This window comes from Eulemur rufifrons, chromosome 9 (assembly GCF_041146395.1).
Source record: "Eulemur rufifrons isolate Redbay chromosome 9, OSU_ERuf_1, whole genome shotgun sequence".
Taxonomy (NCBI): domain Eukaryota; kingdom Metazoa; phylum Chordata; class Mammalia; order Primates; family Lemuridae; genus Eulemur; species Eulemur rufifrons.
This window is the reverse complement of record NC_090991.1, coordinates 52,750,247-52,821,435: the sequence shown is the minus strand read 5'-3', so window position 1 is coordinate 52,821,435 and position 71,189 is coordinate 52,750,247.

Here is a 71,189-nt window from a genome sequence, read left to right as displayed (position 1 = left end):
CCTCCTAGTCTGCGTTCCTTTCTCCTTCCTTCCTGGCCTCCTTGCTAATGAAAAAAGTGAAAGCAATGGCTTCATTAGCTCGTGAGTTGCTCTGTCTTCACTGTCCTTCCAGCCGCGTGGCTTGCGCAGGGCAAATATGCAGGAATATTAACGCTTTGCTGCTTTGCAGACACCACCAGGACTTTCCGCAGCCTTCGTGCTATTCACGTCCCCCTACCTGTCATGCGATCGCGTCCTTGTAATTTAATTCTTTATATTAAACTTAAGTTTTTGTTGTTTATTCTTTTTAGGTAGTCAGAATTCATTCATATTTGCCGAAATGTTTACCTTTCCAGTGCTTTTCCTTCCCGCCTGGTTTTTGTCTTTCCTTCCAGGATTGTGTCCTTCTGTTGCAGGGTCTCGTCTGCATCTGTCTCTTACTGCCAGTTTGCTGGCAAGGAATCGCATCAGTGTTGTTTTTAGGGGGTGGGGAGATGTTTGCTTTACCTTCACTTTTAATTCCTTAGTTTATCATAACAAAGAAAAGCGTTTATTACATATTGCTAAGTGAATAAAGTAAAAGCACAAAATTGCATAACATCATGTAAAAATGTGCAAAAAGACTGTAAGAAAATAAAAAATACTCAACATGGCTCACATTCTGAGTTGTGCAGTTGTGGGTATTTGAAATTTTTATACTTTATTTTTTCCAGTATTTTTCTAAATTTCTTATAATGATTAGGTATTCCCTTCCGTAATTAGGAAAGAAATTAGGTTTACTACATAAAGACGTAAGAGTCATGGGTTAGAGAGAAGTGAGGAAAGCCAGGAATCCGTAATCTTACATCTGAGGGTTCTCCATGCTTTCCTAAAAAATTTATTCACCACCTACTGTGCATTTGGCACTAAATATTTCCTCTTACTCTAGAATTTGTCTTGTAAAAATTGTATTTTAGCTTCCATTTTGTATGTAAATTATTTATGAAAGTCTAACATACATACAGAAAATCACACACATCATAAATGCACAGCTTGATAAATTTTCGCTAAGTGAGAGCAGGCGGGTAACAGGGACCTGAAGGAGAGACAAATGTTATCAGTTCCCCGGAGGCCGCTCCGCCCCACTGCTGTCACCTCTCTTCCCACATCACGTCACCGTCACCGCTGCTCCTAAGAGAAGCACCACTCTGATTTCTTTCTTTCCCTTCCTCCCCACCTTCCTTGCTCTCTTTTTCTTTTTTGCAGAGGAGGCTGGAGTGCAGTGGTGCTATCACAGCTCACTGCAGCCTCCAACTCCTAGCTCAAGCTATCCTCCCACCCTGGCCTCCCAAACTGTTGGGATTACAAGCATGAGCCACCACGCCTGGCCAACACTATCCTGATTTCTAACACCAAAGCTTACGTTTACTTTTTTTTATGTTTCCATAAATGGAATAATACAGCACGTTCTCTTTTGTTTCTGCTTTGTTCGTTCAATGTTTGAAAGATTCTTCCATGTTGTTACATGTAGTTGTGGTTCATTCGTTCTCATTGCTGTATGGTATGCAGTTTTATAAACCTCACCACAATGCGTCCGTCTCTCCTATTGCTGATGGGCATTTGGGTTGCTTCCAGTTTCTGATACCAGCAGTATTAACATTACTACGAACACTCCTGTACACACCTCTTGGTGAACAAATGTGTGCATTTCTCTTGGGTCTACTCACACTTGCTTTTGAAGGCTGGTTTAATTTCCTATTTAATTCTTGATTGGTAATTATTTTCTTCCAGTATCTTAAAAATGTCATTCTATTCCATGTTTCCGTGAGGAGTCAGCTGTCAGCTGAACTGTTCGTCCTTTGAAGGTAACGTGTTTGTTTTCTTTTGTCTGCTTTTGGTATTTTCCTTCCGTCTTTGTCTTTTAGCGGGTTTACTGTGACGTTGCAGGGAGTGCATGTGAGCGTGTGTGTTTACATTGGTTCTGCTTGGGGTTCCGAATGCTTCTAGAATCTGCATCTTGGTGTCTTTGGTCAGCTCGGGAAGTTCTCAGCCAGCATCTCTGCAAGTTCAGCCTCTGCCTCAACCCCACCCGCCTCCTGCCCCAGCCAGCGCAGCCTCTGAACGTTGGACGCCTTGAGAACAAGGTGGCCCAGAATGTCCAATTCACTTCTCTGGCTTCCTCTGTTCTCTCCGAGATCTCTTTCTCTCCTGATCCTGCAAGTCCTGGCTTCCAGAATAGACCTGAACTCCAACGCTTGGCACCTACACCGGTTTTCCAAGAATTACACCAGGATCTCCAATGTCTCTTTTAATTTATAGAGAGGTCTACTTCTGATTTTGGAAATCCACCTGATTCTCCATAGACTGATGAAGTTGGCATTATCCACGTAGCAGAATTTTTTATTTATCCCCAAATATTAAGCATCTGTGATTCTATCATATAGATCTGATGAACAACTTATGGTTGGTGATTTTAGACTTGGCACAATATATTCCTTTAAGTTTTTAATCTTCATTTTTTCTGATTATAAAAGGAATACACATTCATTTATTTAACAAATTTCAGAACAACAAAAAATGTATGAAGTAAAATGTGAAAGCTTTCCCAGTCCTACTTGTTTCAATAAGAACCGCTAACAATATGACATATTTCAATCTATATCATTGTATGTGAATACTAACATGTGCATATATTCAAACACAGAACCATACTGGATATATTATTGTGCAATTTGCTCTTCTCATTCAGAAATATACTGCAGATATCTTTCTGCGTTCAAGCTTCCTCTTGTTTCTAAAGGGTATAAAGTACCCCTGTGTATGGATGTGTTGTAACGGATTAAGGGAAACTCTTACCGATAGATGTGTATCGTATATACTTTCACATAAGGCGAGGTTTAAAAATACTTCCCTCAGAAAATAGGAATTATTTTACACTTGCTCTATCAGACTTTAGTCAAGACTGTTATATATAGGACTTTAAATATCACTTTTAAAATGCAATACAATGAGTAACTACCTTGTAGAAATTATGAAGATTCCCCTACAGGACGAATGAACGAATAAAACAAAGCAACAGGAAACACTGTGCTCGTATGAAGTGGAAGGTCCCCTGTTGCCCAGAATAAAATTTCCAGCGAAATGATGAATTCTGAAAATTGTTCAATGACCCAAAAGAGGATTTAGTGGTGATGAGGACACTCAGTTGAAGATGAACAGAAAGAGGTTATTTCACAAAATGTATGGGTTGAGAAAGCAATACTTCTAAATTATTACTTCATATAACAGGTTTTAAAATGTGTAACTAAATCAAAAAAATATTATCAGTAATATTTGAATATTTTATTCTGACCCTAAGAAGCGTATTATTCTAATTGGCCCCCAAAGCCCCAAACAAGCCCCCCTCTTCTGGTGCCTTTGGGTTCGGTTCACTGGAGACTTATTTGGGTTTGCCTTGCATTTGGGCATAGGTGGTCAGTTGCTCTCAATTTCTTTTGCTATTATAAACAACGCTGAAATAAATATTCCTAAACTTTGTACACCTGGGGGGAAATTTGGAAAAGTGCTGTATCAATGGAGAAAATCACTGAAAAATGCTACCTGAGTTGTCAAATTACCCTCGTAAAGTTTATAGCAAGTTACACTGCTAACACGGGCTATTATGGCATCCAGGGACAATACTTTGTTAAACTCCGTGGTCTTTGAGCATTTCTCACGGAATTGGGGTGGGGTTACTTGCATGTGGTCTCATGTCCTTTCCTAGACGCCCTGGGCCACATCTCCTCATCCAGCGTGACACTGAGTACCACGCCTTAAACACAGTAGGTGCTTGGCACTTTGTGCTGAATGTATGAAAAGCACCCCGAGACCCCACAGTGCCCTCAGCACCACCTCACAGGTTCCGTCGGCCCCACCCCAGCCCCAAAACCATTTCCAAATCGCTTGCTCCACGCTGACCACAGCAGGGTAAGGCAATTTGTAGGAAGAATAAGCATTTGGGGAGGGGGACACCTCAGGAGGAAGGAGGTGGCCACCACTGCAGGTGGTCTTCATGCACGTGACGGGACGTCCAGTCCCTCGGCTCCAGCCACAGCCACACAGATTTCCCTGGAGTCCTGAGAGCAGGACTCGTCTGCATTTTATTTCTGAGTGCAAATGCTCCCCTTCCACTTTACCCACCCCACACGCCCCTTTCTGCCGCTCTGCGCCCAGCAGGGAAGTGAGAGCTGACCCAGCAGGTGGCCCAGCAGGTGGCCCAGCAGATGGCCAGGCCCATCTCAGCCTCTTTCCTCTGAGTTTCCAGCCACATCATGCACATCTTCTCGGGGGTCCCTTGTCTGTTTCAGTCTCCTCCGATGTGGTCAAACTAGAGTTTTCTCAAATATCACCTCCCAGGCTCCCAGACACGGAACCCCTAGCACTCGGGGCCTCCCAACTTGTGTCCTGAAGGTCGACACCCTCCCACCTCATACCTCCTCCTCCCCACCCACCCTCGAGTGTGACCACCCAGCCTCCCCCTGGCTGGGACAGAGGCTGCCTGTCACCTGATGTCCCCTCTGCGCCATAATCCAGCTCCCCCATCACCTCCTCTGTGGCACCTCCTGGTCAATCCCAGTTCATTTCATCAACCTGGAGACGGACCGTCTCTTAACTTGTGCCGCCCGGTGCAGGATACCAACAAGTCTGATGATGCGCACGTTCAATGCTTCCGCAAACAAGTGGCAATAAACAGTGTAAACAGTGATCAGGGATTCGGGAGGATGCGCACTTTGGGGTTCCTGGGTGCGCCACCCACCCTGAAGAATAAGGTCTGCGGGAGCAGGACTTTGGGGTGGTGGACAGAAGTTTTTAGGGTGAGATGGGAAAGTCTGGCAGAGGCAGGCAGCCGAGAGAAGCGCCACCACGCGTGTGCTTGGGGGGTGAGGGCAGGGGGAGGGAGGCGTGGAAGGAAACAGGCATGTTGCTTGTGGCGGCCCAGGCATGAGCACTGTCCATGTCCCACTGCTGCCAGGGCTGGGCCCACCCAGACGCCCCACTCTGTGTACCCGAGTGTTAGCATATGCGCGTGCACGCACACACACACATACACACACACACTCTCAATGAGGGTAGGGAGCCGGCAGCTTGGAGAAGATCCGTGGATGAGTGGCAGCTATCTGCCTCCCCAGCCCAGCAGGTTTTCTGAAAGAAGCGCATACCCCCTCTCCCTGCCTCTCCCCTGCCTAACACTTCAGCCCTTCTCTCTGGAACTCCAGCAGCTCGACTCCATTTGCCTGGGGAGCAAGCGTCCCCCAGGAAACGAGGACCTCTAACCTTTCTCCAAAGATAGGCCCTCGTGGTCTCCAAACCCGAGGCTAATGCCATCGCTTCAGTCAGCACAGATTTTTAACCCTGAGGGTGATTTCAGTCCTGATCGGTCCCCTGCAACTCGGTGGAGCCAATGGTCCCTGCAGCCGGCTGAGCTGTGGCTTCAGAGGTTTCTGGGCTCATAGAAGACATTAGGAGGTGGGGGTCTGGGGGCCAGGTGTCTGCTTTTCTGTGCATCAAGGAGAGAACTGAACATTTCAGAAAGGTGGCTGGTTTTGTCCAAAGGAGTATGAGGCGCTCCAGGGTTTTTCTTTCTTCCTTCACTCTCCCATTAACCAGGGGCGGAGGGGGGGGGGGTCCCTTTCACCGACTTTTTCCCACTTTAGCCACCTCCTCAGTATTGTTTTGTTTTTTTAAACCTCCGTGCCCAGCTCCCATTATGGAAAGTGCTGTGATGTCCAGGGTGCCTTAAAAAGGCAGCTAACGGCTCCCTGGCTGCGGTCCTCTCTGCTTGTTTCCCTGGCAACCGGAGGCAGGGAAAACAGAACCTGTCAGATGGAAAATGTCAGTTACAGCAGATGTGGGAGAGTAGGGAAGAAGGGGTGGGGCGGAGGAGGGGGCAGAGCTGGAGGGCTCATTCTCCTGCGACCCGGGCTGGTGCCCTCGCCCTGGACAAGCTAGGGGACCAGGGAGGCTGGCTTCCTGAATGAGAGGGGCTGCCACCCGGGCAGGAGGCGCGGAGAGGCGGGAGGGGCGGGGAGGGGACTGCTCCCGGGATTAGTGGATGATGTGGGCGGCTGTCCCGCCCAGCTGATTGTCACATTGTTTTAAAGGTCATTTGGGCGGCTTGGGGGCCCGGTGATGCGTCTCAGAGACCCCTCTGGTTGAGCTTGAAGCTCGGGGGTCTGAGCAGAAAAGCAGGGAGGCTTGGGGAAGAAAACGAGATCAGACCCAGCCTCCCCAGGACCCTGGAACTGCTCCCTCCACCCTCCTATTGATCCCCTTCCCTGCTTGGTATCAATTGATCACTGCTCCTGCGGAGAAGAGAGGTTGCCCTTTAAAATGGTGGAGAAAGAGGCTCAGACGGAGTGTTAATATTAATCAACACGGGCCCCTCTCAGAAGGAAGCAGGGAGGAGGAGACAAAGAAGGAGCTTTGCGGAACAGCCCGGGTGTTACTGCGGAAAGGGATCAGTTAGTGGGCTGGATGCAGCGAGGTGTGGGGTGCAGGGGGCTCCTGCGGGCAGGGCGGGCGCAGACCCGTGTGTGAGTGTGTGGGCGTTGAGCACGCACTCTCTGCAATCCCTGCTGTTGTCCCCCGACATTCTGGAAGCTTCCCCAGTCTCCTGATTTCCGGGGAGAAACTCCAGACTCCCTGGCCCAGTGGACCTGAGGGAGGGTGGGGGGAAGACAGGCTGCTGTCTGCAGTCAGCTGAGCCCTGCTGTGGGCTTGGGGCGCCATTCAGGTGGTGTTTATTTAAAACAAAAAACAGCAGCATGGGTGTGCACGCCTGTGCGTGGTGCGGGGGGCAGGGTCCAGGGGGAGGAGCCAGAGCTGCCTTCTGTGCATCCCCAGGAGGCCCGAGGTTAAGCTCCAGCACAGGGACCTGAGAAGGAGGCGGAAGATGCTGGGTGCTCACCAGATAGCGTCCTGGGTTACCTTGAGGGAGACGTGGCGGGGTGGCGCCTTCTGCAAAGTCAGATGTCAGCCATGCGGGGGACAGTCAAGTGTGGTCCTGCCTCAAGGATTTTTCTAGCCCAGGCTCCTCTAATTCTTGGCTTTGGGGGTCTGTAAGTGTGGCCTCTAGTGTCCTGGGTGCGGATGTCTTGTGTGGGGGGCAGGGTCCAGCCATAAAGCTGCCCTGGTTCATGTGCGTAGTGGCCGGGGGCGGGGGCCCTGGAATGACATTCCCCTCTGGCAGAGGGTGTGTTGTGGGTCCTCAAGCCTGGCTGCGCACAGCTTCAAGGGCATCTCTTATTTCCCGATTTCCAGGGCAACCTCAAAAGTACATGGCCACCTTAATACCCACTCCCACTTAAGCATCCTTACAAAGCAAACAAACAAAACCTCCAAACATAAGACAAAAAAACTCAGCCACGTGATAGCAACAAACCAGATACAGGGATCCCCAGACTTCCGGAGTTGATCGTTTGCTGTAAGGTGCAAGGTCTGGGCAGCAGCAGGAGAGAAGAACCGGATCAGCTCTGTTCCTGGCCTCCGGGTAAAGCCTGGGTCCTGCTCCACTGATCTCTCCTCCCGGCGTTTTCTGGGCGGGAATCCTGCCTCTTTCTCCCATTTCCTTCCCTGGGCCCAGGAGACTCGCCAAGGACCCTGCAGACACTGCTTCTGCGCATTGTGTGGTCGGGGATTCCCTGCTGCTGTGAGTGGCGTGTGGCTGGGGCTTTGGCCACTGGAGGTGGCTGTCCAGCCCACTCGGCCCCTGAGTGTCGCGGAGAAAGCTGCTTGGCTAGTGACAGTTGTAAATCACCGCTTCGTGCGCTTCTCTGAGAGACCATATGGACCTTCTTGTCGGGCTGGGACGTGCTTAAATTATGACATTTTTCATCTTGATTGACAGTTACCTTCCCTGGAAGTTCAGGAGCAGCCTGGCTACAATTGCGTCTTGTGCCATAAAACAGGGGAGTAAAGAGGAAGCTGCTATTTTATGGATACGGCGCCGGCAGTTGGCTGAGGAGGTAACTTTATGCCCATCGCTCCCGGGTTTGATTATTTTATTAAGAGTTGGCTCCCGGTTACCCACACGTGAGCCCGAGAGACGGCTGAGCTCCCGCAGCTGCGGGGCCTCGTTATTCCACTGTTATCTGTCCGGGTTCCTCCCCGGGCCCCGTGTGGGGCGTGTAGAAGAGGCCTGATGGCTCACGTGTTTCTTAACTGCCCCTTTGCAATTATCGCAGCAAGCGTTTATAATCTCGATGTTGCGTTTCCCTTCTGTTGGGGTTGGGGAGCTATTTTTTTTCATTGTGATAAAATGCACATCGTATAAAATTTACCACTTTAACCATTCTAAAGTGACACTTCGGTAGCATTGAGCACATTCACGATGCTGTGCAGCCGCCACCCCACCTAGTTCCAAACCGCTCTCTTGGCCCCGACAGGAAGATAGTGCCCACTGAGCAGGGATGAGATGCCTCGTTCCTCCCCCAGAAACCGCGATCTGCTTCTGTCTGTGGATTTACCTGTTCTGGGCAATTTCATGGCACTGGAAACGTATGACACGTGGCCTCTGTGTCTGGCTTCTCTCACTGAGCTCACCGCTTTCAAAATTCGCCCGTGCCGCGGCGTGTCAGCACTCCGTTGGTGCTCACAGCTGAAGTGCTACTTCATGGCGCGGCAACACCACGTGCTGTCCTTTCCTCAGGTGCCGGCCTTCCAGTTGTCCACCTTTCGGCCACTGTGAATAAGCCGCTGTGCACGTCTGCGGACGGGCTTTTGCTTGGACACCTGTTTGCATTTTAGGGGGCCTATTCCTAGCAGTGGAATTGCGGGTCACACGGCAGCTCTGTGTCTAACTGGTCGGGGAGCTGCCGTCCGTCGTACAAGCTGCCGGCAGGTTCGAGGACTCCACCTTCACAGCCCCTCCCACCCGTCAGCTGGACATTTTGCTCAGACAACTCTTCCCGTGCCTTTGCGTGGAGAGGACAGGACTTGCAAGATCAACCTCTTGCCATTTACCCAGCTTTTGCCCGAGGTGCTGTATGCCTGCTGTGGTGCCTCTCCATGGGGACAGGGGACAGGTGACAGACGGGACGTGTTAACAGAGGGAGTGCTGCAGACCCCGCTAACCTGGGAGCCACGGTGCCACAGGGAACCCACAGAGGCTGGCTCAGCGGGGAGGGCCGCCAGGCAGGGGGCTTCTGACAGGGCCAGGGAGGGTTGGGCTTTGGGGTTGGGTCCCGGCTGCCATTAGGTGCTGGGCCTTGGCCAAGTGTCCTGTGGAGCTTTACTGTCCTCTCTGTGAAATGGTGTCACAGACCCTGTGAGTCCCTTGCCGTAGACCTGTCTTCACCTGTTTGCTGTAACACCCGGGGCTCCCTGAGGGTCCCACCAGGTAGAGCTGCTGATGAGTTAACGCCCCTGGGAGCAACTCGGGTCACACAGGCTTCGGGGGCTGCAGGGGCTGCGGGGGACTGAGCACCCCGGCTCACACTCTCTCCGGGGCTCCCCTGGGATGGAGCGCCAGTGGCTGACGGCACTAATTGTATGAATCAGGCATTTCTATTGGTTGCGTCCTGTCCCCATCTCGTGTCCCCACTCCTGGGTTCTCCTCCCAATTAAATGACTTGTGCTCAACTCCTTGTCCCGGCATCTGCTTCCTGGGGGAGCCTGTGTGGGTGGGAATATCTTCCTGGACCGACGCCACGAGTGGGAAATGATGGGTGCAGATCCGGGCACACGGCGAGCCCTCGGTGGGTAACTGTGGTCCTTGTCACGGCTAGAAAGGATAGTGGCAAAGTTCATAGTTATCAGTCTGTTTGGGGGGCTCATCTCCCCACAGGGAAAAGTGGGCTGGAAATAAACACGGCTTCATTTTAGCGCAGTTTTCTTATGCTATCGGCGGTGGCTCAGCATGCGGGATACATCCCTGGGCATCCGTCTGATGGGTCCGGCACACAGCGTTGACAGCGCTTGCTTTGCTCTCAAGGTAGAAGTTGGGGAGCCAAAGCAGGGCGATAAATGCTTCTCTCTCTACCCAATTTTCATACTGGCTTTTCTTGAAGGGGGCGCTGAAAGAGCAGCAGCGAGGGGGAAAAGAACAGCAGAGGGTGGACCAATGGCACCAAGCGGTCTGGAGTCCCAACCTCACCCTCCTCTGCTCCCAGGTGTAGGCCCAGGGCTGTGCTCCCATTATCCCAGGCAAACAAAGCATAAGGTTTCTATGGCAGCCACCTCTGTCCTCCCACCCCGAGTCCCTCCTGTGTGGAGGTGCCCCGAGCCCTGCCCAGACCTCGATCCTCTCATGGTCGCTGCGCTGGCATCATCCAAAGGGAGACAGGCAAACGGGGTCCCCTGTAGACCCCTGTCCTGTCCTCCTGCTGGACTCCACAGTGCTGGCCCTGCTCAGCCTGGCTCAGGACCATCCCTGGGCCCAGCTCAGCTGGTCATCTCCACTCCTCACCGCCGGCCTCAGTGCTCCTGGGACAACAGCTTCCCCACCCCCCGCTGCCCCGGGAGCCAGGGCGGGGAAGGTGAGCTGGGGAGGGGCTCGCGCTGGAAACCCCTCCCTGCCAGGATCCAGAAGGGGCCCAGAGCGCAGGCTGGCTCAGAAGGTGGGTGGTGAGTGAGTCGTGCCCTGGCTGCCAGGGCAAGTGGGTAGAGAAATGCCTCAGTTTTTGCCCATTCTGAGTGCTCTGGCTCTTACCAGTTTCTCTATGCCGAGCTGCACCGTAATGCACTTTAGCCCCAAGAATAAAGGGTTTAGGCTCCCTGGGCTCCCGGTCCCTGGTCCTCCAGTGTGTCCAAGGTGGCCGCCATCCTGGGTGTGTGCAGCGTCCACCAGTCCGCTGCCCCTGCTGCCTGGAGCGTGACGTTCTGGGCTGCAGGGCTGCGTATTTCCCACACACCCGCCCGGGGCCATCACCTGCTCCGTCACGGGGACCCATCCAATGAACCAGCCGAGCCCATAAATTACTGCACAAATCATTCCAAACAATAAAGGCAATTTTACTTACTGAGCCATTAAATGTACATACTTAAATTAGACCCAACCAGACGTCGCGTGCGGATGTCTTGGGGCCAGGCAAACAATGCGTTTCGGGAAGTGCCATCTTGTGTCCCCCACCTCTCACATAAAATTAATGAGGTGCTTCAATTTAATCAGTGTTGCAATCACATCTTTATTTAGTTACTTAGCTGGGTTTTACCTTCTCCCTGGGGCAGCCCGGACTCACCCCTCTGCCCTGGGCTGTCCTGACCGCCCGCGAGGGGTCGGCAGGGAGCTGGGGGACAGCCACGAGGCCGCTGGGGCCCAGGGACGCAGCCTCGCTGGATGTTGCTTCTACCTCTGGCATCTGTCCGAGGCCACCTGTGCTTTTCTTTTACCCAGAGACAAGCACCCGCGTCTGGGAGACACACGCCAGCTCTCCTGGCCCCCACGTTCAGTTTGATGCGGAGTCTGGCCAGTTGCATCTTTTAAATGTTTCTTGGACTTTTGCCCCTTTTCTGTTCCTAATACTCACGTCTGAGTTCAGGTCCCAAACTTGGAGCATTTGGTATTACTCCTCCGTCATGCCCTGACTGCCAGAGTCATCTATGGAAGATCTAAATCCGACCCGTTTACCCAGCTTAGAGCCCTGCAGTGGCGCCTGCTACCTATTGGAGAAGGATCAGTTCCTGGGTGTGGCATTCAAGGCTCCTTCCGCCCTTCCCCCGCCCCCATCTACTCTTCCAGCCTTGTCTCCTGCCACTCCCTGCCTTGGCCTTTGCGGGTGACTATCCTCTGCCCACAGACCTTCCACACATGACCCTGTCACATTCCTTGGGACTCACTTCTATGATGCCCTGCCTAGAATGCCCTACCCACCTTCTTTCTCTGTGTATGTATAATGTGTCCTTTAAAACAACCGAGACACCAGTTTCTCTGTCTCCTCCATGCGTGTTTCCAAATCCTCAGGTTGGGCTAACTGCCCCCAGGAGCCTCACGGACCTCCTGTGATCCCTCATCGACGATGCATTTGGGACGCTTGGTGTATGTGACTGTCCGGGGATACTCATATTCATCTTGAATCCTCAGCACCCAGCGCAGAGTCTGATGCACGGGGATGCCAGGCGAGTGGACCAGCCCGCGCCCCACGCCCTGGCCCCAAAATGCTCTTACTCCTTCTGTGCACGTGAAATAGATCCAGGATGACTCTGATGGTGTGATGTTCCCATGGCCACTGAGGGGTCGGAGCACTCATGCTTCGCACGTCCTTTCTTGGATCGTGGTGGAAACTGGGTTATCCGTGCATGTGACTTGGAGGCCACCCGGAATGTGTCAGGAGATACCTGCATTCGGCAGGAGCAGGCCGGGGACAGACCCCGAGCACACACTGCAGGGGAGGGGAGGTTTGCACATTGCCCAGGTGGCCCCACCAGTCCTTTGGGGGGTGGATGCCCACTGTCCGCTCCCTGCTGAGGTCCCCAGCTCCCTTCCAAAGCGGGGCTCAGGGGCCCTTGCTGCTGCCGCCTGTCTCCAGGTATATCATTGCACATCTGTTAATAAGGCATGTCACGGCCGACCCTTGCCCGAGCTCTGTCTTGGAAAACACAGACAGTCCCTGAAAGGTGTGGTTGCACAGGTGCTCGTGGGAGCACTGTCCTCTCCCCCAGGAGCTTGGGAGCCCCCCAGCCAACCCCAGGGCACAGAAGGGCCTTCTCTTCTGTCCTCTGTCCACTGTCCCCATACCCAGGCAGGTCTCTGCGTGGGGTGAGTGTCTGGCCTGTTGCTGTGCTTCTGATAGGATTACAGCGCAGGCCACTCTGCAATTTCAAACTTTCCAGCAGCCATGAGAAATACGTGAAAAGAAATAGGCGGAGTTTAATAATACATATTATTTAACCCAACATATTGTAAACACTGTCGTTTATACATGTGATCAGTATAAAGATGATTAATAAGACAGGCATGTCTTTCACGGCTGCTTTTGAGACCAGTGTGTGTTCTGCACGCTCAGTACCTCCCGACATCCACCAGGCTTGTTCCTGCTGCTCCGGGCCGAGGGTGCTGCTGCTGCCTGATAGGGACCCTGCCGGTGTTGACTGGCTGACGTTGGGAACGCCCTGGTGCAAGTGAACGTCCTGAATTCTACCACGTGCCAGTCCTCCACTTGGGCCCACGGGGCAAGCAGGGAGGCGGCCCCTGCCGTTCGCTCGCTGAGCAACACCTGGGGCTGCAGTGGGGACAGGGGCCGGGCAGCCCGGGGCTCACGTGCCCTGTGTCGGAGCTAAAAGTGCAGGCTCAGCACATGCATCCAGAAGGAGTTATTTATCAGCTCTGGGGACTCAAAGACACCTTGCAGGAAGGAGCCCCTTGACCCTCCTGCTGAGGACGCTGAGCAGGCAGGTCCTGCGGGAGTGCCCGGTGCAGGGTGCCGTGGGGCCACCGTGGTGAAGGCTCCCATCAGCCCATGGCCCACGCAGTCTGGCCCTGGCAGCGCCAACAGCCACTCACATGCATCATGATTAAAGGCTGGATACCCTGATGTGAAAACCATTTAAAAAATGACATTTTTTGTCACGGACAGTGTTCCACATATCGTAAAGGCCACACGTGATCAGAGCATTACCTGTATTTCTTGGGCAACGTGCTTCCCCTTGCAGAGCGCGCTCCCAGCAGGGCTGCGGTGTCTTCCGCACTTCAGAGGCCGGTGGCGGATTCTGTGCCGAAGGGGATGAAAGACACGGCCGGGGCGCCATGCGGGGGCCTCAGACAATGCAGCCCACGGGCCACTGGACTCTCGCTGCGTCGGGGCACAGGGCAGGGGCCCCACAGCCTGTGAACAGCTGGCGGGAAAGAGGCGCTGCTGAACATCAGGCAGCCCCGCCAGCTCTGATTTCCTCTGGAAGGTTCTGGAGGGGCCTCCCCCGTCAGGCAGGAGTCGGGAGGGAGGGGAGGGCTCGTCTCAGGCCACAGTGGCCCAGTCTGGAGCGTGGACATGTGTGGCTCCCACATGAACTCAGAAGTGGCTTCTGTGCACCCCGATAAGGAGGGTCAAGTGAAAGAAAGAATTTGAAGGTAACTGAGACAGGTGACAGGACAACTGGTCTACCGGCCTGAAGTGGAGGCCGTGTTCTGGAATGCTCTGGTTCGGGGGCTGCAGGAGACACCTGCAAATCAGCTCAACTCTGGGGCTGGGCAACGATGGCATGGCTCTGAGCACCCACAGACTCGGGGACAGCTTCGCTGTCAGCAAGACCCGGCAGGCCAGGCCCCTGGGGCTGAGGGAGTGGGCGCAGGGCTGTGTCAGGACTTCTCAGCTGCGTCTGCCCCGTGGCCCACCCCAGTGCCCACTTGTCCCTGCTCACGGCTGCTCACACAATGCGTTGGGGCATCTTTCACGGCCTCCTCGCTGGTCTCCCTGCCTCCTGGCTCATGGCTCCTGTCTCTGCTCCACCTATAACCAGCGTCCAAACCCTGAGCCCATGACGGACCCCCGTGTGCTTTCAGTCCTGGCGAAGGGCCCCACCCTGCTAATCCAGGTACAGCCCACGCACCGGAAGTGGCTTTCAGGCCGTGGTGCACTGGCAGACGTTTGACAGCCCACTCTCGGAAAAACAAATATGTGTGTGTATGTGTGTGTATGAATTTTACTGATATAAAAGATGTGTGGCACCAATTTCCAAATAATAATGAAATATACACTCTTCCTTGTTGCAAATTCCATACAGCAATCGATACTCACTCTAATGCTTTCATTGATTTTTGTTGAACTCTTGTATCTATAGCCAATGATGGTTGCACTTCAACCATAACCTGACAACCTTTTTGTGACATTCACCGTGTCATGGCCGTGAGCCGGTTTTAAGCTGAAACCGTATTTTTAACATTTTCGTCCTCACTTTCTTAAGTCTAGACTGTCAACAAAACCATATGAATCCAGCCCTGATGTAAAGTTTGCCAGTTTCTGTGGTGCAAACACTCCTATTGTTACCAATTTCAAACTTGGAACACAACACTGGGGAGAGACGTGGCCGCCATTTTATAGAATTCCCATGATGCAAATACAAGAACTACAAGTTACCTCAAGAGCATAGCTAATAACAAAATGCAGTAAAGTAATTAAGAAGTAAAGAGTTTTGAGTTTTTACCATTATTTTCAATTAAATCAGTTTAATTTAATTCTTTTTTTTTTTTTTCTTTTTTTTTTTTTTTGAGACAGGGTCTGGCCCTGTCGCCCAGGCTGGAGTGCGGCAGTGCGATCACAGCTCACTGCAGCCTGGAGCTCCGGGGCTCAAGCCGCCCTCCTGCCTCAGCCTCCCGAGTAGCTGGGACTGCAGGCGTGTGCCCCCGTGCCTGGCTTAATCATAAAATTTGTTTAATTGTAAGTTGATATAAGTTATTTTTTTAAATGGTCCAGTTTAACAGCCAGTTCATAAAATTTCTGAAAATTTACAAATCAGATCTCCTGAGCAAGGAGGAGCTGCTTGGGACACCGCTGCCCAGGCCTCCGTCGGCTGCCTGCCCACGTCCACCTGCCGCCGCTCACTGTGTCGGACGGGCGTCCGGGAGCTCTCCTGGCCCCCTGAGGCTTCGCACCTGCTGCTTCCTCTGCCCGAAACTCTGCTTTCTGTCCTCTCCACCTGCCACCTCTGTCTTCCCACCACTCCCCTCCCCCTCTCCTTCCCTCCACTCTCCTCCCCTCCCTTCCTTTCTCTTTCCACTGCTTGTAGATTCCAACCTGGAGCCTGGGGTTTAAATCGCTCACATCATCTTACCTCCAGTTGCAGGAAATTACATCACTGCCTGGTGTTTGTAATTGTCACTTCTCCACAGTTCCCCCCAGATTCCTGCAGCCCTGGCAGAGCAGCCAAGGCCCCGGGGTGTGGGGATAAAGGGACCAGCCAAGCAGGCTGCGGGAGCCCCCCGGCCCCCACAGGCTTCCCCTTAGTGCCCCCTGCACCCCAAGTCAGGGGAGCAGGGTGAGTGAGAAACGGCGTTCAAATGGCTTTGGGGCTCCCTCGGCTGTGTCCATTCCACGAAGGTGTCATCAGAAGGTCATGCCAAGAACGTGGCTGAGAGGAGAGTAACCAAAGTGACCAAGCGGTTAGGAAAAAGGACCTATGGGGAAATCTAAGGAAACCGGGATTTTTCACTCCCCGTCTAGACTGCAAAAGCCTGGACGGTCCGGAGGGCTGGGCTCTGTTTGGACATGGGTAGGGTGACGGCCGTGGTGCAGATCTGGACAGAAGACACAGGCTGGGCACAGAGGCCGTGGCCCACATGAGTGAGTGAGGTGAGAGGGTGGCTTCCCAGGGATGCCCCACTCGGCTGGCGAGAACCTTCTCATCCATGTTGGACCCCACCCCCAGCCGTCAAGTCCACGTGGTCATTCTGGACTTTCTCCCCCCTCCCCCACGTGCAGGCAGTCAGGGGTCTTTCTTGGGTTTGGAGCTGTCCACCGTGCCTGGAGAGGACGTGCATCCTCCCGGGCTCGCAGACGGGGCCTGGCCTCTTCCCGCCCACCCTCCTCTCCTTTCTCCACCCCCTGTGGCTGCCCCACAGGCCCAGCCTGAGACCTGCTGTGACACCTTCAGCCACCTGCTTCCTCAGCCCCGCCTCCCGCTGTGTCCTTCCTTCCCGCTTGCTGCTGCCTCGCCTCTCTGCCACCCAGTCCCTGAGAGTCCCCTCCTCTTTCTTACCTTGGTGGCTTTATCTCTCGGTGCCTGCATAATCTTTCTGTTCTTACCTACAGCCGCCCACTACAGCCAACTCCTTTCCACCCTTAAACTCAGCTCTGCGGTCACCCGGTTCTGGAATCTTCCCTGATGCCACCTCACCCCAGAAAGAGGGCAGCCCCCTCTCTGCCGAGTACCCTTTGAGCCGAGCACAGGCTGCGAAACCTAGAATGTGTCCATAGTGGACGTGACACTCTTGTTCCCCTCTTTGATGAAGGTTCCTCACTGGGCACAGGCACCCAGGAGACAGAGGCTGGCGCGAAATGCACGTTGAACAAAACTGAGTGAGACTTTTGGGGGCAGGGACCTTGCCTCCCTCGCCCTCGCATCTCCCGAGCAAAGCAGAAAGCCTGGGCCCTGACATTTGCAGAACGAACGGGCGCCTGGGCGAGGAGCGTGCGGGCAGGTGCGTGAGCGTGGGCACAGTAAGAGCGGGCGGCGTGGGCGGCTGTGTTGCTTGCAAACACGTGTGTTACGCTCGGGGCGAGCGTCGCTCATAATGGCCTTATTTTGGCTCCTCTAAATTGACTCCTGATGTGCTCAAGTGTGGCCCTGGCATCTTTGGGGGCTGGAAATTCTGGATGCCGTAGTAATTGTTCTTGCTAATTACTAGGAAGCATCAGACAAGAGGCACTTTTTCCTCTTCCTTACTGGATTTTGTTATGGCAATTAGACTTGTGTAAGCTGTTGCTCTTGAACCTGGAGAGTTAGAAAAACATTTGCATTAATACCTGGGAAGCTGCCACAGAAGCCAGTTATTATTTTAATGAGGTCCTGGTCATTGAAGAGATGCTCCTGTCTGGGGGCTGGTTTCAGGTGTGTGTGTCTGCGTGCTGCGTGGCCTGCCCGTGCTGACACCTGTGTGCCTGGTGAGACACGTCTCGTGGACTCTCCAGCACACAACCTGGCCCACAGCTCATCCCCTCCTGGGGAACTAGGAGCCCAGATGTGAGGGCGGAAGAGGTGAGGAGCTCTTACATTCTGGCCTCACTTTTCAAGCCCATCCCAGTGTTAATTAAACGCCAGCCACCCGGATGTCCGGACTGGGAGGCCACCTCTCTCTGGAACTCCCAGGAAGGGGATGTGTGAAGGCCACCCTGGCTTTGTCTCTCAGCCACCTGGCTCCGTCCTTGCCCTTCCCTCCTCAAAACTGTAGGTGCCTCTCCCAGCGTTGCGGCTGCCGGGCACCGTGCGCAGGGGACCGTGGCTGGACACGCACTTCCTGAAAGGCGCCTGCGGGAGTGAGTCTGCCGGGAGGAGGAGCAGAGCGGGAAGGGGGCAGAGTGTGCAGGGTCCTGGTGCGATTCCCACGCACCCTTGAGGGGACCACAGGCCGCCCCGTCCCCCGCACCGGTGGGCCTTTGCCGATGAAATGGCGCGGGAGGGCTGGCGCAGGGCCAGCGTGGCCGTGGCCTGGGGACCCTTCCTCAGCTTGCTCCTTCCCCACCCAGGGAACGACATCCCGGCACAGTGACCCACTTTCTGGCTGACACCCCCACTCTTCCCTCCCCTCCCCCGCAGCCCCCAAACCCCCGGCACAGTAGCAGCAGCAGCTTCCGCGTCACAGACCCCGGCAGACGGAAGCTCGCGGAAGCTCTGCGAGTTTGGGAACCGTATGGAAGCCCTGGGTGTCAACTTCGCCTGATTTTCTCATTTCATCTCTTACAAGCTTTCGGGATGCTAACATGATTAAGTTCTTCACACAATTTATTAGCATCATGTTGGAAATCCAGTAGTGTATTATACTGTCTGAGTAATCCAATTAGCGAAATGTATTTATTTAACGGGAATATATTAGCCACGCGGAGACATCCCACACCAAGTCCCATCCAGCCCTCTCCACCCTCGACGCGTTCCCCCGTGGGGCCGGGCCTCTGTGAGCTCGGGGAGCTATGAGGGGAGTGAGGTGGCCACGGCCCACAGTGTGGGGTGGGCGGGGGGCATGGGCGGCTGGGTGCCCCGCTGGGGCTGCCGCAGCACCGGGTTCGGATTCTGACTTTGCACCTGCTTCTTGTTCTGTTAATCCTGGGTGGGATCTTGGGCTTTCCTGCACCTGTTTCCTCATTACCTGTGAAATGGGGACAAGAAACCCCTCCTTGGAAGGTGCCTGTGAAAATTCACCGAGACAGCCAGGGACGCCCAGTGCTGGGCCCTGTGGACCTGTGGACTGTCCTCCGCCCGTCCAGCCCACTGGCTCCTGCTCTGGTCTTATCTCGCCCTTGGAGCCTTCTGGATCCTATGGGCACCTCCTTCTCTTCCTTCCCTGCCTTCTCTCGTGGAGGAGGTTTGCCCCGTAGGAGGGGACCCCCAAGCTGAGGTGTGTCGCCTCTGGATGGGGCTCCCCAGCCTCGGTGAGGTGCGGGGTGCTCAGCGTTCGGGCAGAGGATCGGCCAGGAGGAGCCCACACCTCTGCGGCTTGGCAGAAGGAGGACGGTGATTTAAACGGAAGAAATCCCTAAACACAGAGGAACTGAACTGAGGTGCTCGTGGATGGCTGGGAAGTCGCCTCTTTGGGAGGAGTGTGGTGGGAGGAGGGGGAGGAGAAACTGCATTCTCACCTCCAAACCAGCCACCCTGAGGAGAGGCACCAGCGCCATGGCGACTCCTCCTGTTGTCTTGGTTACCAGCATCCGTCCAGGCACCCACCAGGCACCTGCTGAAGGCGGGTGTGGGAGCGCAGGGGGTGGGAGGTTGCTCACCACCTCTTCCCACCACCCCCCAACTGGGGGCCTGGCGCTTCCCACCCTGATCCTGATTTCACTCACCAGGGTGGCCGGCCCTGCCGTCAGCCGTCCCCCCGGGACCTTCACAGTCAAGACTGAGGCTGCTGGAATCTGGGCCTGCTGTGGCTCGGGGGTCCCCTCCCCAACTCCTGGCCAGGCCCCAGCCACCGTCTCTAGGAAATATGGGGCTCCTTTCCCAGCTCTCTGAGCTTCATTCTTTCCCTCGTTCATGCGCACAGCATGGGTGCGTGGGGACCTGGCCGTCTGTGGCACCCACTGCGACCCGTGCGGGTACAGAGGGCCCCTGCTTCCTTCATGATAACGATCGCCATCCCAACTTAACAAGGGCCCCCTGTCACCTGCACTGGGTCCTGCATCCAGCCCCTAATGACCCCGAGCAGCAGATGTCAGCACCCCCATTTTACAGATGAGGCAACGGGGGGCGGAGTGGGGGACAGAGTTCGCTGCCTGAGCTACCTGGGAAAGACAGTCCAGGGCCTCTGAGTTTTGCCACGTCGGCTGCCTAACCCGCTGGCGAGACCCCCCAACTCCATTGGTTCCACTCTCTCCAGGAGGGGGACGTGGGGTCAGGGGTCAATGCTGTCCTATTCCAGCCCTCTCTCAGGGTGGAAACTGAAAAGGGACTCTGGCAAAGTGACAAGGACCCCAGCTACCTGCATGGATGGGGGGGCTCATTTGTCTCCCCACCCCTGGCAGGTCTTCCTCTCTTTCGAGGTGCATGGAGCCAGCGCAGCTTGGGGAGCAGTGTAGCCAGCTGCCAGCAGGGCAAGGACAAAGGGCTCCAGGCTGTCCCCCCCTGTGAGGGTCAGCGTCCCCTCCGGAGGTCCCTTCTCCCAGACAGCAATTCGGGCCCCCAGCATCAGCGCAGACTCCACGGGCTCCCCTTTTCCTCTCCAGTGGCACTCTTGGTCCCCCTGGCGTGACTGAGACATCTTTGCCACGTGCCCCACCCGCCCCCCGGACTAATAGCTGCGATGTCGCGCCTTCCACATTAATGACAGGTGCGCGGAGGACGAAGGCTGCCTGCCTGCCAGTGGGTCCCCTGACATCACACTCCTCCGCGCGAGCTGCACACCCTAAGGCGACTGAAATCCTAATAGGTCCCTCTGACTGCCTCCTGCATCAATCTTGACACCAGGCGCTTTCTTCTTCCTCCCCACGGCTGGCCTTATAACTCTGTCATTGTCATTGATTTTGACTACAAGAGAAAAAAGCCCGCTCAGCTCACGCTGGTGCTGTTCTAAGTTAGTGAGGCAGGCGGGGGGCTCTGGGGAGCATTGGGCCGAGGGCCAGGAGCCGGGGCTGGGGGGCAGGGGTACACACAGGGTGTGCCTCGTGGGTCCTCTGGGGGCAAGGAGGGAGGTCATAGAGGGGGTGAGACCCCTGGGGGCCCGCTGCATTTCTTCCCCTCCCCTCCCCCTTCCCCTGCATTTGGGGGCCAGGCACATGGGGGAGGTGGGTGGAGGGTCCAGTTGCAAAATGCTTTTTGTTGCAGAGCCAGAGTCAATCTGGGCGCTGGCAATAAAATAGGGGCTGAGTCAGCTCCGCCCACCCCCCCAGCACCCCCCCCCCACCCCCGGCTGGAGCTGAGAGGAGGGGACAGACACCCGTGGACTGACTGTGTGGTGCAGCGGGAAACAGCAGAGAGGCTGGGCAGGTGGGCGTGGGGCATGGGATTGAGGGCAGACCCAGGAGAAGTCCCGAAAGGCTAGATCAGCAGCGACCCCAGTTTACCTGGTATCCACCCTCCAGCCAGGAGCTGAGGCCAAACCATCAGTGTCTACACGAGTAATCGGGGTTGGTGGAGTGTGACACAATGGTTAGAGCATGGGCTTTTCAGGGATGGAGAACTGGGCCCACATCGCTGTGTGACCTTGGGGAAATCTCTCAACCTCTCTGTGCCTGTTTCCCCATCCGTTAAACAGGAACAACAAAACTAACAACAACCTTCACAGGGTTACTATGAGGATTTGATGTGATGATGCAGAAGAAGTGCTTAAAATTGTGCCTGGCACACAGTAAATTTTTAATAAATTTTAGTTGAAAATTACCAGTGATTTAAAAAAAATAGCAAAAGTTTGGATGGGTACAAAAGGCTCAAAATACAAAAGGCTTGGGTTCTACACTGTGCAGTGTGAATTTGGGGTGCTCTTGTCCGCTGATCCCTGTCAGTCAGGGAGGCTGGAGCCGAGGGGAGATGCTGCTGGGGCCCTGACTTTGTCCTGTGACCTTGAGTGTTAAACGACACGATGTTTAGGCCCACGGGGCAGTTCTCACAGGGCGACCACATTTCATCCTCGAGCCACCTCTGGGCGGTAAACGGGCCAGTTACTGTGATCACCATGCTTTTGGTAGGGAAATCCACACCCAGGGGGTTCCATGAAATGGCAAAAATCACACCTTTCTGGCCACGAAGAGCAGGATCAATGTCGCTGACTTTGTCCCACAGTTCCTGGGGCCACCCCGGCTCTGCTGGGTCTATGACGTTGTTTGCTTTTTAATAAACGGCCACCCACCACGTTGGAAACCCGCACAGTTGATACTACTAGGGGGAAAGACCCCACTGCAGGGAAGGGGCTGTCCTGGAGTTTAAATAGGAATGTTCTGGAACGTGCTATGACAAACTCATTATGGCCATTATGGTATTGGGGTCTGGTGCTCGAGCACTTGCAAAATACCTTCCCAGACCTTATTTCATCTGTTCTCCTCAATTGCCCACAAGGTCTTCCTCCCATTTTGCAAATGCAAATGGGGCTCAGAGACAGGAATTGGCTTGATGTTCCAGAACCAGCAAGTATTGTCAAACCAGGACTTGGACCCAGATCTTCGGGTTCTGAGCCCAAAGGCACCCTCTCTGAGGGCTGCTAGTGTCCTGTGACCCAGCCAGGTCCTGAGGATCGTTGAACCTTGGCTCCTCTGGGGAGCAAGCTCAGCAGAGGCCGGGTCCTGTTCTCAGGGAAACCGGGCCCACTGCTGATGCATCACGGCCCGCGGGTTGCTGGGAAAATCCCTCGCAGGAGCAGAGGCCCCTCCCCCTCCCCGCATTTGTCCTAGAAAGGGAGCCATCTACCCGGGGAACGTTCCCCAGAAATAGTTGCCAAAAGGCCTAATTTTGGAGATAACCACCGTTATGAACGTCTCATTACTTTAATTAAAGTCTCATCCATCACTGACGTGCTGTTCCCTGAAGCAAAGGGGCCACTGTGGCAGCAGCCAGCGTGAGAGGCAGAGCGTGTGTCTACACCGCGACCTTCCCCCAGGCCTCCTTGTCCAGATGCTGGCAGCCCCGACAAACCACCCACGAATGCCCCGTTTCCTCCTCCGATGCCCAAATAATCCCAACACCTCTCTCCACCCCAGCTGCACAAATGTGACGTCCCCAGTCCGAGAGAGGAACAGCCGGCAAAAGCTGAAAAGGCATCTGACGGACCAGCATGCGACCGGCCACGCAGGAAGCGGGCGATGCCCTGCGGCTGTGCGCCTTGGGGGACAGCTGGGGGCACCCGCACGTGCCTTTGGGTATTGGGATACCGGGGTCCTATCTGCTGCGCTGGGCGTCATCGTCACCTCCGCTGATTGGACTGTTCCAGCGTGTGAGGCCCTTTCTCTACGTGAGCCCGTCCAGTCCCACAGCCGCTGTCAGGCACCACAGGTGACCCTCGAACAGCACGGCGGTTAGGGCCTGACGGGCCTGTGCTGGGCACGTCACCTGTATCTCATTCAATTCTCAAACCCATGCTGCCGGGAAGGTAGTGTTATCATCCCCATTTTATAGACCAGGATCCTAAGGCTCAGAGAGATTAAGTCACTTGCCCAAGGTCACACAGCTAGTAAGCAGGGACAGGGTCAAACCCAGACCCCCTGGCGTAGCACAAATTCCTTGACGTCAAGGCCCCCACTTGCCACCCCTACCAAACACCCAGCACCCTGGTGCATCTCTTGGATGGCAGAGGCCGCCCCGATGCAGGCTGGCCTCGCGGGCCACGGCCAGCTCGCACTCCCTGGCCCCATCGGGAGCACGGCGTGGTTTGTGCCCGGCTGTGGCCGGCGGGGCTCCCTCCATGCCTTGCGTGCCCGATGCCAGAGCCTCCGCACGGGGGAAGACCCCAGCTTCTGGCTGGCTCACGTTAGATTTTCTCTTAAGTGGCCACAAGAGATGCCATTTCCCGTCACAGAATCTGGCTCCATCCAACCGTCCCTGCAAATGGCCCCTCCGCTCAGCCCCTCCGCGAGCAGCAAGAGCAGTAATGGGGAAGGCAGTGAGCAGGGATTTCTTCCCGGGGTTAAACATCCCAGTTTGAGGTAAAACAAATTCCTGGCTGGGGCTTCTCACCCCCAGCTGAGCCATAGAAAGGCCCATTTAATCAGACCATTTAGCACTGAATCATGCTAACTAGACGACTGGGCTAGGCGCATTGCATTTGCTAAAGGCCAGTCTCAGGGGCACAGAATCCAGCAGGCGCGGGCAGTTCTGGGGGTCCCGGCCGCTGGGGCCGAGGTGGGCTGGCGGAAGCCATCTCTCTTGGGTCACCTGAGGACCTGGCGGGGGTGCAGTCCTCAGCCCTGGGGGTCTGCGACGGAGGTGAGAAGGAATTCATCCTCCCTGGGCCTCTGCTGGGGCCCGCAGTGAGCAGGGGAGGCAAGAACCGAAGCAGGAGCGGCCGTCATAGACCCGGGAACCCTCGGGTGGGAGAACCACTGCCCACCCAGATGGGGGAGGACACCCAGCCCTCCCATGGGGACGTGGGCGCCGAGGGGGCCACCACCCCAGCATTCATGACGATTTCACCAGCCTGGCCATTGTCCCGCCTAGCGAGCCAGGCGGTCCCACTGCCTCCCCGGCACCAGGTCCTGTCCCTCTAGGTACAGACTCTGCCCACACTGCAAAGTCAGCCCTCTGTGGTTCCAGAAAGGGGAGGAAGGGAAGGAGAGGTGAGGGAGGGAAGGAGGGATGAGAGAGAGGGAGAGAGACGGAGAGAGGGAGAGAGAGGGAGAGGGTGCCCGTCCCGGAGCAGGCAACAGGACTACTTCTGTGGGTGTTGTAATTTGAAGAGGCTGGAAACACTGCCCCAAAGTAGGTCCCTGTCACAGAGCTTCACCTACCTGAAATTGTCAACTCGTCTTTCCTTTGGGCAAGGCCTCTGAGAGACCCAACTTAAAATGTAAGAGTGATGTCTGAGAAGGGCATTCGTTCACTAGCACCCACTAACACTATAGCGAGAATGAGGTGGTGACGTGGCCCTGGCACTCAGCCGAGACTCAGAACGGCAGGGGCGCCCCAGGGAGGCTGTGCCCTGACACTGCTGCCAGGCACGCACCTTTTGGGAGACACCTGCTGATCCGAAGGCTGCTGTCCTGCAAGAAATTCGGTCTGGGGAACTCTGGCCCAATGAATCGTCAAGGCTTTACCGCGAGCTGTGACGAGCAGTTGCTGCCCCACTGTGCCCCATGGAGATCCAGTGCTGTGCTCCCCTCTCCCTACTGTGTTCTACATTCTCCTGGCAATCCTCTGCAGGGGCTGTGGTCACCACCCCCTCTTACAGATGAGGAAACTGAGCTGCCACTGTTCTTCTGGCAAGGACACCAGCTCCAGATGGCCCCCATGCCACGCCTGGGCCCGGCCCGCCTGAGCACCCCCGGCCCCGCTGCCTCGGGCTGGGCCTGGCCCCACATGGGCTGGGATATCTGGGGCTCCCAGACAGTTTTTTGTCTTTGCCGATGGTCTCTGGCCAGTCCTCTGCCCTTTTACTGGCAGACAAAGGTTTTTGCTGCTTGTTTACTCTTTCTCTGGTGAAAGACTCTGCTTTTCCTTCCAAGTTTTCTATTTCTTCTGCTTTCAGCTCAGCAAAAAGAGAATAAAACCCAGAGTAGCGTCAAAGCTGGCTTGGTGGTGCGCTGTGGCCGCTTTGCACAGACTCGGCCGCACACGACAACTTGGAGTTGGCCGGGGTAGGGGGGCATTTACACCTCAGGAATCGGCAAACGCTGCTCATCGGCTCCTTTTCACCGGGGCGGGTGGCGCGCTGGGCATGAAACATTTGCCAGCACACCCTGAGGGGACCCCAGGAGGTTCTTTTCCCGCTGGAGGACAGTCACGGGGTTGCGAGCACGGCCCTGGGCCACTCCCCTCTGTGCACAACCATCCCCTTCAGGGCACTGTCCCTTGGATGTCACCGCTGAGCTGCTGCAAATCCGCACTGTTTATGTTGCCTTCGGGTTACTCAACTCCCGGCCACCACCGAACTTACCTTAAGAATAAATACTCGTAAACTGAGCAGCACGAGGTTCCCGCCAGAGCTGTGTGGTGCGATTTCTTTACCTGGCGCATGGAGACAGACACCGGTCAGCGTCACCAGGGACACGATTTGGTCCTTCAGAGCTTTCATCTCGCGCTGTCCCCGGGCCAGCACTCCGGGGTCTGGGAAGTGTGCGTGCTGGGGCGTGGGGCCTTCGGAACTCCCCGAGCGGGAGTTGAGTGCTCTGCGAGTCAGTGCCGCCGACTCCTCGACTCCTCGCTGACAGAGCTGCATTAAAGATTCAGGATATAAATTTGAACAAGGATTAGCCGTTCCCAGAGCAAACAGCCCCGGCTGGCGCTCCTCCTGCCACAGCCCACCCTCTGTCAAGTGCAAACAGGTGCGCGCGGAGCCGCCATGTTCCCGGCTCTCTCCACCTGCCCCTTCCTGCAGCCGGCGTGACAAGAACAGAGCTCAGAGTTGGGGGATCCTGGCGGCAGAGTGGGCAACCTGTGATGGTAAATTTCATGTGTCAACTCGACTGGCTTAAGCGACGCCCAGAGAGCTGCCAACACATTACTTCCGGGTGTGTCCGTGAGGGTGACTCCGTAAAGTGGCATTGGAATTGGTGCGCCGAGGTGGAGGGTCTTTCCTCACCAGCACGGTCGGGATCGTCTAAGCTGCTGAGGCCTCAGACGGAGGCGGAGGAAGGACAAATTCTCTCTCTCTTCCTCTCTTTGTCCTTGAGCTGGGACATCCGTCTTTTTCTGCCCTTGGACGTCATCGGAGCTTCTGGTTCTTGGGCCTTCAGACTCTGGGCCTTACACCAGTGCCTCCCTGGCTCCCAAGCTAAGCCACACCACCAGCTTTCCTGTCCTCGGGCCGTGGGACTTCTCGGCCTTCATAATCGCATGCACCAATTCCCACAGGAAATCTCCCCATCCATCTGTCTATCTACCATCCATCCATCCATCCACCCACCATCCATCCTATTGGTTCTGTTTCTCCAGACAGCCCCGACGAATCCCTGACTAATCCAGAGCCCAGGTGTTGGGGGAACAACAGGGGACGTTGATCCCCCTCTGGAGCAAGTAGTGGTGACGTGATGATCTTGTCAGGTTTCCCTTTTTTCCCTTAAATTCAGAAGAGGCACAACTTGTCCCCATACGACACGTGACTCAGCCTCGGCAGAGTTTGGGAGCCGAGACTTGGCCAGGGAGGAGCCCCAGTTGCCCACCAGCCTCCTCTCTTTAGATGCACAAGTCCGGGGATTATGGAATTAGCATCCTGATCCTGGTGGAGTACCTTGGAAAATTCAGACAGTGGGAAAGACAGAAGAAAAAGAGATAATTGTGTTGGCTCCACCCTGTGAAGGGCCAGGAAGAGTCCTCCTAGCCAGGGACACGGGGTGCCCTTAGGGGGAGTTGGGTCCTCTGTGAACAGGAATGTTGCACATTCGCCCACCTGCAGGGGCCAGGCAGGACGGGTGGGTGGGCCTGGAGTCACCTGGAGACTGCCTCTGTCCAGACAGACAGTGACTGCTCAGCCCTGGGCATTGCTGTCACACGGGAGAGGACCTGGCTTCTCTAGAGGAGCCAGACACACAGATTTTTACATGAAAGCTTGATTTTTAAATGTTAGCATCCAAATTTTAAAATTAGAAAGCACAGCATAGGCCAAACACTGTTTGTGGGCCGGCCTCTCCTTCCTCACCGGGGCAGTTCGCAACCTCTGCTCGAAACCTCTAGCACCTGGAGGCAGAGGCGTGAGGGGGAGCCTGGCCCCAGTCTTTCTGCTTCCAGCTTCTCGGGCCATGTTCCTTCCAGGGGCTGCTGGCATCCAGGGCGATTCAACTGTGCTTTTCTATTGCTGCCTCTGATCCCCTGAGGTTGCCAGGCAGAGCCACTATTTTATTTGCGGCTCTGATGATGCTGAAAGCCGCAGCCTAAAGACAGAAGCTCCCTCTGGGCTGTTGTCAAGTCAATCTTTATGGTCTCCAGGGCCGAAGTGGAAAACACTGCACGGGGGACAGAGGTGCTGTGGAGGGAGAGGTCCCTGGGGGCCTCCTCGGGCTGGAATAATCGATTCTCATTTGCTGACAATAGGCTGCCAGAGTCAGGACTTAGCTCTCACGGGTGGGTGCTGCCACCCATCCATCCACTCACCCACCAGGTATTCATCCATCTCCCCATCCATCTCCCCATCCATCCACCCACCCATTGATCCATCCATCTCCCCATCCACCCATCCATCCATCTCCCCATCCACCCATCCATGCACCCACCCACCAGGTATTCATCCATCGATCCATCCATCTCCCCATCCACCCATCCATCCACCCACCCATTGATCCATCCATCTCCCCATCCATCTCCCCATCCACCCATCCATCTACCCACCCATCGATCCATCCATCTTCTCATCCACCCACCCATCCACTCACCTATCTGGCCTACATGCACGCCGCAACTATCTCCTGGGTGTCAGTCGTGTGCCGGGGCTGTCCTGGGTGACGGGGTGGCAATGATGGCTGAAGGGTGGTCCCTGTCCTCACAGAGATCGCATTCTTGCCCCCATCATCCCAATGCGCACAGCCAGTCTGCAGCGAGCGCAAGGAGGCTGAAGAATCCAGTCCACCTTCTGGTACGGCAGGGAGTGAGGAAGGTTTCACAGAGCAGGTGACACATATGCTGGGTGTGGGAGCTTTAGCCAGAGGGAGGAGGGAAAGGTATTTCTAGAGAAGAGATTGGTGTGAGAGTGAGGCTGGGGCCCTCTCCCGAGCCCACGCAGACGGTGCGGAGGAATAAGTGGGAAGGCAGAGGGGCATCCCTCCCACTCCTCTGGGCAGGCGCTGGGACGGCCTGGCCTGTGTTGTCTTTGGTGCAGAAATGTCTCCGCAGGCAGCAAGCCAAGTTGGCAGTGGGAGGAGGCAGCCTTCAGCGATGGGTGGACAATGGGAAGGTGACAAAAAGTTTGTATGATTTTTGCTGGATAGAGATACCCCTTTCAACTTGAGCTGAAGTTTTCCATTCCTTCCAGCCAATTGCCGATGGCAATTTCTTGTCCTCACAATACTTTGAGATAAGTATATACTGCAGATGAGTCACTGATGCTCAGAGAGGTTTAGTAACTGGTGCAGAACCACACAGCTCATGTATCCTCAAGTCCACAGACTTTCTGACACTCTTGTGCCTCACTGGGACACCATTGTCTAGGATGGGGTCAGAGAAGGTCCAGTTGCAGGCTCAGAACAGCTCTTTGGAATGAATGACAAACATCCTCTGTTCCCACAGTGGTGCTGCCTGCTCAGCCCCTGGAGCAGAATCTCCCCTCCCCTGAGTCTGCCCTGGCACCAGCGCAGTCGCCACGGGCTTTAGAAACGCACAGCCCCCCTTTCAAAGCCGCCACTGCGGGTTCATAGTTGTTTTCTGCTTTTGCCGACAGGCGGCCTTTGCATGTAATTATTTGGCCAAGCTGGTGTCAGCGACGTGCCCACTCCACTGAGTCTGCTCATCAGTATCGCTGGGTGTGGTCGTTTCACTTCTCAGAAGGTCTCTCCATCACCAGCAAATCCAAGCTCGGCTCATTATTCGTGGTGCCTGAGCTCTGCTCACCTGTGCTCCTGCGGGGCCCCGGCAGATCAAATTTCCAAGCCCAGGAGACTGGGGATGTTTCCATGTAAAGCAAAAAGTAGGGGGAGGAGGAGGAGGGGGAAGGAGGGGGGTGGCAGGCTCATTGTTTACAACTTGTCCCTGCCTTATGTGTTCCCCACTTTCTCTTCCGAGCCATCCCCAAAGCCAAGGGGGATGGCACCTCTGTTATCTAAGGTTCCCGGAGAGGAAGCAACAGGCTAAGTTGGAGAACTGCAGGGAGAGCGAGGAACGGGATGTCGCCCCAACAGTCTCCCCTGCAGACAGTTTTGGAGAAGCTGGAAAGTAGATCTGGTCTGTTATTCCCTGGGGGTGAGCTGTGGGGACAGAGGGAATTCTTGGAATTCTCTTGGAATTCTCTGTGCACAAGAATTCTCTGGACTGGAGTTTTATTCCCAGCTCTCTTAACTTGTGACCTTGACTACATCTCTGGGCCTCAGTTTGCTCGTTTATAAAATGGGAGGATTTGACTAGATCAGGGATCAGTAAACTCTGTAAAGAGTCAGATAATAAATATTTAAGGATTTTCCAGGCAAGAAGTCTCTGTGTCAACTTCACACCTCCGTTGCTGCACAGCAAAAGCAGCCAGAGACAATGTGTACGTGAATGGATGTGGCCACGTCCCAATAAATCTTTATTTATAAAAGCAAAGGATGGGCCAGATTGCTGTGGTTGTTCATTTGCGGTGGAACCCTTTACCCAATGTAATCTTGCCTGAAACTCCACTGCACAGAATACACAGAAACAAAGCGTTTCCGATTGCAGTGGGGACATTGGCACCCTCTCCCACCACGACCCTTCCAGCACCCCAGATCCTACCTCACCCCACGCCCCCCAGCATGGGTTCCAGGAACAGGGTTTGAGAACTGAGGGGCTTAGATGCTCTCTCGGGTCCCTCCAACAGTCTATGATTTGTCCATTGGCCCGTTTCACCTGCCTCGTGCCTGGTGCTGAGCTAGGAGCTAGGAGGGGCACACAGCCCTCAGGCACCAGGTACTTCCAGTCTAGTGGACTTTTTACACAATTCGATTTTTTTAAAACCACTTATATATTACTCTAAGAAGTTTTATCTTAAATAAACCCAGATAACGTGTTAAAATTGTATAAACACCATACGCTCTCAATTTTGCTGTTAAAAACTTCTATCCAGGACTGGCTACATAATTTTCAGGGCCGAGCACAAAACGAAAATGCAGGTTCCCTTGTTTAAAATGAGTGAGAATTTTAGGAGCTGGGTGCAGTGGCGTGTGCATGCAATCCCAGCTCTGGCTACTCAGGAGGTTGAGGCAGGAGGATCGCTTGAACCCAGGAGTTCAAGGAGTCCAGCCTGGGCAACATAGTGAGATCCCATCTCTATTAAAAAAAAATGATTAAGAGTCTCAAGACGCTGACAGCAGAACAAACCCAGCGCAGCCCCCTCTGAGCGCGAGCCCTGAGCTGTGCAGGTTCACGTGCATAAAGCCAGCCCTCATCGATAGAGAAAGATGTTCCCCAAAGTGCTAAGGGAGACACCTCTGGATGGGAGAAGAGGGGTTTTCATTTTCTTCTTTGTGTTTTCTGTAAGTTCTAACATTTCCACCGTTACATAGGTTGCTGTCATTGCAGAAGAAAAGGATCATCAACGGCCTCTGAGGCCGGGTGCGGGGCAGGCACGGCAGAGGGAGCCGCCTTCCCTCTGGGGTTTGCCCAGGGGGACTTGCTTTTGAGCCTCTAGTCTGAGCAGGACGGAAACTCTGTTGTCCCTTGTCCCTCTTCGCAGAGCAGAGCCAGGCTGGCGTCCTCATGGCCAAAACCTGGAGGAGGGCAACGGGAGCTGAGCAGAGAAAAGCCTCAGGCCTGGGTCCAGGTTCAGCTGGAAGCAGGGCTCCGTGTCCTCGAGTCCCCAATCCAAAGGCGGCTCCACAGTCCCCCACGGCACATGCAGGGGCTGCCCTTGGCGAGGGCTCCAAGGCCCGACCTGCACAACGGGTTGCCGACCGCTCTTCCTGGCTCTGGACGCACTGGGAAGGAAGGTTGGAAGTAGCAGGGATGCTTTGCCCCCTGTTCATCAACTAGTTTCAAAGGGAAATTGGGGTTAGACAAGGACGCGTTCTGCACCTCTGGGGTCGCAGCAAAAAATGACCACGCACTCCCCGGGAAACCTCTCTGGATACATAACGCTGTACAAATGTAGATCCAAGAAGCGGCTCCTAATCCACGAAGGGGTCATTGAGGGAATTAGGAATGCTTAGGGAGGGAGCCCTAACCTTTTACGAGAAATGTCACACTTTTCCGAGCAGCACCCCGGGGCGTGATAGCAAGAATCAGGATATTTGGGATGTGCAAGGTCATCGGGGCTTTTGAACCGCCCCTCCCCCCAGGCTCTGGCCAATCTGAACATCTGCTGTGGCCTCCGCCTCGATCCCCGTCCCCTGCACATGGGACCCCAGTCCCTCGGCCCTGGAGGACTGAGCACCCCCAGCCCCCCAGGCCATCCTCCTCCCCCGAGCGCCCCCCGGCACACTTCTCAGCAGCCCACACTGTTCAGGCAGCTACTGCGTGAAGCGATCACACCACCATCGCCCTTCTCTGACATTCTGGAACATGTCCCCTGTACGGCTTTTACCTTTAGCTTTTGGCCACCAAATACGCAGTGGAGCCCCTCCTCTCCGTTAACAGAGGCATCGCGGGGAGTCGTTGCAATAATGGGGTGCCGTGATGAGGCCTGGGCGTCGCCACGGAAGGTGACACCTGTGAGGGCTCACGGGATCATCTCACCTCTTTTGTCTTGTATGGAGGTAAAATGCGCATAGTGTAAAATCAACCATTTTAAGTGAGCAATTCAGTGGCATTTAGAACATTCACAGCGTTGTGCAGCCACCACTTCTGTCTAATTCCAGAACATTTCCGTCACCCCGAAAGGAAACCCCCTGCCCATCAGCGGTCACTCCCGGTCCTCCTTCCCCTGCACCTGGCGCCCACCGACCTGCCTTCTGTCGCTGTGGGTTTGCCTCTTCCCGACACTCCACGTAAACGGGGTCACACGATGTGTGGTCTTCTGTGACTGCCCTCTTGCTTAGCACAGTACAACCCCTTTGTTTTACTCTCTGAGACCCAGAGAGGTAAAGTGACCTGCCCAAGCTCACACAGCTTATTACAGGTAAGGAGCCAGAGCTTCTCGGGGACAAGAGAACATGGAGCCGGGATCGGCAGCGCGAGGTTGAAATGAGCAGAGTAGACACGTGATCTGGAAACGGAAAGCACAGCAGGTGCTCATAAAGCCTACACATCGACTCCATGGCAGACACCTCATTCAGTGAGCATTTATGGAGTGTCTGCTGAATGCACAGCAAACCTGCCACATGGGGAAGGAGTTCCCCTTCCCAGAGCTCCCAGAGGGGCTGGTTCCAAGCACGGCCTTTGCCTGAGACAGACGAGCCTGAACGCCCTTCCTCCCCTTGTCCCTCCACCTCTCCGAAGCTTGGCTTCCGGTCCTGGCTGTGCCCACAGAGCCCGAGTCGGGAGCACTTGTGAGGGTCACACGTGGTCATGCACACGTGGCCATGCACTGCAAGTGCTTGGTGCAGTAAGTGGGCAATGTCAGTCATTAGTGTCACTATGTCATTACGTAAGAGCAAACTGCTTCGTCCGGGTGCCTCCAGCCCAGGGTGAGTCCAGCCACACCGGTGGGTCGTGCACCAGCTCGGAGCCCCCAGTTCTGACCTCTGCTCATAACGGCGAGGGGCTGTTCCTCCCACCCCCAACCCCTGCCCAGAGCCTGGGAAAAGGGGGGTCTTCCTATTGTGCCAGCCTGGAGTGGAGGGTGTGGTGGGGGACAGGGGTGACAACAGCAGTTGTCAGCATTGGTGTTTGTCACCATTTCCCAGAAGGGCAGAGGAAGGTCTTGCTGGGCTCATTTGTGTCCCTGCCTCCTGGTCCCCGGGGCAGCCCTGTCAGCCCTCCAGAGGTACCTGCTTCCCACCACCCTGCTCCTGACGGGAAAGGCGGGAAGCCCAGCTTCCTCTGGGAGGCATTTCTCCAGACGCGCGAGGACCCTGTGTACATACAATTACTGGTTACAAAGGTATCTGCCTGCTCCATGCCTGCACATGGGTGTAAATCAGCGCAGCTGGAAACAGCCGTGGCCAGCTCGCGGCCAAGTCCCCGGGAGCCCCCCACGCGGCTAGCCTGCTTTATCTCAGCCGGCACAGAGAGGAGCCCTGCGTTTACGTTTGGAGGAACTGGCATAGCCTCATTTTATTTATTTTTAATGAACCATTTCAGCACATGTCCTCTAGTCAAAGGCAGCGCTAGAACCCGATGTGGGCACGTTATTTATATTAGCTTTTATTTACCCAGGGAAGGCTTGGGAGACACAGTATCTCGTTTGCAGAGACACCCCAGTGACAACACGCCATTACTCGGGGCCCTAAACGAGCTTTGCACAGAAGACAGAAGGGAGGCCTGGGTGGCCCTTCCACCATCAGGGCGACAGAGCCAGCGGGGCCAGCTGCCTCCTGCCCTCGGTGCATGGTGCTGGCCGGAGCCCCCAGCCTGCGGGAAGGTTGGGGACTCCGTGTGTGCCAGCGGCCCACCTTCTGGAGGCTGGTCTCCACTGCTCAGCCTCTCCTGGTGCCCGGCAGACACACACAGGTGGCCCACACCTGGCAGCCCGGCCCAGACCGCTGCCCCTTCTCAGGGGAGGCTGCCAGCCTGCAGCAGCCTGCCTGCACCCTTCGGGCCCATTTCTGGTGGGGGCTGGGGCTTCACCTGCTCTCCCTGTCCTCCTCTGTCCCCCACTGTGTGGTTAACACCTCCCGCATGGACTCTGGGAGGCCACAGGCTCCTCGGCTAATCGGTTTCTTATTTTCTGGGAGGCTCAGAGGCAGCCAGGCAGGGGCCGGAAGGTGGAGGTTTGCGATTTCCACCTGTGCGCTGCAGACAGCCCTGGTTCCTGCGGCCAGTGTCCCCGTCTCCTGCCTCTGTGGGCTCAGGGACACCTGAGCATGGTGGAGCGGGGAGGGAGGAGGTGGGGCAGCTGAATTCACTCCGGTCACATGGAAGTGAAGGGAGAAGTGGCCCATTGGAGCTCAAATGGCAAACGACAAGGCCCAATGTTCATTAGCTCCTCCTGAGGGCTGCACCGTGATACCGAGACACCGCATTGTGGGGGGCTGCACCTCCTCCCCCCACGATTATTTACATAATAACCCGACCCCCATTGACCTTCCATTAACAAACACGTGCAAGAAGGCAGAAGCAGCCGGCCGCGTGGCATGAATGCACGCTGCTGACCCGTGTAGATGGCTGACGTTCACTCCCTTGAAACAGAGGGTCCCCAGCTCTGCATAGCCGCTAAGTGCTGGGTGGAGGGGCCCGCAGTAGGAAGGAGAGCTCTAGACTGCGCGTCACGGGGTGGGGACACGCCTGTTCCCTTGAGGGCGGGGCTCAGCGTTCAGTCAGTCTGCTTACTGGGGTGCTGGGCTTCCCTTCCCCCTCCCTCTGGGCCGCCCTGCGTGTGGGGTGGGGCTGATGGGGATTCAGGCCACTTGCTAGGCACTTGCTGGGGGGACCTCCCCTCCCCTCGCCACGGGGCTTGCAGAGAGAACCTGGGCTGTGCACATTCGGTCCTGGAGTTTATACAGCCCGTCCCTCTGAGCATCACAGACAGAGGGCCATGCTGGCCCCAGGCTGCCTTCTTGCTTTGGGGTCCACCCCTCTCCTCTCTGGGGTCCTGGCCCCATGTGTGCAGCGGGTGGCTCTGGGGACTTCTGCCCGTCCTGAGGAGTTGGGGTCCATGAGTGGTGTGGGGTGGGGCACTTAGTCTCTGTTCCGCCAGCGGGGGGAGGAGCCCCCTCACCTGGTTACACATCAGAATCGCTGGGGTCACTGGGGCCGGTGGGCTCCCCTCGGCCAGCCTGTTCCACCTGCACCCTGGTGCCTGGGAGCCACCGAGTGTCAGGAAAGGCCATCTTGATCCAAAAGCAAGAGCTTCTCCAGCCGTGGTGCGTGCCGGAATGTCTTCGATTTTGGGGGAAGACAGACACAGGAGGCTGGCTTTTGAACACCGGCTGTGTGTAAGCCCTGCACTAAAACTTCCACGTTCCACTGCCTTCACTTGCGCAGCCACTAAAGCAAGGGTGAGTATCTCCACTGCTCCCAAAGTCACACCACGTGCCTCGGCCCCACAGTACGTCTGGGAGGAGGGATTCAAACGCGGGTCTTTCTGGCTCCGGAGCCCGTGCCCTCCACCACGCGGAGTCGAGACAGCAGGACACTCCCACCGCCAGGGAGTCCCGGGGCCGCCTGTGGCCTGGGGTCCAGGCCTTCTTCCCAGCCAAGACTGCTAAAGCCCAAGATGACATAAAATAATTTTACACAGAATTGCTCAAGGTTACGTGTTGTCCACACCGACTGTCTCCCAGCCCAGAACATTCCCAAAGACTGGAATCTGTAAGTCGGCAGACAGTGGTGTGGCCACCATTGTGCTGGGGCCGACGCTGTGTATGTGGCATTATGAAGATGCATTTTCATTAGGACAACTTTATCAACAAGAAATTTTCTTCAAGGAATGTTCACGAATTGAGGCGTCCCTATGATTCTGTAGCATACCTCGACCAAGTCACTTAGTGTCAGGTTAAAAGGCAGCTGCTTTCAGAGCTTTGGGGACAGTAACAGGACACAACACTACATGAACAAATGAAGGCCCAGACGGATGAGTGCACGCGTGTTGCTGGAAGCCAGCGGGCGGCCGCCACGCAGGGCTGTGGGCACGGGGCCACTTTGCTACCAGGGCAGCAGCATCTGGCTTGGTGTCCCCAGCCCATCAGATAACTGGCCCTGCAAAGCTGACAGTCTGACAGTCTGACAGCCCCACGCAAGCAGGTCCTAACAGATTACATTTTAGGGTCGGAAAAGGACAGAAACGCAAACATGAGGACCTTGAAAACTGCTTTGAAAGCCATTTTTACCATCAAGTTAAAAAGCCAGATACAAAACTGGATATTGTTCCCCAAATTTGGCCGTAGGTGAGATTCATTTAGGGAACTTACAAAAAGTCGTTTAAAAAGACAGTTTGTGTGTCTCAGACTCAGGCAGTCAAGGTCTCGGGCAGGCTGGGGGCAGGGCAGGAACTCACGTGGTTCTAAGGCCTGTAAGCGATCCCGCTGCGGCTGCAGGTTTGCCGGCTCCTGCTACTGTCCGGATAGTTCCGCTTCTGAAAAGCTGGTGCACAGGACGAAGACTGGAAGGAGACGCAGAGCAAGTTTCCAGCCGCTGTCTCTGAGGAGTCAGAGGGTGGGGACATTTTTTTTTCTTATTGCTTGTTATGCTTTTATGATTTTCTACAATAAACATCTTTCATTTTTAGAATTTGGAAAACATAATTGATAAAAGAGAGAGAAAGTCCTTTTAATTGGAGGGAACAGTGGGAGGTTCGCCAGGTTGTACCTGAGGTCAGTCCTCAAGGCACAGGACTCGTTTGCAGGGCGCCCAAGTGGGAGACGCCGGGGTTCCACTTCTCTGCCCCCAGCACCTGCTGAGCTGGCAACCTTGCCCCCTCGCTCCCACCGCTCTGACACCTGGGCTCAGTGTCGCGTGAAGGGAGGGGGCCCAGGCTGCTCTGGGCCAAGGGCAGGGGGGCTTGCCACTCCCCCCTCCAGGACGCTTTGCTGGGGGTGGTGTTGCGGGTGCTGCTGGCCCAGCTGGAGAGGCCACCTGACCCCCCAGCCCACTCTCGCCCTGTCACTACCGGAGGAGTGCCCAGTTCCTGGGGCATCTAGTGCCGACAGGTACTTCCTGGCCACCTGCCATGTGCCTGGCCCGGAGCTGGGCACCGTTGTAATAGCCACCTGCCCCCCGGGGTGCTTAGCACCTGGCGGCCTCCTGGCCTGATGCTTTACTCTGCCTCTCACCCTCATGACCACTCACAGGGATTTTCTTTCCATTTTACAAATGAGCAAACCGAGGCTCTGGATGGTTAAGTGATTTGGCTCGAGCCACATGGCTCATGAGCAGCAGAAAGTTGCTTCTTCCTGGCGTGCAAGGCCCGGCCTCGGGAGAGGGCGCAGGGAGGAAGGTGCCTCCAGCGCTCTTTGGCTCCGCGGGCTGGCTTGGGCTCTGGAAGCAGCGTCACCAAATGGAATCCTAACGGCATTGTTGCGCCACGGGCTGAAATTAATGGCGCCTGCTGCCACCTGTGCCCACACAAGGGCTCCCCAGGCCAAGGGGACACGTTATTTGACATTAATCCCCCTGAAACCTTTGTAGCTGTTCACGCAGTATTTCCAAACCAATTACTGGCTCAGAGTTTGCAAAGAGGGTCGACACTTGGGTTTTCCGGCAGGGACCCCTCCAGGTCCGGCGCCAATCTGAGAGCGTAATTTAGCAAAGAGAGAAAAGCACACAATGTTTTAGCTCGAGGGAGGCCGGAGGCAGTCACAGGTGTCCCTTGAGCAGAGTCAGATTCTCCAGTTTAAAGAGGCAACGTGTTCCCTGCCATCGTTGGACTTTGGAGCCTGTTTAATTTGAAAAGGGGCCGGGCAGAGCTGGTTGGGGACTTGGTCCTTTGCCGGGGCTGTTCCTTCCTGGGAGCTGAGCTAGGGCCTCCCTTAATTGGAATGAGCCGGGAAGGTCTCGTAGCTGGGCCAGCACCCACTGTGCCCGGGGAGTGTCAGGCGATTTACTGCTCTGGGACATTTCTCTGGGTCAGTGTGGCCAGAGGAGGCAAAAAGCCAGACATCACCTGTTCCTTCTTGGGCTGAGGTCCCCCAGCTGTCTGTCCTGCTCTCTGCTGGAGCCCTCGTGGGCTGCTCAGGGTGGGCAAGACCCAACGAGCTAAATTCCCTAATCCTTTCCCCGTGTCCCCAGGTGGGACCTACAGCCACTGGCAGAAGTGCCACATCCCTGGGGGCAGCAGGGGCAGGTCCTGAGTGGGGCGGGTCAGGCCGGAGGTGCTTCCACCCTGGGTGGCCCAGCACGGAGGCAGGTTCTCGCCTGGCCGTTCCTTCCCAGCGCTGGCGCTCTCCCTGGCATCTGGGGTCATTGTCTTTGAGGAGGAGCCCCAAGCGGCCTGGAACCTTCCCCCGGGATTCATGCCAATGTCTTCTTGGAGCCAATTTCAACAGCAGTGGAGGCCGAGGCAAGGCTGGAGGCAGCTGTTTCCTGGGGAGCAGGCCTGCCTGAGAGAGTCCAGGCCGGGGAGACTGTGGGGAGAGGTCTGAGGAGGTTGGGGTTCAGTTCTGCAGCTGTCCGAGGCAGGGCCTTGAGGGATCTGCCCGGGATGGTCAGCTGAGGGCGGAGGCCCGGCCGGTGTCTGCCTCTGGGTTATGAACAGGTGAGGCTGTGCCGGCCTCACCAGCCGGAGGGAGCAGCGTCTCCCCACATGCCCCTCAGCCTGTCGCCCCACTGACCAAAACCCGGGGCCCTGAGGCCGTCCTCTGCCCTGGGTCTCTGACCAACTCCGGGCGGGGGTGGTGGGAGGAGGGGCCTCTGTGGGCCTCACCCCCCCGCCCCGGGCCCTGCCTGGTGGGGGGGCTCTAGTAAGCCCGACTCAGGAGTGCACACTCACGTCAGCTGGGACAGATGCAGACGTCTGCTCCAAGTTCCAGCTCTGCTGTGGGGACACACAGAGGTGCCTGCTGGCTTTTCCTCTTTAGCGCCTGTCCGGTTGGCTTCATGTGGTGCCTGGCAGAGGGGTCAGCCCTGGGGTCACGGAGGCGGACACACGGGCGCGAGGTGGTGGGTTGCTAAATGCCGAACACCTGGAACACCTGGCTCTCCAGAAGAGCAAGCACCGATGGTGCCGCCTACCCGTTTCCGTGGCGTAAGTACTCCCACCTGGCCGCCCGCGAGCTGCCAACGTGCAGACCCGGCTCCAGCACGCTGCGCACGCAGGAAGGACCTGCGGCCCGGAACTCTTGCCCCAGGGACCCCACGCCTTCCCCGGGCACCCCTGCCTGGTGCACAAGCGGCCTTTGTTCGCCTCCTGGTGCCTTCGGGGAAATCAATGACTGGTCTGTCAGTCAGGCAGGTCTGAGCAGGGCCTGGAAACAGAGAGGGGCCACCGTGGGGACAGAGCCAGCATGGCCCGGTTGTCTTGGAGCACCCCACCCGCTCCACCGTAACAAACCCCTACACAAAGAACGGGTGAAGTTTCTAGAAATTTCCCTAAAACGGAAGGGGAGCTGGGACCTACCTGAGGATCAGTAGGGCCTAACGAGAAAGAGGTTTCAAAGCAGGAGAGGGCGCAGCTAATACTCTCAGAGCCGCACACAAGAAAGCCACTCTTACGGGATCTGATTTCTTTGCTCATTCCCGAATCCCCCGGCTTCAGGGCACCTCAAACACAGAAGCAAAGGGAAATGAAAATCAACCCTGTCTCTTTCAGTCAAGCACAAAGGCCTTGCCTCTCTGGCAGAAGCAGGTCTTGCCTTTCCCAGGCAGCGGACGCCTGGGCTTGGGCTGGGCAGGCTGGGGGTGGTGGGGAGGGAGGGGGGCGCCTCACATCCCAGACGCTGCAGTGGGAACAAGGACCCTTGATAAACACCCTTGCGATGCTCCGCGATCCGCCCTGGGAAATGCCATCATGTATTTTTAATCTGCTTCTCCTCACTGAATAATGCAAAGCGAAGGGCGTGAGGCTTGACTGGCATTTACAAGGAGGCGCTGGAGAAGGCACACACGAGGGACGATGAGCTCAGGGCTCATCACAGTTCAACTCCCGGCCGCTGACTCCCGCCCCTCCCAGGGAGGCTCTTTCTGCCTTAGGCCGGCAGCACCCCCTTTCCAGAAAAGCCCAGCACAGCTCTTGCTGAGTGGTGCTCTGGGACAGGGTGTATTTTTCTCTGAGAGACAAAGAGCCCCAGGGTTCTGAGCAGACTGGTTGGGGGAAGGAGGAAGGGAGGACCCAGGACAGACACTAGGTCTTTGCCAATCACCCCGGTGTAAACATTCCCAGGTCTTTGCCAATCACCCCGGTGTAAACATTCCCAGCAAGGTGATGTCACACCACCAGGTGATCCCACTGAGCATGGAGGTGGAAAGAGATGTGCTGAATCAGCTCTTGTGAGGTCTGTCTTGAGGGTGGGAAGCTGGGTGATCAGCAAGTTCTCTAAGGTGGGAGGGCAGGGGAAGGAGTGGAGGGGAAGGGGCTGTGTGAGGAAGGGACAGAGGGCCACCGAGATCCAAGGGGAGGAACAGAGTCTTCGCAAGGGGGCATCAGGATGTCTGGGTAGTAACTGTGAGACCTTGGGCAAGTCACTTAACCTTTGGGAGCCACCAATTCTCTGTCTTAACACTGGAGATAGAGCCGATACCCAGGCCGGGCGTGGTGGCTCACACCTGTAATCCCAGCACTCTGGGAGGCCAAGGAGGATGGCTTGAGGTCAGGAGTTTGAAACCAGCCTAAGCAAGAGCGAGACCCTATCTCTACCAAAAATAGAAGAAAATGAGCCAGGTGTGGTGGCACCTGTAGTCCCAGCTACTTGGGAGGCTGAGGCAGGAGCATCGCTTGAGCTCAGGAGTTGGAGGTTGCAGTGAGCTGTGATCCTGCCACTGCACCCCACCCAGGGAGACAGAGCCGATACCCATTTATGTCACAAAGCTGTGGTGAGGTTTGGATGGGAGCATGTGCACACGATCACTTTGCAAAACTGCGGTATTTCACTAGAAAGGTGTTATTTCAGTAACAGTTAGGTGAGAAGAATACTCAACTGCCCCAGCCACACTGTCACATAACGAGAAAACCATTGATATACCCTCTATTAAACCAAACAACAAAATAATAAAAGTAAAAATACTAACGAGCATTTTTGTGCAAGGCATACACGAGAGAAACAAAGGGTGCAGAAAGCCAGAACCCACACGATCCCAAATGAGAACCTCCCATTTCTCGCTGCCGGTTGGGCCCAGCGCGGAGCGGCGCCTCTGAAGATAATGTCCTTCCAACACGCCGGCCTTGCAAACGCCATCCCGATGTCACATGTTCCGGGACTGTGCATTCATTCGACAAACATTTACTGAGACTTTGACACCCCGTTGTGCGGGCCCTAGAAGTCTTTGTCACACACTCGGGGTGTGTTCATGTGAACGGGTAAAGTACAATGCAGATGGCAGGCACCGTGATAAAGGCAAGAGCCAAGAGCTCCGGGAGAGGGAGGAGCTGCTTGGTGCGTCAGCTCTAGCGGGGCCCACCCCTGCAAGGTGAGCGACAGCCCAGTGGTGAGAGCTGGCTGGCGAGGGGTGGGCCGAGGAGGCTTCCCTGCGAAAGAGACCTGTGAGCTGGTCCAGGCTCTTGGCCTCGAGTGGGGTCTGTCAGCCTCCAGGGTGTGGTGGGTGAACTCTGGGGTGGGCAGAGACCCCTGAATGCCGTGTGTGGCCCTTTCTGGCCCAAGGCGTTTGTCAGATGCTCACGACGGCCTGTGACTCAGACAAGGCTCAGCCTAATGCCAAGGTGAAGGGTCGCTTGCCACAGAGAGGGGCTGGCTAGGGACATGCAGGCAGAGGGGAAAGCGCGGTCCCAGTGCCGGGGTGCGGCGTGCGTGGCGTGGGCACAGGCAGGAGCCAGGAGACCAGCCAGAGGGAGGGCGTGGGCATGTGAAGGCCGGGGAGGAGCTCAGAAGAGCAGTGAGGGAGGACGGTGTTGCTGAGATGAGCACCAGGCTGGACCGAGATGGGGAGGCGGCCCCCACCCAGCCCCCTCAGGCAAAGCGAAATGGCCTGTCCTTGTGGCATCAGGAGGTTTTTCTCTAGCCGGGCCCTGTTCTGAGTTCAGGCCTGGGTCACGCTCCAGAGCTCAGAGTCTGCTTCAGGGAATCCAAGTCCTGGACTGTCAAAGTGAGGGGAGAACTTTTGCCCAGGTCCCCCTGGGGGCAATTTCACTCTTCTCTGGAGCTTGACAGATGAGCAACCGGCCCTGTCCCCTTCCCGCTGGCTGAGGGGGGGAGGGAGGCTCCGGGAGCACCCAAAGGCGCTTCCAGGTTTCTCCCCGTTTTGTGGCCCCAAGAATCCCAACCTCCCGATCTGTCTCCTTAAATCGCTCCCCACCTTCTGCCACCACCAATGTCCCTGAGGTCCTGGATGTCATCTATAGTCCAGAAGTGACCGTCACAGCCACCCTCCAGGGAATGGCCCAAGGTTGGCCCCCTCCCCTGGATGGGGGCCCTTCGGGACGGAGTGGACGAGAATCAAGTTCTTGGCAGGTGTCGTGTGCAGTCTCAGCGCAGCGTCACACAGCAGGAGGGGCAGCAGTTTCCGAGGGAACAGAGCAGGCACCTGGGTGCTCTCAGCTGGTGCCAGCGGGAAGGAGCCGCCCCAGGCAGAGAACTTCCCACTGATTCCCAGTTTACCATCATCTTTCTCAAACGCACGCCTGCTTTCCCGCCTTCCTAAACGATAAATCACACGCACCTTCTCTTGATGTTTCAGGAGCTGCCTCCGGCTGGCAGTCACCTCCCGTGTTCCGTCACAGTCTTGCTGCGCGCTGCCCGCCCTCGCGGGACGGCCCCAGACTCACGGTGTTTGGTTTCCGGAATCCCTTTCATACTTTTTCTCACCCTCCTGTTTGCTCTCGGTTCTTGCTGCGATGGGCACGGCCGCTCTGTCCCCTCCACCTGCTCCCCCGACACCCCGGAACTTGCTGCTTATAACGCGCTGCGGGTCGTAAGACCAAACCGTACTCGAACTGTTTAAATAAGTAGAAAAAAGTGAGTAGACTGTGGGAGAGACACTGTCTGACAAGGATGTGACTATATGATTCCAATTTAGGCCACTCAGGAACGTTCTTCTTCTCTTCCTGTTTCTTAGCAGCGTGCAGCTGGGATGCGCGTCTGTGCAGTGTCTGCAGGGAAGGTTGGAAGACCCACGTTCGATCCGTCCACACAAGGAGTAAGAGCTGACAGGTGGCGCCTTGAACGCGCAAAGCGTTTATCATTAGTATCTGGCGTGTGCCTAGAACTCTAGTTGGTATGGAGGGTTTTCAAAAAGGACTGCGGATCCCTTCCGTGTGGTGTAGGAGTAACCCTGCCCAAAGGAAGGTCTGGCTGGTTGCCCTGGCTCCCAGGAGGGAACCTCTCAGGCCTTGGAATGTCTGCTTGATATGAGCATCTTTGTTTACCTGGGGTGTTGGGCCAGCCTGGTCTAAACTTCAGCGTGGCATGGTGGGGGCGCGACCTCTGGGGGGCTGGAGACTGAGGTCAGCACGTGGGGTCAGTCATGTCTACATGACGCAGACCCAGTACAGCTCGGGACGCCAAGGCGTGGGTGAACTTCTCTGTTGTCAACACCCCGTGTGTGTGTCCTGCCTCACTGCTGGGAGAAGCCAGTGCTGTCCACACAGTTACCCTGGGGTGGGGACAGAGGCAGCTCCATGCCGGTCTCCCCTGGCCCCTGCCCCATGCGCCTCTCCCTACGCCCATGTTCCTCTGTGTCCTTTCGCTGTGACAAACTGTACTCATGGGAGCACAACAGCTTTTCAGAGTTCTGTGAGTCCTTCCCATGAATTAATGACCCGAGACTGGTCTTGGGGACCCCTGTGCAAGATGCCAGCTGGGGCAAGGCTGTTCCCTCTGCAGACCTCAGGTCTCTTTCTCGGTGGTGACCGGGAGCAGGCCCAGGGCAGGGTCTCGGGGTGGGGACCGTGTGGGGAGGCGGCCCCTGCACAGGGCATGGGCCTGGATGGGAAGCCAAGAACATTTTGAGGCCTCGGGCCCCGGGGAGCCAGATGAGCAAAGGAACGCGGCCTGCCTGGGTGCTGGCAGCAAAGACGTGGCCCTGAGCGAGGGGCAGGCTGGGGGCTGGGGGCTGGGGGCGATCTGGGAGACGACGCTTCACAGGGGCAGGCAGGCTTCTGCATCTGAGTAGCACACAGCTACGGACCTAAAAGGATCAGAATGCCGCGGAATACATTTAATACTCTCAGCAGAGCCCAGTTTGGTCTTGGACAATTTGCACAGCATTTCAAAATCTGCTGGGCTCGGTGGATATTGAACATGGGCCCGCTGAATAGTCCTGCTCAAATCCCTGTTACTCGGTACCTGGTTATCTTGAGTCTCGAGAACAGACACTTTCCCTCTTAAGGATGGAGCTACCTCCGTGACATCAGATTTTCAAGGTGCTTTGCCTGCAATTTGGGCGCGGCCTCACCTGGGGAGCCACCATGCTTTGGTGTCGCCTGAGGTCAGAACATCGACATCAGCTACAGAGCAGGTGAGCCCGCTGCCATTCAACTACGATTTTCCACGGAAATGAATCTTCTTCTTGAAATAGAATTCCTTATTAATGAGGAAGCCAGAGCACCGTAGAATGTTGTATTTTCAAGATTAAAGGCACACTGTTAGGTATAATCTGGCACACCAAGCCACAGATCTTAGGGTCCAAGGCTGCCTTAGACGTGATCTTGTCTGTTCTCTTCATTTCACCAATGAGGAAACAGAGGCCCGGAGAGAAAACCTGGTTCTTCCAAGGCCCCGCAGCCCGTCAGGCCCGGACAGGTTTTGGAGTTGGGTCTTCCGTTAGCAGAAGCAGCAGACGACATTTACGAAAGCAATCAAAGGTGAGCGCCACCATCCGCGGGGTCTTTGGTACGAGTGGGGCTTGCTGCCGAGTTTTTACACGGATTACTCCATTTAATCTTTACAACGATCTCGTGAAGAAGGTGTTTCTACCCCGACTGGGGGGACTGCAATTCAATTCCGACACTAACCACTCCAAGTTAGCGTCAGACCCCACAAGTCAGTCCTCAGACCTTCCCAAGATGCCCCGCCGCGGATGCCAGTCGGGGGTCCCCAGGCCACCCTCACTTCTGAACAGCTGGGGGCAAATTCAGGGCTTCCCACGACCCTCACAGGTTCAATAATTCACTAACAACTCACAGAACATAGGCACGTGCTACACTCATGATCACTGGTTTATCATGAAGGATACACAGAGGGCAGTTACGGGGGTCCGAGGCGTGGCGCTTCCATGCCCTCTCCCTGGGGAATAGGGCACACCCCTCCCAGCACATGCACGTGTTCGCCAACTGGGAAGCTCCCCTGCACCTCAAAACTCACTACAAAGCTACAGAAATCCAAACAGTGTGGCGCCAGCACAGACGCAGGCGGATAGCCCAAAAGAATAGAACAGAGATGGTGTGATTCCAGAATATTCCCTTGCACCTATGGCCAAAAGATTTTTGACAAGGGAGCCAAGACCATTCGATGGAGAAAGGATGTCTTTTCTACAAGCAGAGCTGGGAAAACTGGATATCCACGCACACAAGAATGAATTTGGATCCTTACCATGTGCAAAATCAATTCAAAATGAGTCAGAGACCGGAATGTAAGAGCTAAACCCGTTGAAGTCCCAGAAGAAAGCAAGGGGAGCCTCATGCTGTTGGATTGGGCAATGATGTCTTGGATATCAAAGGCACAAACAACAAAAGAAAAAACAGACAAATTATACTTCATGAAAATTAAAAACTTGTATGTATCAAAAGACACTATCAAGAGAGTAAAAAGGCAACTCACAGAGTGGGAGAAAATATTTGCAAATCATGTATCTAACAAGGAATCGATATTCCCTGGAGAATTCCGTGTCCAGAGTGGTGTGTGGCTCTCGTCACACAGGTGTGACTGATGAAAGTGCTGGCCACATGACTGGATTCAGTCCACAGCCCCTCTCCCCCTCTGGACCTTGCGTGGACCCAAAGTTCCAGGGCTGGTCTTTCTGGAGACCAGCTCCCACCCTGAAGCCACCTAGGGACCTGCCAGGGCTCACATTACTAGCGTCATAAACACTCTGCTGTCATTCAAGAAATTCCAAGGGGTTTTGAAGCTCAGTGCCAGGAACCAGCGACAAAGACCAGATATATTCTTTATTAAGCCACAGAGAGGCCATCGTCGCTGTTTTACTGAGGGTGCTGAGGCTGAGTGGGAGAGCCGGCAGCTGGCTCCGAGTCCTGCGGCTGCCCAGGGGCAGACAAGGATCCAGGCTCAGACCTGTCAGCCTCGAAGACTCAGGGCTTAATCCCCAAACTGACCCGCTGCCAGCGTGCCAAGGATTCCTCGAAGGAAAGTGCGAGCAAACTTTCCCTCGGCCCAGTGCAGACCGGAGAGCTGGGCCCAGAATGCAGTAACGGAGATGCACCGTTAAGCCACGAGAACAGCTTCGGGCTCCCGGGGAGTCCACACCAGGGCCTGGGCCCCCGAGAAAGGACACGGAGAAGAGCTCTCCATGAAGAACTCATTTGCCATCGTTTGCCCTAGGAGTTTCGTCCAAGGCTGGACAGGGGAGCTGTTCCCACCCCCTGCCCTCCCGCCCTGTCCCACGCCAGTGGGCTCGAGCAGGTCCCAAAGCCATACGAAGGCTCACGCCAGTTACAAGGATTCATTATCAGCCAGCGTGGAAACCATCTTACCACTCAGCTCTCCACCAAACCATTTAATTAGGGCTAAAAAGGTCTAGTTTTCATGCTTATTGTATGCTGATCTGTTTGAGGCCTTATAGTATGCTGGGTCAGAAAGATGCAGCACTAGGACAGTTTGGTTTTCGGGGCTATGAGTTCTCACCAAACGGCTCTTCCCGTGCTCCAGGGGCAGGGAGGTGGGTCGACTCCTTCCCTGGGGTCCTTTTGGCTCTAAAATTGTGGAAAAGGACAGTGAAGTTAACTTGGGGTTGGCGGGCCCTCAGATCCGGGAATCACACCCCTCAGTACCGGATTTTGACTGTTGTGTGTTCCTGGGTCCCCTGTGTGGAGAGGTGAGAGCGGCTCTGTCCGACAGAGACAGAATCCGAGCCACCGAGGTCATGGGACATGTGCTAGCAGACACAGTGAAAAGAAACAAGTAAACTTAAATTAATAATATATTTTATTTCACCCAATATATCTAACATCCTTTCAACATATCATTGATATAAAAATTATTAATGAGATATTTTCAATCTTCTATTCATAGTAAGTCCTCAAAATCCAGTGTGCATTTTACAGGTACACACATCTCAGTTCGGACTAGTTGCATGTCAAGTGCTTAAGAGCCACACGCAGCTCTTGGCCATTGTGTTGGACAGCTCATTACGACAGCATTCTTTGTGTCCCTGAAAGAGACTGTTGCAACCCATAAAAGGTTAGTCTCTGCGTAAGTGCCCACCGCACTGTATACATCCCGATCTCCATCTGCACACACGAGAGCCACTTCACTGCGCATTGCCCGTGTCTTTAGTTTCTATATTCTGACGCTTTGACAGCGGAGGCTTAGCTGAGGCTGCAGAACCCCACTCTACCCCTAGGGTCAGACGCTGAGGCTGCAGAACCCCACGCGGACCCCTAGGGTCAGACGCTGAGGCTGCAGAACCCCACGTGGACCCCTAGAGTCAGATGCTGAGGCTGCAGAACCCCACGCGGACCCCTAGGGTTAGACGCTGAGGCTGCAGAACCCCACATGGACCCCTAGGGTTAGGTAATCCCTAGAGATAGTAAACAGCTGGCCTAGGCATGAGCTTTTCTTTTTTTTTATATTTATCATTTTTATTTATTTATTTATTTATTTTTTTCAATTTAATTTTACAGAATCAAAGAGTCTAACAGTATATCTTATTAGATACAGTATGTCCTCATAATGTATACATTATTTCTTGTACAATGATATGAAATAATATGGGAAATATTCATGATAAATTATTAAGTGAACAGTGCAAGTTAAAAACAATAGTTTCATATTTTTTTCCCCAGGCATGAGCTTTTCAAAGACAAACCAACCAACTCAGAGCCAGCACCTCTCATCCAACTCTTTTATGAGGCTCTCAAACTCCAGAACTCGATCCACCTGCCCTGATCACCCCGGGGCCAGGGACCAGCCAATTACAGACAGCCCTATGCCCTGGAGCCAGCTGAAAACTATTCAAACTAGCCCATCCTAAGCCAGCTTACCCTGCCTCGCCCGTCCCTGCTCACAGAGCCACGTACCCACGTGTCTCCCCTTCTCTCCCGTGGCCCTGCGTGCTGTGGTGCCCCCTCCTCTGGGAACGGTGAATGACAAACTACCTTTTCAACAGCAACCGCTCCCGATCTGTTGGCCTCATTAGACCTCAAATTTTCTTTCTATTAATACGCTACATTTTAAGAACATTCCATCTTCTTTGGGGTTGGGCTGTGGTCTGGGGACCTGGCAGGTCACTCTGGTGTGTGTCATAAACTTAACAAACGCAGACTTTGCTAATCAGCAGAGTCCCTCCCCAAGCCACGCGTGCAGACCTTTCCCAGAGCCAGTGTGGGTGAATCAGAGAGGAAATTTTCCCTGCATCCAAGTCAGCCTCGGTCCCTGGAGTCTGGGAAGGGCCGGGGGTGGCGCTGGCCTCTGGGAAGAACAGCTTGTGGCGGGGAGAGGGGCACGCCTGGGTCAGAGGCCGCCGGCAGTGCAGGCCGCAGGGACGTTCAGGGAGAGAGGCAGTGACAACTGAGTTACAAGACGCTTCCCAGAAGTTGTCTGACCTCGTGGAAAAATCAATGCACCTCTTGTTTTTGTCTCCTGAAATATTTCATCCGTGATGATTCTTCCCCAGGTGACAACATATTTTATGACAAAGCGCGGCAGGCTGCTGGGCCCCTGGCGGCCTCAGACGCAGCCTGACAGCCTTTCTTGTCGTTATTGATGAGCCTCACCTGCGCGGGGCCGGGAGGCGGCTGGAGCTCCCTGCCCCCTGGGGAGGCCTGGGAGGGAGTCCAGGCGCCTTGACACCCACTTCTGGCGCGGCAGGAAGAAGGTGGGATCCTGGAATGCCAAAGCTGCGCCCCCTCACGTTATATATAGGCAAGGAAACTGAGGCCTGGAGAGAGGGCCCCCACTCCAGAGGGCGGGGGGGGGGGTGGTTGCTGTCAGTTAAGGAGAGAGAAAGAACCAACATTCGGGTCTTCCAGCTTCCAGTTCAGGGTTCTTTCTGCTCCGCCATCAGTAAAGATGACCCCTCCCTCCCCGCTCCTGCTTCCTTCCTCTCCCTCCCTCTCCCTCCCTCTCCCTCCTCCCTGGCCCTTCCCTCCCCTTCCCTTCTCCCTCCCTCTTCCATGCACATTAGAGAGAGGCCTCCAGTGTGCCAGGCTCCCTCGTGTTTATTTTGACCCAGCGCCTGTGTGCAGACACCCACCAGGGGCCATTAAGGGGAGAGCAGGTGGCTGGCGGCTCTCCCAGGGCCTCCCCTCTCCGCAGGGACAGACTCCCCCATCTCCCACGTAGCACCTACCCACCAGAGCAGGGCCTCTGGGGGTCCAGCCAGGACAAGGCTTCCCGCCCACCTGCAGGGCTGGGAGGGCCAAGGTTGTGTGGTTCTCTGCGTCATCCCTGAGGGGGAGGCGAGCGCAGACAGCCTCACCTGCAGCTGCAGAGACAGGCTGGGCTGCCCAGTACTGGGTGGACCCTCCCCACCTCCCCACAAATTTAGGGGCAGGGGAGGGACTCGTCATCCTAGCTGTGGGGTGAAGGGAGACCCAGGAGCCAGTTTCTTCTTCCTTCCACCCGGCGGCCATGGGAGGTCCCTCTTCTGCCTCTGGGCTTCCGTTGACCTGTCTGTCCCACTGGGGCCTGGATGCACGGAGGCAGCCTGGACTTGCCTAGCTGGGAGATTCAGGGCGGCCACAGCCCCAGGCCCACCCTGGGGGACTGTTGAACACGCAGGGACCCGAACTCTGTTCCCGATCTCGGGGTTGTAATAGCTGGGCGTGGGCCTAAACTCTGCATGTCTGCAAACCCCCTTGGGTGAGCTCTCCCTGCGCTAAAGGACAGATGCCCCCGTGGCAGGACCTGGGATGGAGGGAGGGGAGCCAGAGTTTTCGCACAGCAGGTAGGAGCCCCCTGCTAACTGGAAGGGAGCAGCAGGCTTCTCCCTGCTCCCAAGCTTCAGCCTCTCTCTGCAGAGCGCGGCTGTGCCTGTCAGGAACCAGAGGGCAGAGTGGGGGAAGAGAGGCCCCGGAGCTGGCCACGAGCCTCCTTCCTCCTGCTCTCTGCTCAGCCCCTCTCCCTGGGCTGACCGCCAGGCTTCCCGGGATGGAGACATCCCTCAGTCCCCAGCTGGATCCTGGGAGGAGCCAGAACCCAGCCAGCAATTACTCAACTCACGGCTTAACTAACATGCAAATCCAGGAGCCCAGGGACTGTCACCCAGCCAGCCAGCGGCCTCCCGGGGACTGAGGCTCTCCGGTGGGCTGGGGAGGCTGCCTGCCGCCCAGCAAGGGGGCGGTGCCCGGAGTGCGCTGGTCTGTTCAAGTGCACTCAGTCGGGCTGCTGCCTGCCAGGATGCGGCTCCTGATCTTGGCAGAGGGAAGCAAAGTCGCTGAGTTAATTAAGGAGGGAGGGAGGGAGGTGGGGCGGGGGCGGAGTTGGCAAGCGGAGAGGTTGTAAGTGCCAAGTGTCCAAGGCAGTGCCACGTGCCGGGCCTGGGGAGGCAGGTGGGAGATGGGGGAACGGGAGTCCGCGCAGAGCAGAGCCAGCTGTTTGGAGGTCAACTCTGCCCTCTCCCTGCCTGCACCTGCCGACTCAACAGATGGGGGTGTCTGTCCCCACCCCCCAGCATTTACCGGCCACTTCCGTGAGGAAGGAGAGCCAGGCCCCACGGAAGGAGCTCACGGAGGATGAGAACAGCCTCCGGGCTGTGCTGTCCAGCACGGAGACCCCTGGTCACACGCGGCGATTTAAACTTGAATGAACTGAAATGAAATAAAATTTAAAATTCAGTTCCTTGTTTGCGCTAGCCCTGTTTCCACTTGGCCACAAGGCTGGTGGCTGCTGCAGTGGACAGCGAGGGTTGCTGCCATTGCAGGGTGTCCTGCTGGCCAGGGCTGCTCTGGGCTTCAGCAACTGGCCACGTACTTCAGAAACAAAACAGAACAAAACAAAAGCAGAACAGCTCACCCTTACATTCCACTCGATTGTTTTAACCGCAGCCTAAATCCACATACGATATGCTTACAGAGCCCTAGGAAGAGAGACGAACACAAACCCTACAATGACTTGGGATTGTCACCCAATCAAGGGATATTTATTGAGGCCCTGATGCGTGTGTGCCAGGCCCTGTCTAGAGCCCAGGGTTGCTCAGCTGAGTAAGACTGTCCCCTCCCCAGGAGCACGGAGCACACAGATGGTGTCAGAGTCACTTCAATGTGGTGCACATTGTGCTGGGGGTGGAGGGGGGAGGAGCAGAGAAGGCTGGGAAGCTCAGAGGAAGGCTGACCCCGCTGGGGTTCAGGACAGACTTCTAGAAAAATCTGAATTCCTCTACCCTTTCTTTGAATGTTTTTTATTTATTTATTTATTTTAACATTTCAAGGCTCTGCTCTGCTGGGCCCGTAGTCACTGTTCTGATATGGTTACCGGGAAAAGGGCTCATGTCAGGGCTTGGGCTGCAGAAAGACCAGCTTTGAATTTGCAAGTTAAAATTCCCCTCTTCCAAGTTAACCTTTGTCATGCATTGTCATGTAAAGTCTGCAGACCTAGGGGCTCTCCTTCCATTGATCACAGAGCCCTTCTTTCCCCAATTAGTCATTTGGGCATCAGAGGACAGGGTTTCTCCCCGCTGCCTCCCAGGGAGGGGATGGTGCTGGGAAGATGGAGGAGATTGTTCAGCTCGCAACGTCTCTGCTGCTAGGGGCTTCAGGACTAGATTTGAGGGGCTGTCCCACCGGGATGACAAGCAATTTCCTGAACACCATATCTTGACCTTACCTTCTCTCCTGTGGAATTTTGGGTCCCAGGGAATGAATGATATAGAGTTTTCTCCCCCTACCCTGCAGAACAATCTCTGTCTTTTAACTGGGATGTTTGGGTTATTAACATTTCATGTGATTGTTCCTATGGTTGGGGCTAAATCTGCCGTCTTGCTGAGTGTTCTGAATTTGTCCATCTGTTCTTTGTTTTCTTTTCTCTCCATTTCTGCCTTGTTTGGGCAGATGTAGTGTTTTTCATGATTCTGTTTTAACTTCTTTGTTGGCTTATTAACTATACCTTTTTTAAAAACATTATTGGTTTAAAGTTTACATTATATACCTTTTTATCGAAGTCTACCTTCAAATAATGTTATGCTGATTCATGTGTGGTTTAAGAACCTTAAAGTCATGTCCTTCCATTTCCCCCCCAGCCTTTGGCTATTATCATATATTTTACTTCTACCTATGTGCCAAAGCTAATCAACAGAGAAAGAATAATCTTTTCAACAAGTGGTGCTGGATCAATTGGATAACCATAATTTTTAAAAACCCTCAATTTCTATGTCACACTATATACAAAAATTAACTTGAAATGAATTTTAGATCCAAATATAAGAACTAAAGCTTATAAAAATTCTAGAAGAAAACACAGGGGAAAAAAAATCTTAGCAACCTTGGCTTAGGCAAAGATAGGACACATAAAGCACAAACTACAAGCTATAAAGTTGATAAATTAGACTTTATCAAAAATTAAAATCTTTCGCTCCTCACTGTGAAAAGACATACCACAGACCCGGAGGAAATATTTTCAAAAACATATATTGGATAAAGGATTTGTGTTCAGAATGTACAAAGAGCTCTTACAACTCAACAATAAGAAGAGGAACCACCCCCCTCAACAGATTTAAGCAGACACTTCACCAAAGGAGATATAGGGATGTCAAATAGCACGTGCAAATGTGCCCAACATCCCTAATTATTAGGGACAAGCAAATTAAAGCCACAATGGGACAAGAAGAATAAAATGTATACAGATACTTCCTATGTATATTAGAGTGACTAAAGTTCAGAAGACTGCTAATGCCAAGTTTTGGTGACTATGTGAAGCAGCTGGAAGTCTCATGCATCTCCAGGGAGGATGCAAAATGCTGCAGCCATTTCCTGGTGCGGTTTGTCAGTTTCTCGTAAAGTTAATACACACTTACCACATAACCCAGCAGTTCTGCTCCTCAGTTTTTGTCCAGGAGGAGTGAAAACATATACCCACATAAAACTGTATGTGAATACTTACAGCAGCTTTATTCACTATTGCTACAAACTAGAAACACCTAAAATTTCAATTAACTAGTGAATGGGCAAAAAAATTATGGTATATTCATAGAATGGAATACTACTCAGTAATAAAAACAGCAAACTATTGATACATGCAACAACATACATGAATCTCAAAAGCATATATGACAAACCCCAATACATTGTTATCATTATTTTTGTCTTAGTCATCTTTTAAAGAGATTTAAAACATAAAATCATTATCTTATTATTTTTTATTTTGCAAATATTTTTCATTTCTGACATCTTCGATTCCTTTGTGTAGATCTAAATTTCCATCTGACATCATTTTCCTTCTGCCTGAAGGACTTCTTTTAAAATTTCATATAGTGCTTGTCTATTGGTAATAAATTATCTCAGCTTTTGTATGCCTGAAAAACTCTTTATTTTACCTTCATTTTTAAAACCTGTTTTCACAGGGTATAGAGTGTAAATTGTCACTCCCCACCCCTTCTGTACATTAAAGATGCAGCTCCAGACAGGGCACCATGGCTCACGCCTATGATCCTAGCACTCTGGGAGACCGAGGTGGACAGATCGTTTGAGCTCAGAAGTTCGAGACCAGCCTGAGCAAGAGTGAGACCCCATCTCTACTAAAAATAGAAAAATAGAAAGAAATTATATGGACAATTAAAAATATTTATATAAAAAAATTAGCCGGGCATGGTGGTGCATGCCTGTAGTCCCATCTACTCGGGAGGCTGAGGCAGGAGAATCGCTTGAGCCCAGGAGTTTTAGGTTGCTGTGAGCTAGGCTGACACCACTGCACTCTAGTCCAGGTGACAGAGTGAGACTCTGTCTCAAAAAAAAAAAAAAAAAAGCAGCTCCAATGTCTTGTGACTTGTGTTGTTTCTGATGAGAAGTCTGCAGTCACCCTTACGTGTGCATGTTCCTGTGTACTGAGTGTGTCTTTTTCTCTGGCTGCTTATCAGATTTTTTTTCTTTATCACTGGTTTTTCACAATTTGATTATGTTGTGCCTTGGTGTGTTTTCTTTGCTTGAGCTTCATTGATCTTCTTGGATTTGTGGTTTATTGATTTCATCAAATTGTTAACAAATTTTTGGTCATTAATTTTCACAACAAAACTTTCTGCCCTTCCCTCTCTCTCTACTCCTGCTGGGACTTTACTTATACAAATGTTACACTGCTCGATATTGTGCTGCAGCTCACTAATGCTTTATTTTTTATCAATTATTTTTCTCTCTCTAGTTCATTTAAAATTGTTTCATTTCTATGTCTCCATGTTTACTGTTCTTTCTTCTTCTGTGTCTAATCTGTTGGTAATCCTATCCACAGTATTTTCCATCTCAGTTTTTTTAACTTCTAACAGCTTTATCAAGACTTTTAAAAAATATGCATTCTATTTCTCTCTTCATCATGCTTACGCTTTCCTCTACTTTCTTGAATATATAAATTATATTTATAACAGCTGCTTTAATGTCCTTGTCTACTAAATGTGTGATCTGAGTCATTGCTGGGTCTGTTACTATTAATTGCATTTCTTCTGGTTATAGGGGCTAGTTCCTGCTTCTTTGCATGTCTGGTAATTTTTTATTGAATTCCAGACATTATTAATTCCTGTGATTATTCCTTTAAATATATTTGGACCCATTTTCTCAATAAGTTACTTGGAAATTATTTGATTTTTTTTCAAGGATTACTTTTCAGCTTTGTTTTGCAGATTTAGATCAGCCTTTAGTCTAGGGCTGATTTAGTCCCTCTTCTGAAGCAATAGCTCTCTGAGGACTCTGCTTGATATGTCCTGTGTTAGGTCTTTCTGCTGCCTGAAGGATACATAAAATATGCTCCAGCCTGTGTGAGCTGCTGGGATCGTTCTGCTACTTTCCTTTTCCCCAGCCTCAGTAATATTTTCACATGGATGCACTGATCAGTATTCAGCCAAAAGCCTTAGGGGAACCCTCTGTAGATCTCTGGAGTTCTCTCTGTGTGCAGCTCTGTCCTCTCCAGTACTCTGCCCTGCACAGTCTAGCTGCCTTGACTCTCCCAAACCCTGAGCACTATCTCCTTCACTCAGTGAGATCACTGGAGACCATGTGGTTTCTGTCTACCTGTATAGTGGCCTGGAAGGTCTCTCCAGGTTGTCAGCTGGGGCACTTGTAGGTATCATATCATTTGCTGGTCTCTCTCAGAGATCATTCTTCTGAGACACCTGTGGGCCAATGTCTGAAAACTGTTGTTTTATATAGTGTGTTATTTTCAGTTGTTTAAGGTGGAATAATAAATGGTCAAAAGTCTTCTATCATGGCCAAAGTCTCAGTGTTTACAGTTTCAGAGAAAGAGAGAGACCAGGTACATACATACTGAGATATCTTGAGAGCAGCAAAATGAAGGTGCTATGATTGCTCATAGAGAGAGAAAATTATTTCTACCTGTTGGTTAAAGAAGGCAGCATCTCTACCTCACCAAACACACAGAGATAAACCCCAGCTCCTATATCTCCAGCCCAGACTCTCTGCCCTGAATTCAGGGCCCGTACATGTGATGTAACATTTGGTTCATCTCCACCTGGATGTCACCAGCACCTCAAACTCCACATATCCAAAACTGAATGCTCTCACGTGTCTTTCCAAATCCTGCATGTTCAGACTCTTCTCTGACACTAGCTAGTGGTCCTTTACGATGTAGTAACTTATCACTTTCACCAGCCCCCCAAACAGCTCCAGCCTTTCCCCACCTTAGCCGCGCAGCCCAGCCCACACCAGACCATCTGCCCACCTTCTGTGCTGCACCCCATGCCCATGTGTTTGGTTACAGTCTCTTGGGATCCTGTGGACCCCTAAGGTTGGGACGCTGTGTTCCTTCTGCATGTGTCCTGGGTTGTTTAGTGCTTAGCACGTAGCGGGGGTCCAGTAAGCCCTCCTTCAATAAATGGTTCTCCTACAATAGTGATTGGCAGATAGTGGTCGGGTGATTGGTGACTCGGTTGCATGGGAAAGAAAAAAAAAATGAACCTGAGAACACTCCTGAGATTAATCTCCTAAACCAGGATCAGAGAACTTTTTCTTAAAGGGACAGATAGTAAATATTTTAGTCTTTGTAAGCCATCCTGCCATTGGAGCATGAAAGCATCTATAAACCATACATAAACGAACGGGCCTGGCTCTGTTCCAATACCTTTATTTATACAAACAGGTGGAGGGCTGGATTTTGCTTTTCCCTACCCTGAATTAAACCCAGCTGGGCTTAACCTAGCACACTGTGTACTCTCCTTGCTGCATGCGTCCTCTCTGCCTGCACCCTGAAAACACCCTCCCTGTGCCTTCCCCCAACCCATGATTTTTAAAATTTGAACTACCAGCCTGGCTGTGAGAAGCCTGAGAAGCCCTCCTGCAGGACAGAGGGGCAAGTTGGAAGATTTTTATCAGGTGGGCCCCCCCTTTTGTGACATCTGTTGCTAATGGAAACTGATGCTGTACGTGTACTCGTGTACACACACGCGCAGGAAAAATTGCTCAAGCTCTCTGGGCTTCAGCCTCTGCATCTGTCGAGCGAATGATCCGGGCGTGGGTTGGTTCCTGCTCCCCAGGCGACGTGTTTTGCTTTTCATGGCACATCCTCCCTCCACCCTCTCCCCACGTCTCAGGGCCCCGGGCAAGGGGCAAATGCCGCTGAGTTTGGGGGGCATTTGGCCTGGGATAGTTCTCCTGAACTCACAGAACCATGGGGCTAGGAAGCGAGAACCTATCTGGGAAAGTGCTTTGAAAATAAATAAAATGGGGAAAGTCTAGTCCAACTCAAATGTAAAACATTTAAAATAGGGAACAGGTTTCCAGCTCACTGTGAAAAGACACTCAGGACGGGGGAGACCTGGGTCCCCCCTCTCTGCCTGTCTGCCCATAAGTGACCTGCTAAGTGTCACTTTGCTCATCTTTAAACGGGAATAGTCCCCGTCCTGGAGTCCGGCTTTACGAGGGCTCCTTCACGGCTGTGACTGCATTTTGTAAACAGCTCGGGGCTGGACACGTGCAAGCAATTACCCAGCTATTTCCCTGCATCCTGGACCCCGGAGCCAGGCCTCGAGACACGAAGCTGCTGCTGTTGCTGCTTACTTTTGTGGAAGGGAGGCTGGGAAGGGTGGGAGGATATGGTGAGACGAGGAACGAAGATGGACAATGGGGATTTTTACCATAACATGGGGTCGTGTCCAGAGGGTCCCGGTGCCCTCAGCGTTCCCATCCCTCTCCAGCTGCCTCCGCTTCCGCTTCCTTCGGTTCTTCCCGCTGTTTGGAAGCCAGACACATGGCTCCTTGCAGGATGCTGCCTCCTGTCCCTCAGAAGGCAGGGACCAGGCCCTTGGGCGTGGGGCACCAAGGGGCTTGAGTGGTGAAGGGTGGGGGAGGGGCTGCCACCCTGTGCCAAGCATGTAGCGGATTCACTGTTTTCATTTTTTAAAGTCAACCCACCCTCCAAAGTCCCTCTATTATCCTTAGGCCATTTGGTAGTTGTTGCCATGGAGACCGCAAGCAAAATGGCATGTAAATCAACACAAGCAACACCAACGGGAAAGGGCAGGAGATGGTGGGTGGAGCGGGGTGGGGGGGGGCGGCAGGCAATGCTTCCACCTGCAGACTCATTAGGGCCCGATGGAATGGAAGGCTCAGGGAGGAGCCCCCAGGGTTCAAGCAGCCTCCAGTCCAGAATCCAGTGGGAGGAGGCAGACACTGTGCAAACACCCCGGTTCCAGGGGATCAGCCAGGGACCCTGCAAAGAGGCTGGTTACCCTCCAGCCCAGCCTCCAGCTTTGCAATCAAGCAGGGCTGGGAGGGGCTGAGAGCACAGAGCTGGCGGAAGGGAAGCCCCCCCACTGGTGAGGGCCCTCTGGGCTTACTGCCACTTTGGCACGGGCCATGGAAGATCAGCCCTCCAAACCCAGGGCCCAGGGCTTGGGCCAGGCCCCCCCCCCCCCGCCCCCCCCCCCCCCCCCCCCCGCTTGGCAACAGTCTCCGCGCAGGGCTCCTAGGGCATCAGCCCCCCGAGGGTGTGTCTGACTATGCAAAGAGGCAACTGGACAGCTTAATTTTTAAGATGAAAAACCACAGCCCCCAAGAATACGAACACATGAAATTAAGGCTCCTTGATTGAAATAAGGACTGACTGCGGGATAGAGATTTGGGGGGGATTTTCCCTTTTTCCCAGAGGTTTCCCAATCCAGGCTGATCGAAGCCACACAAAGTGCTCCGATGGGCTCCACAGGGCAGTGCCTGGGGACACCCAGCTCTGCAGATTCCCTCATGGAAAGCAAGCCCTAGTTCTCTGGGAGAAGTTTTGAGAAGCAGAGATTAGCATTTAGAGTGGGGCCCACCACCAGTCCCTTCCCCTCAGCGTGCAGCTTCTTCTGGGGTGCCCCCACCCCCCAGCTGCCTCTTCTGAAACTCCCCACCAGGCCTTCCTCTCCGCGGCCCTTGGCAGCGCCCTTGCGGGCCTCTCTCCCCCTCCACCTCCTCGTCCTACAAATGTGCTCCTGTCTCAGTCCTGCCTGGAAGAAACCCTTGGCCGGCCCTGCACCCCACCCTGGTCCCAGGAGTCTCCCTTTCTCCCCAAGGCTAATCAAGCAGAGCAGCTCGGTGCTCAGGCCTCTGGACCGCAGCCATGAGGGAAACGGAGAATCGCAGACCCGCCATCTCGGGTTTGGACTGGCTCCAGGGCAGCAGGAGGCAAAGGAGAGGGCACAGGCGGGCAAGACCTAGGGCCAGGTGAGAGGTAGTGGTGGCCTGGACCAGGGTGAGGCCCCAGGAAGGCCTGGGGGAGCCCGGGCTGCCAGGCCAGGCCTGCTGGTGACAGTGTGACTACTGAAGGACGGAAAGGGCCGTGGGTGCACAGGGCCGCCCCTCCCCCACTGCAGCTGCCCTGCGATCCCACCCTCCTGACTTGGGCACCCCAGAGTCCAGGTAGGTTTGCCAGGCTAGTGTGGGATGGCCCCTGAGCTTGAGGGCTCCCTTCTGGAACCCTCTGGCCTTGTATCTCTGCCGTAGGATGGTCAGTGGAGGAGGCAGGGAGGGAGAGTGGCCATGAACATGTCTGCTGGTCGGGAGCAGGAATTCTGACTGGGGCCCAGGCGGCGGGTGGCCCCGTGGTGAAGGCACAGGCCTGGGACTCGCTCTGCGGGGGGCCAGATCCTGGATCTGCGGCAAATTGGCTGTAACGACCCGGGACAAGCGGCTCGAGCTCCCTGGGTCTCTGTTTGCCAGGCCGATGCTCACATGCAGGGCTGGGTTGCTCTGCGGCCACTTCTGGGGCGTCCTGGGCATCACCTCCAAGGGGGGCCGGGGCTCCCCAGCTCTGAAGGGTGTTTAGCAGCCTGTGGGCTGACTGACTCATAGAATCCTGGCAGTGGTGCCAAGACTAATCACTCCAGGCCAGACATTGGAGACAGAGAGCTGAGCCAGCGACGTGCCAGCCGCCGCCGGAAGCCCCTTGTTGATCAAGGCGGGTGCGAGTTCTCGGGGGCGTGCCGTGTGCTTTTCCAGGGGGAGAAGAATCACCCCGCTCAGCCTCGGCACAGTCCCCTGGAGACCGGAGCACAAAGACACCTCTGCCCGGGTATGCCAACTTGGCAAGTGACCTGCGGCTTGGACCGTGTGTGCCAAAGGCAGCAACAGCGGTAGTGTCTGACAAGTTGGAACAGTGCTATTTCCAAATTAAATCTCTGGGCCTGCCGCTGACGTGCCCTCTTCAGGGACAGAGGGTGGCCGGGTCTTACACTTGCAAACTGCGAACAGCACGTAGAGTCCCAGGAGACGCTGCCAGAGGACAGTAGCAGGACTGGGGGTGACAGGCCACACACTACACAGAACCAACAGCGTGTCCCCTGCTCTGTGGGAATTTGCAAAGGGCGGGTGGAGACCGGGATTCCAGAACATCTGCTGTGGGCCGGGTCCTGGGCTAGGAGCTGCGTTTAGCATTTCATCCTCACAGTGCCACTGCAGTTTTGCCCAACAGAGAAGGAAATGAAGACTAACCAGTGGTCATTTGCCCAGAGGCCCGGGGCTGTTAGGTGGCAGGTGGCATCTGAACTTGGGACAGTGGGGACTTTGCCAGCTGCTGAGTGTGTCTATTCTAGTTATGCATCTGGAACTGGGGAGATGGCCACAGGGTGGGTTTGGGGACCCACTGGGCCCACTGTGAGATGACCCTGAGCTAAAATGCCATTGGTCACCTGGCCCCATCATCCCCTGCTCTGGCCACACTGACCTTTCGAGTCTCCTGGAGTTAGTGTCAGATCAGAGCCAGGCCCAGTTGTCCCCGAAGGGCCTGATTATTTCCATTTGCCCAGGGCACCGTGGCCCTGGTTAAAGTCGCAGGTCCCCGCGGGGACAGCTGGGAGAAGAAGTAACAGTATAAATGTTTGGCAGTGTTGTGAGCTCCTTCCTCAAGGGAGAGGACTGGCCCTCCCCGTCACTGCAGGAGTTCTGGGGCCGTGACCTGGCTCCGGGTTGGGAATTGACTGAGCGGTTGTGACTCTGTTTTTATGACTAGAGCTTGGCTTTTGTTCCATGGACCTAGAACTTTTCTGCTTACAGAGATCACGTGTTTGGTTTGGTTGTTAGGTCTTCCTCTGCTGTTCGGCAGAGCCTCCAGGTTCTTTGCGAGGTCTCTCGCCCTCACGTGAGAGTGAGGAAGGGGCCGGCTCCACCAGAGGACGGTCTGGTGGGGGACTCCTTCACACGTGTGGCATCCGTCCCTTCCCCAAAAGTACATACGTCACCTCCCCTATCCACAGTTTCACTTGCTGAGGTTTCTGTTACCTGCAATCAACCATTGCCCAAAAAATGTTCAATGGAAAATTCCAGAAATAAGCAATTCATAAGTTTCCCATATGTGCCGTTCTGGTGGCACGATGAAGTCTTGCACTGTCCTGCTCCATGTCTCCGGGGACACGAGTTCTCCCTTGGTCCAGTGTCCACGCTGTAGATGCTACCAGCCTGTTAGTGACTCAGCGGCCACCTCAGTTATCAGACTGACTGTCGGGGTGGCGCAGTGCTGTGTTCAAATCACCCTTATTTTTCACTAGTGGCCCCAAGCAATAGTGGTGGCACTAACAATTTGATAAGCCGAAGAGAAGCCCTAAGGTGCTTCCTCTAAGTGAAAAGGCGAAAGTTCTTAACTTAATAAGGAAAGAAAAAAAAAATCACATGGTGAGGTTCCTAAGATCTATGGTAAGAACGAATCTCCTATCCATGAAATTGTGAAGAAGGAAAACAAAACTCATGCTAGTTCTGCTGCTGCACCGCAAACTGCAAAAGTTATGGCCGCAGTGTGTGATGAGTGCTTGGTTAAGACGGAAAAGGCATTCAGCGTGGAGGATGTGAACAGAAACTTGCTCCGACGGATGGCGGTCGGGCTGGCTACTATCTGAAGTTTCAGGCATCCACTGGGGGTCTCGGGGTGTAACCCCCGAGGATAAGCACAGAGGACTGTACGGGGCTCCTTCCACCTGCCGCTGCCACCCTCGGGGCTCGAGATACATCAGTGATCAAACCAGACAAAAATTTCTGCCCTCCTAGAGCTTGTATTCTAGCAGGTGAAGGAGGACAACCAACAAAACAAGTAAGACACTAAGCAAGCTGCCGGAAGGTGGCCGGCGCCCAGGAAAGAAAGCAGAGCAGGGAGAAGAGCGCGTCGTGGGACCGAGCAGTGAGAGGCCACCGGGCAGGCAGCGCCTGTGCAAGCCCCACAGAAGGTGAAGGAGTGAACCAAGCCAGTGCCGGGGAAGAGCTTTCTGGGCAGAGGTGTGGCAGGTGCAAAGGCCCTGAGGTGGGCGTGTCTGGGGTTCCAAGGACAGTTACAGGCCAGCATGGCTGAGTGGCACATGAGTTTCTGCTCACGAGGAAAGGACGAGGAGAGAGGCAGAGAGGTCTGGGAGGCCAGGGCAGGAGGGCCAGGCAGGCTGGTGGCTTTTACTCCGAGTGAGGTGGGACGGACGACAGGTGCGCTTTGGCTCTTGCTTGAAAGAATCATTCTGGTTGTTGAGGGTGGACCGTGGGGTGAGTGCAGCAGCAGCAGAGCCTGCCAGGGGGCTGTCTGTGGGGTTCCAGGAGGTTGTGTACGTGACACATGTATGTGATGCATGGTGACACATGTGATGCATGTCACATGTATGTGACACATGCATATTATTATGGGTTAAATTGTGTCCCCCGTTCATATGTTGAGGCCCTAACCCCTAGGACCTCAGAACGTGGCCTTATTTGGGAATAGGGTCATTACAGAGGTAATTAGTTAGGGTAATGTCATTAGGGTGGGCTCTAATCCAACATGACCGCTGTCCTGAGAAAGGCGGAAATCGGGACACAGAGCGAAGCACCCAGAGGGAAGAGACACAGCCTCCGTGTCCCGTCCTGCAGTCAAGGAGCTTGCGAATTGCCACTCCGTCCCAACAAGTAAAAAGCTGAGCAAGCTGAAAAATCAGCAATTCCTCTTGGACCCATAATAGAAATGGAGTCACAGCATACGCTGCTGCCCCCAGCATCGGAGAGACAGGCCGGCGGACACAGAGAGTCACGACCTCCGGGAGCAGGAGCCGCTGCAGGAAGCAGGTGCCAGGGCAGGGACCTGGGCTGCGGCTGCTGAGGCCTGAGGCTCCGTGTGGACCGTGTGAGGGCGGCGAACTCCGGGGCGCCCGGTCGCCGGGGAAGGCCCAGGCCGCTGTGGGTCTCACCCCCGGGAGCTTGACTAGGTTCTCACAGTGACTGGTGGAGAAAAATCACCCTTCCCACAGGAGAGGGGGAAAAGCAATCGTTTGGAAATACTCCAGCACCTTCTGTTCTTCTTAGCAGGGTCTGTGCTCAGGAGAAACGAGCTAACCAGAGCCCAGCCTGCTGGGGTTGTATGAGAGCCTCGCTGACCCGGGGAGGGACAACACCACCTCCAGCCCCCTCAGCCACCCCGTCTCCCTACGCAGAGAGAAACACCTGTGAAGTTCACAGTCTAGGAGCACAGGCTCCCTGAGACACAGACCTGCTCACGGGACTGTACACCCCCCCACACACAGCTCCCACCTCACCTGCTCACGGGACTGTAGACACCCCCCCCACACACACACAGCTCCCACCTCACCTGCTCACGGGACTGTACACACCCCCCCCCACACAGCTCCCACCTCACCTGCTCACGGGACTGTAGACACCCCCCCCCACACAGCTCCCACCTCACCTGCTCACGGGACTGTAGACACCCCCCCCGACACACACACAGCTCCCACCTCACCTGCTCACGGGACTGTACACACCACCCCCCACACACACAGCTCCCACCTCACCTGCTCACGGGACTGTACACACCACCCCCCCCACACACAGCTCCCACCTCACCTGCTCACGAGACTGTACACACCACCCCCCACACACACAGCTCCCACCTCACCTGCTCACGAGACTTTACACACCACCCCCCACACACACAGCTCCCACCTCACCTGCTCACGGGACTGTACACACCACCCCCCCCACACACAGCTCCCACCTCACCTGCTCACGGGACTGTACACACCACCCCCACACACACAGCTCCCACCTCACCTGCTCACGGGACTGTACACACCACCCCCCCCACACACAGCTCCCACCTCACCTGCTCACGGGACTGTACACACCACCCCCCACACACACAGCTCCCACCTCACCTGCTCACGGGACTGTACACACCACCCCCCCCACACACAGCTCCCACCACACCTGCTCACGGGACTGTACACACCACCCCCCACACACACAGCTCCCACCACACCTGCTCACGGGACTGTACACACCACCCCCCCACACACAGCTCCCACCTCACCTGCTCACGGGACTGTAGACACCACCCCCCACACACACACAGCTCCCACCACACCTGCTCACGGGACTGTACACACCACCCCCCCACACACAGCTCCCACCACACCTGCTCACGGGACTGTACACACCACCCCGACACACACACAGCTCCCACCTCACCTGCTCACGGGACTGTACACACCACCCCCCCCACACACAGCTCCCACCTCACCTGCTCACGGGACTGCAGACACCACCCCCCACACAGCTCCCACCTCCTAGCTAGGCTCACTCACAGCAGTCCCTTGCACCCAGTACCTCACGTCCAGCAATCAAGGAGAAATTACAAGGCACAGAGAAAGGCAAGAAAACACAGTTCAAAGAGACAGCACAAGCATCACACCGGACATGGGGATGTTGGAATTATCAGTCTGGGAATTTAGAACAGCTGCGGTTAACGTGCTGCAGGCGCTAATGGGTGGGGTAGACGGCGAGCGAGAAGGGATGGGCAGCGTAAGCAGAGATGGAAATCCCAAGAGAGAACCAAAAGCAAATGCTACCCTGCAACAAAAATGAAGGCTCCTTAGCAGACTGGACAGGGCTGAACAAAGAACCTCTGAGCTTGAGAATGTATCGATAGAAACTCCTAGAACTGAACGAAGAGAACAAAGACTGAGGAAAACAGAGCACAATACCCGGGAACAACTGCGAAAGGTGTGACATGTGCACAATGGGAACACCAGCAGCAAAAGAAAGAGAGAAATCTGGAAGAAACGTTTGCAACATTAGTCTCTAAGGCTGTCCCCAGATTAATGTCAGACACCAACCCACAGATCCAGGAAGCTCAGAGAACACCAAGCAGGATATATGTCAGAAAAAAACCAAAGCAAAAACCAAAAAAACTACACCTAGGCATATCATTTTTAAACTACAGAAAATCAAGACAAAGAAAACAAAGAAGCCAGAGGAAAAAAACCCATCATTTGTCTCGGAGCAGAGATGAAATTTACATCCGATTTCTCTGCAGCAGCCGCACCAGCAAAAAAAGCGTGGCATGAAGTAGGAAGTGTTGAGCGAAGAAACCACCAACCTGGTGCTCAGCACCCTGCCAAGTGGAGACATTCGACACCCTAATCATCAGGGAAATGCAACCTGAGACACCTCCTCACACCCACCGGGACGGCTCCTATCACAAACCCAGGACATAGTAAGTGTCAGCGAGGAGGTGGTGACATTGGAACCCTCGTGCCCTGCTGGTGGGAATGCAAAGGGGGCAGCTGCTGTGGGAACAGGATGGTGGTTCCTCAAAAAATTAAAAACAGAATTACCACGTGCCCCAGCAATTCCACTCCTGGGTATATCCTCCAAAGAATTGAAAGCAGGGTCTCGAGGAGATTTGTCACCCGTGTTCGTAGCAGCATCATTCCCCGTAGCTAAGAGTTGGAAGCAGCCCAGGTGTCCATCGACAGGTGGGTGTGGGATGCACATAGGATGGAATGTCATTAGGCCGCGCAAGAGGGAAATTCTGACATACGCTGTGTGGGTGAGCCCTGAGGACGTCATGCTAAGGGAAACAAGCCAGTCACAAAAGGACAGATATTGTACAAGTCCACTTATGGGAGGCCCCTGGAACAGTCAGGTTCATAGAGACAGAAAGCACTGACAGAATGGCGGGGCCAGGGCCAGGGGAGGGAGATGAATGGGGAGTTAGTGTTTAATGGGGACCGAGTTTCGGTTTAGTACAATGGAAGGAGTTATGCGGTTGGATGGTGGTGATGGTCATACGACATTATGGGTGTATTTAATCCCACCCCTCCCAAACCCAGGCTTAGGGAGAAGGGTCTTAGGGAACACCTCACCCTGTCCTGATATAGAGGGAACAGAAGGCAATGACGGCCAGCCCGCCCCTGGGAGTTCTCACGGGCCTTTTCCCAACAGGTGTGGCCAAAGTGCCTGCAGGGACAATGGCCATGGCCAGGTGAGGCAGAGGCAGGTAGAAGGTATCGATCAGCAAAGCTACCCCGCGCATCCTGGCCTGCGTGTGCGCAGATCTAGGCACACGCACAAACACACCTGCTGCGCTCCCTGTTCCGGCTCTCTCCCTCCTCCTGCCCTTCTCTGCCCGCAGGCCCCGAGACAGCTCCTCTGCTGGGCTTGCCCAGCCTCCCTGCAGACCCCAGCTCCGGGCCATGCCCGCACCGCACCACACAGTGTTGCCTGGGTTACTTCCAGCGCCTTCTCCCTGTTGCCCACACGCTGGTTCTGTGCAGCAAACTCTTCTCCTTCCCTCCGGCCGGGACTGGCCCAGTGCCTGCCTGTCCCCTTGCAGACAATCTGTAAATGTTTGTGGGAATGAGCACACACAAACCTCTGGAAGCCACCAACCAGGAATGAGCAGAGCCAGGCAAAGAAGCGAGGACACCTAGGAAGCCCTGTCTGACAGCGTGAGGGCTGATATTTATCACGAAACCTGACAGATGCGCCAGGAAGATGTGTCAGTCCCCTCGGCTGCAATTAGCCGGGCTCCCCTCTCCCCGGGAGGCCGCTCTGGCTTCGCTGCAGGACGCCCGTCCACCCTGCACATCCTCCCGTGGGGAACAGCAGCTGGCGACCCTGGACGGCGGCAGGAATAGATGACCTGTGGCATACGACTGTCCTTATCTGGTGCAGCACCAATTACCGTTTCTTCCGAGACCCAGGGATGCTCAGCTCCCGGGCAGGCACAGCCCCCTTAGACGTCCTGGGAGTCTCCTGTGGCTGGGTGGGACAAGGGCCAGTTTCTTGGGGCTGAAGCAGGGACGTTGTGCCCTCACTGAGGCCGCCCCGCACAGCGTGACTCGCTTTTCCCGTGGTGGGCACAGCAGCCATCTGAGCTCTGCACATTCCCGGGGACCAGGTCTCGAGGCTCACGTGTGGCTACTCTGAACAGGCCACTCTGGGGCTCCTCCCCCAACACACACACACGTGCATACATGCACACGAGCACACACACGTTCCATAAGCTGCAGCGCAGCAGATGCGGCCACTTCAACAACACAGCAGCAGCGGTGGGTTCTGCAGCTCGGCTGTCCCTGGGGAGCGGGAGGCCCCGTGGTTCCAGTGAGGCGTGGAGAATGGAGCGGGCTGGGGTGTTAATGACAGCAGCCTCGCGCTCCCTGAGCAACCTCCGAACTCGATCGCTCTTTAATTATCTGGAATTAAAGCACTGTCCTCACCCTCTTTATATTACGGTGGAGGAAATCAGAGTGTCCATTAATTACCTGATCCGTATGTAAAGTGTCACACACGATTCTTCCAGAGCCAAAGGGTTCTTGCTCTAAGACCTGCATCGTCTCTTAGTAACGACATGGAGTGTCGGGAAGGGGATCTCGGAGCCCGATCCTGCCGAGGCCAGGGCGACCGAATCGGGGGCTCCACCCAGGATGCCTGAGCACCTGCCTCGGGGGGCTGGAGCTCCCCTGCAGCAGGAAAGGAGTGGAGGTCCAGAGATAGAATTAAGAGTTTAATAAACTCCTTCCATCAGAGTCTGTTAAGCAGTCGTGAGTGAATATGAAGCAGAACGTGAAATAAGTTGAAGCTCTAGCACGTTAGATGAGAAGAAGGATTTTCCGAAAGGAGAAGAGAATTGCAGAGATGCTCATCTTTCCCCAGAAGCAGGAGGTTTCAGGACCAGTCTGGGGAGAGAGTCCCTTTTTGGAGGAAGTGTCTGTGTCAGGGACCAGACAATCGCCAAGAGAGCAGCTAAAGACCAGATATTAATGCTGAGGTCACAGCTTGCCAGTAGCTTTGGAAACATGCCCTGGGGACACTGGTGGGGGGAGTAGAGGAGGAGAGAGAGAGGCAGAGGCAGGGAGAGGCAGGTGCTTATCTTTGGCTGCAGAACATCTGGCCCGTTGACCAGGTCCCCAAGGACCCAGCCATCTCCCAGGGTGGCCTCGTGCAGTGCTTGAGGGCTTTGAACCCAGGCCCTCAGCGATGCAGGAGAGAGCGAAGGCACCCACGCCCCGTGGCTTCTCCCAGGCTGGCAGAGGGGGCTGCTCTCGTGCCGGTTCTGGAGGTGAAGCCGTGGGTCATGGGGTGAGAAGACCCCTCGGTACCCTCCAGAGCCCACTCTCACGCACAACCTCATTGCAGTCTCTCAGTCACCCCATGGGTGGATCCCATCCTTACCCCCATTTCACAGACAAGGAGACTGAGGCCCAGGGCCTCAAATAGGTGGCGGGGCTGGCCCAGGGGCCCTGACTCTGGCCTGGGCTGTCCCCCACCAAAAAGCACTGGATGTTCCTCATGCATGGGGGAGGCACCCCTCTAGGTGCTTCTGTCGTCTCTTGTCCCCCCCCAACCACCATTTTCCCGTGTCTTGGCCTCCTGGAGCTTTGGCCCACGAGGGTCCCACAGCTGACACCCCAGCTGCTTGGGCTGTCTGTAACCACACACTCCCCTCCTGACCCCAGGCCCCAGGCCCTGGTGAGGGGAGGAAGAAGAGAACAGCTGCCTCTCCTGCTCCCAGTGACAGGCCAGCACTAGAGGACAGTGAGTGCACCTGTCCGGGCTTCCCAGGACTGGGCTGGGAATCCCACGGCCTCTCCTTCCTGCTTGGCCTCATCCCCTCCGGTTTGACTCCCGACTCCACCTTCCCCTCCTCTGGTTTCCCAGGGCTGAGCCGCTCCTGTGCAGGGAGCGAGCCCTTCCTGCGGAGCACACCCCGCTGGCTGGCACCCCAGGCGGGAAACGTGGGCCCCGTCTGGCCCACCTGGGTTCACCAGGGCGTCCCGGGTACCCGGAGAGAACACGCTCCAGCTGCCCGCTCGCCCCACCTCCCGCCCCCAGCTTGCTCTGAAGCTCTGCTGAGCCCCTCAGCTCCTGTGACCCAGGCTTCTGGCACATTCCAGGGAGAACTGCAGTTTCTCCACCTTGGAAGGGCCATGAAGACCACCAAGTTGACCTTGTCTTAATGGGACTGGAAACTTAGCCAATTTGGGAGAGGGGGCTCTTTGAGAAAAAGAATACAAAAATCCAAATGGAAGGAGACAGGACCCCTGAAAGTGAGGAAGTCATGGGCACCTGGCGGGCGCCTGCACACAGGTGGAACCCAACCCTGCTCTCGGCCATGGCAGGCAGCAAGGCAGCCCCGACAGCCACCTTCCCCCGTGCCCCCCCTCCCCCGCCCCGCACACAGTGGCTCAGAGCACTCGCACTCCATGGGTCCTGCAGGAGGGGTGCAGTCACCTTCCTGGGGACCCTGGTAAGGACCCCACCAGCCTCTGTTTTACACAACCTGGTCCTCACCACCCCCAGGCAGCACACACCCCTCCCCTGTACCAGGCTTGTCTGAACTGGATGCCCAAGTCCCCCCAGCTCTGGACCCCTGGCCTGGGGAAGCCACCAGCCCTGCCACACTCCACTCCCCAAGCTGTGACAGGTCCCAGTCTCCCTTCCCTGGTTGCTTTCCAAAGCCCTTGCTTGTCTCTGCCCAGCCCCTCCCTGGCACAAGGCTGGTCACCTCCTTCCCAGCTACCCTCCTCCTGCTCTTGGGGCTGAGGCTGAACCTGCAGGGGGTGGATGAAGGGGGGGAAGGGAGGGAAGGAGGGGGAGGGGAGAGGAGGGGGAGGGGAGAAGGTGGGGGAGGGGAGGGGGCGAGCCCTTCTTGTTTGCCGCCTGCCTGCTGCCCTCTTCCTCCCTCTCTGGCTCACTCTCTCTCCTTCCCCTTCATCTCAGAAATCTCTCCCTCCTCCCCCCTGCTTTTCCCCTCCATTACATCTTTCTTACATCTCCTGGAATAAAAAACAATTCTCTCGTGCCACCGAACTCCCCCTCCTAACAGTTTAAGACCATTATATTAAATAATGATAATCACAAGCATCTCTTTGTTCCGTCTTCAACAGCCGCCTGTTCGCTTTAAAGCTCTCAAACCCAAGGTCACAGGCCCCTCCACTCAGCTTAGATAAATCTCTCCCACCGCTGAATTCTGACAATCCCCGCACCGGCTGGCCTTTGTTGTGCATTCTTTGTTTGAAATATGGCATGCCGAGGCGATGCGCCTGCCTCGATGCCAGCCTCTCCACCTTTGCATATTAAATCGTGGCCGCTGTTTCCCGGGAAGGGAAGGGAAAGGAAAGGAAGGGAAGGGAAGGACAGGGAAAGGAAGGGAAGGGCAGGGAAGGGAAGGGCAGTGGCGCCTCCTCCCTGCTAGGTGGTGGTGGCAGGAGAACACCCTCCCCCTCCCTTGCCCCCATCCCTCCCCCATGCTCCATCAACCCGGGCTCCCACGGTGGCTGTGGTATCATCTTTTGTTCTCTGCCGCCTGCTCAGCCCCGATCACCTGCCTTAAGAAAAGCTCTGGCATCATTTATTCAAAATAACTTGATTAAATCAAAAGATGCCAGCATGACCCCTCAAGCAGGGGTGAATGGGTAAATGGAGAGGGTGGAAGGCTCCAGAAGGGGCTGCACTAAGGGAGCCCAAGAAAGGGGTGGGAGTGGGGTGGGGGACTCACTTTCCCTCTGCTGGGCCCTGCTGGGACACCAGCGGGTGCCCATCAGCCCTGCCGTGGCTCCACCGCTCCCGTCACCCGCCTCCTTCCGTGGTGGGTTGAAGGGTGTCCCTAAGATTTCATGTGCGCTGGGAACCTGAGAATGGGGCCTTATTTGGAATGAGGGCCTTTGCAGATGTAATTAAGGTGAGGATGGAGATGAGATCATCCTGGATTAGGGTGGACCCTAAATACAATGACAGTGTCCTTGTAAGAAACAGAAAAGAAGGCAGAGAAATCCACCAGGAGAAATGCAGGAGCAGAGACAGGAGCGGGGCAGCTACAGGCCAAGGGACGCCAAAGTCGCTGGAGCCCCCGAGGCTGGGAGAGGCGGGGCCAGAGTCTTTCTCGCAGCCTCGGAAGGAACCAGTCCTGCCCGCACCTTGATTGCTTGTTTCTGCCTTCCGGAACGGTGAGAGAAGACATTTGGTTATGACATAGGTAGGAAATCGACACACCCTCCTCTGTTCCTGCTGGAGGCTGAAAAGGTGTGTCGCAGAGAGACGGAGGGGCGTCAGCCCAGGTAGTGGATGTTAAGATTCCCGGGCAGGAGAGGGCCCAGGACTTGAGGTCCCCACACTCCAGAGTCCTTGGCACACACAGAAAGGACAGAAG